This window comes from Aotus nancymaae, unplaced genomic scaffold, assembly GCF_030222135.1.
Source record: "Aotus nancymaae isolate 86718 unplaced genomic scaffold, 86718_ANA_hifiasm-v0.15.2.pri h1tg000003l, whole genome shotgun sequence".
Classification (NCBI taxonomy): Eukaryota; Metazoa; Chordata; class Mammalia; order Primates; family Aotidae; genus Aotus; species Aotus nancymaae.
In genome coordinates, this window is record NW_026988414.1 from 68,602,240 (window position 1) to 68,674,328 (window position 72,089).

Consider the following 72,089-nt stretch of genomic DNA (forward strand, 5'->3'; position numbering starts at 1 on the left):
ATGAGACATGAGCTGTGCCAGTTGCCAGTCACCTGGCTGGGACACCTGACCCTCATAGCCAGCCCCAGACCAGTGCCACAGGACACCTGGCGGCAATTGGTACTGCCCAGTGGCATGTCAGGGAGCCGCCTGCATAATCAGTCCACAGTGGCACACGGGAACTTTCATGGCTAAAGGCCCCTCTTCCCCCAGCCACGTAAGGACGGCTCTGCTGCGCTGTCCAAGAAAGGCTTTTGTAGAGGCTGCCTTGGAATTGTGGGCATCAAGGGTAACCAAGAAATACAAAATGCTTGGAAAAAGAAAACCCACTGTACTGGGGCTCAGGAGATCTGATTTCTGTCTCTAGCTCAATGTGTGAACATAGGTAGGTCATTACGTTATCCAAACTTCAGTTTCCTCATTCATAAAGCGGAGCATTTGATCAGCCAGGGCCCTCCGAGCTGACGTCAGAGATAGCAACTTGGTTGCACACTTTTGGCAGAGTGTGTGCGTGTCCAAATGGTGAGGGTTTAGATGCACTTCAAACAGACCCTCCTGATCTAACCCCACCCTGCCAGCCCCTCCTGCCGCCCTTGTCAAGGGCAGTGTCCCCTGAATGGCTTTGCTTATCTTTCCTTTCCTGACCTATTGACACATCGCTCCTCCCTCGACCTGTCTCCACGTGGCCAATCAAATGTCCCCAGTGCTCCACCAAAACAGACGCCAGCCCTCAGCTCACACACCTGGGCTTCAGCTCGCTTGGAAGCAAAGCCTGCAGACCTCAGGCTGCTGCTGTAATTGAGGAGAAGTGTTGAAAAAGGCACCTTTCCCAACCGCAAAGGAAGTTTGCTGATGGGAATGGAGGGGAGAGAAACGCCTCATTGCCATCTTCGGCATCCATTTCATGTTTGGAGCCCTTTACATGCAAAATGATACCTCCTTGTTGCATATGATCCCCTGGGTACCATTCAGTACTCACCTGGCCAGGTAACTACCCCCATTTCCAGGGGAGGGAACTGAGGATTGGATGAGAGGATAGATTTGACCATAGCAGCCCATGCCATGAGGCCATGCAGGTCTTTATCTTCCCAATCGGCACCTTTTCTCCTACAACACACAGAGAGGCCCCACTCCCACACTGCATGTCCCATGCACAATGATAATAATAATGCATATTTTGAATGCTTTCTGTGGATTGGGCACTATTCTGGGTTTTCTAAATATGTATTATCTTATTTAACGCTCAAACAAAACAAAACAAAAAACACATGGCATAGGTACATCCCATTTTACACGTTAAAAAAAAACAAGGCTCAGAAACATGAAGTATCTTGACCAAGGACTCTGCTACTAAGTGGTGCAGCTGAGAACTGCACCGCCCTGGCCTCACTCAGGGGAGGCAGACGTCTCCAGGCAAGCGGAATGGTTGGGGAAGGCTTCACACACAGGGTAGCTCACCACCAGCCCCAGGGGCATCTTGCTTCTCAGGGACTCTTGCTTCTGAGTGGCCTGACCCCTGCTGGGAGGGCTTTCTCACCACACAGATTACTCTGGTCTATCCCTGTGGACTGAGAACTCAACCCCATGCTCCCAGAAGCACTTTTCTGGACTCTGTGCCCCAGAAAAGTCCATACCCAGAACCTGAGCAGGCCAGACCGCAATCTGCCACTGCCTAAGGCCCTGCACAGGTAGGCACAGCGTGGAATAACAGACCCATGGTAGTTCTCTTCTTCCCACCTTCCCCTCTTCTCCAATTCCTCCCTTCCTCTTAGGTAATCTGGGTGCTAAAAATAATAGTCAAACAGATGAAAACACAAAAACAAGTGAGCAAAAAGCCATAGGCCTTCTGGAATCTCTGCTTTCTCTTCACACACAGACACACACACACACACACACACACACACACACACACACACACGTTGGTGGGGCAGTGGTGGACAAGAGAAGCCCAGACTGGTGAATTTGCCTAACTTTTTCCAAGGGCTTCAGCAGCTCCCAGAATGTGCTTGGAGTCCCTCGAGATCTGCCTTGGGGCCCAAGAGGCCTCAGGGCCAGCCCATCTCTGGTCAGTACCATTAACAGGGTAGCCAGTGACCCATCAGAACAGCCTCAGGGAGGCTGGATGTGATGGCTCACACCCGTAATCCCAGCACTTTAGGAGGCCAAGGTGGGTGGATCACCTGAGGCCAGGGGTTCAAGACCAGCCTGGTCAACATGAAGAAACCCCATCTCTATTAAAAATACAAAAACAGCCAGGTGTGGTGGCGCATGCCAGCTACTTGGGAGGCTGAGACAGGAGAATCGCCTGAACCCGGGAAGCAGAGCTTGCAATGAGCCGAGATGGTGCCATTGCACACTCCAGCCTAGGCAACAAGAGCAAAAGTCCATCTCAAAAAAAAAAGAAATATTTTAAATATCCTCTGGAGCTCCTCGTGAGGCCAGCTGCAGAGCTGGGTGCCTTGGGGCCCCTCAGAAGGGCTTCAGGATCCACTTCAGGGAGGTGGAGAGAAAGCCTAGCGGGCAGGGCTGTGGACTTCCTGTCTGTGGAAGGCAGAGTCGTGGCCAGCTTGGACTCTGTGCCTATGTCACCTTGCGTGATAAACAGGACTTCGCAGATGAGGTTCAGTTAAGGACCTTGAGATGAGAGACTATCCTGGACCATCCAGGTGGGTCCAATGTAATCACAAGAGTCCTTATAGGGAAAAGGGGTAGCCAGGAGGGTCAGAGTCAGCATCAGAGGGAGCTTGGTGGCTTTGAAGATGGAGGAAAAGGCCACACTCCAAGAGATGCAGGCAGCCTCTGGAAGGTGGAACAGATAAGGAAATGCATTCTTCCCTGGAGCTTCCAGAAGGGCGCACAGCCGACACCTCAACTCCAGTCCAATGAAAGCCATTTCAGACTTCTGACGTCCAGAACTACAAGAGAATCCACTTTGTTGTGTTAAGCCACCAAGTCTGTGATTATTTGTTACAGCAGCAACAGGTGACTGGAAGAGCCCTGCAGCTATTTTAACCCATCGTGATCGTGTAAACGATTTAAAAATGTTGTATGGGTGGTGCTATCAAAGACAAGGTTGAAAACCATTGCCCTGGACTGATGGCACAGGACCAAAGAAAAGGGTCTTGTCATCAAAGGTGGTTGCCTCAAATAAGAAATAACCGCTGAATTCTGAAATCACCCAGCCTCATTTGACAGAGAATTTCCTCCTGTGGTCTACTATTTGATGTCAGTGGGTTGAGAAACTTCTGCCTAAAGGTGTTGTCTTTCTCTGATGATAAGAGGAAGTAGGGGAAGTAACTTTGCTCTTCACAGTGTGGTCTACAGTCCAGCAGTAGACCAGTGCTGGGGAGCTCTTCAGGAAGACAGAATCGGGGGCACCACCCTAGATCTGCTGAATCACAGTCTGCATGGTCGTAAGACCCCAGGTGATATGTGCACAAAATAAAGTTTGAAAAACAGCTCTTTCCAGTATCATACAGGAGCAAACGACACTCCTTCTCCAGACAAAGTATGGTCATATTAGAATTCCAGGTGTGGGAATCAAAATTCCTAGTTATCCCCCAATGCTCTTCCTAAAGAGCCTGTGAATCAAGACAAATTACTCACCTCCTTGGGCCTCAGACATCTCAGAAACTCTTGTGTACCCAAAAACAGCACAGATGAGGATAGTCATTGCAGTGAGGCTTTCCATAGCAGAAAGTAAGAATCAATCTAAAGATCCACTAATAGGGAAATGGCTTAGTAAAAGAGGATGCATACACATGGTGGGAGGGCTGTGATCCTGATGTTAATTTCCCCGGGCTTTTAGGAAAAGCTGGGCCTGTTGATGTGCAGCTGGAAACTACATTTCCCAGCCTCCTTTGCAGCCACAAGAGTAGCCAATGAGTTGTAAGCAGTAATGAATGCATCCTCTGGGTCACACCCTGAAAGGAGAACACTTGCCCTCCATTTCCTCTTTTCTCTTTTCCAGGGCCTGGGAAAAGCTCCCCATTCTGCGGGTGGGGAAATAGTTTCTGTCATGGGGACAACATCCTGAGAGATGACAAATCAACAAGGGAGGTGGAGCCTGGCTCTGAGATGACGCAGTGGAGTTATCAGAGCTGCCTACCAGCTGGATCACTGCCTACTCCAGCACTAACGTGGAAACCACTCCTACCTTGTGCACGCTTCTGTAATTTGGTCTTTGTAAAAGCAGCCAAACCAATATCCAAACTAATGTTCATAACATGGGGCCATAAAAAGAACAAAGTAGCTTCATAAGCACCTCTATGATGTGATCTCAGGATATGTCATTGGGTGAAAATGTAAAGTTGCAAAAAACTCACACACAGTATAATTCCATGTAGATCAAAGCATGTACAAACCCCCACACAGAAAGAAACGTATAGATGTCTATATGTCCATCTACCTATATGGAAAAGCAGAGAAAAAGAATGGAAAGGATCCATGCCAACTGACAGCAGTGGAAACCTCTAGAAAAGACACTAGGATTGGGTCCTAGATGTTGAAGTGAGAACTGTGCGTTGCGTCTTTGAATCTTGCGTAACAAGACTGTAGTCACCTACTTCTAAGCCCCCTTCCACCATGACATCTTTGATCCTAAGCACATAGAATTTAGATTTTACACCACCACCCTCCGACTACCTGTCATTCCTGAAGGTGCCCAGGATGTCTTGATTAACCAAATTAATCTCCATTCCATCCCACCCAAGCCTTCCTCTCCCTAGTCAATACTCCAGTATTCTTCCCTCTCTCTGTTCAACTGAATCTTCCCTTTTGTCCCTTTTCCTCTTTGTTTTTTGTTTTGTTTTGTTTTTGAGACAGAGTCTCACTCTGTCACCAGGCTGGAGTGAAGTGGCGCAATCTCGGCTCACTGCAACTTCCAACTCCCTGGTTCAAGCGATTCTCCTGCCTCAGCCTCCTAAGTAGCTGGGATTACAGGCACGTGCCACCACACCCAGCTAATTTGTGTGTGTGTGTGTGTGTGTGTGTATTTTTAGTAGAGATGGGGTTTCACCATGTTGGCCAGGATGGTCTCAATCTCCTGACCTCATGATCTGCCTGCCTCGGCCTCCCAAAGTGCTGGGATTACAGGCGTGAACCTCCTCTTTGTTAATCATGAGCTTGAGAAAGGCTGTGATAGGCTAATCTCTGTTAGTATGAACTCAGCGATGGATGTCTGAGCTGATGGTGTTTACCTACCTGCCCCATATCTCACCTCCTTGGTGGACCTAAGCCCAAGTGTAGACCTGGCATAGAGCAGGTGTACAATAAATATTAAAGGAGAGAATACAAACAAACCTTGAAGGCATTATGCTATGTGCAATAAGCCAGTCACAAAAGGACAAATATTGCATGATTCCACTTATATGAAGTATCTAGAATAGGCAAATTCACAGATACAGAAAGTAGAATAGTGGTTACCAGGGGCTGGGGCTAGAAAGGATGTGAGGTTAGTATTAGGTTGGTACAAAAGTAATTGTAGCTTTTCCCCTTACTTTCAACCTAATACTTCATGGGTACAGTTTCCATTCGAGAAGATGAAAATTTCTGGAGCCGGATGGTGGTAATGGAATCACAGCAATGTGAATGTATTTAACGCCCCTGAGCTGTACTCTTAAAATGGTTAAAATGATTAATCTTGGGTATATTTTGCCACAATTTTAAAAATCAGTCCAGGTTGAGCATGGTGGCTCAGGCATGTAATCCTAGAATTTGGGAGGCCGAGGTGGGCAGATCACTTGAGGACAAGCGTTCGAGACCAGCCTGGACAACGTAGTGAAACCCCATCTCCACTAAAAATCCAAAAATTACCCAGGCGTGGTGGCATGCACCTGTAATCCTAGCTACGTCAGAGGCTGAGGCAGAAGGATCACTTGAACCCAGGAGATGAAGCTTGCAGTGAGCTGAGATCGCACCACTGCACTCCAGCCTGGGTGACAGAGTGAGAGTCTTTCTCAAAAGAAAAAAAGAAAAAGAAAAGAAAAGAAAAATCAGTCCAAAAGTCAATGAATAGAAGAGAGAAGGGAGGGAGGGCAGCAAGCCTGTGCCGGACGGTGCTCTGTGGGAGAGGGTGCTTCCTGGTACTCTTCAGAAAACTCCCAAAACACTTTACCTTCTGCCTCCAAATTGTTAATTCTGAAAACTTCCTTCCAAGCCACACCGATCTGAAGCTACATAGTAAATCACAAAGTTTTGAATTTATATTGAGTGAAAATATTGCTTTCCAAGACCAAAAATGACTTCATCAAATTATTGCTGGGATAAAAGAAGGAAGAAGAAGGTGATGATGTTACAGAATCCCAGGACAGAGAACACAAAAGGGTGATGGAGGTCGGGTAAATGAGGACCAAAAAGAAGCATGGATCTAGTGACTGGGAGGCCAGAATGACCTTTCCAGTACAGGCAGCTGGCGTAGTGGGAGCAGAGACCGGATTACAATGGGTCAGATATTCAATGCTATTTCTCTTTCTCTCTCTCTCATACATACACACAGACACACACACACACACACACACATACACATACATACACACACACACATACACACAAAGACTGTGGTGCAATAATACATGGGATCCTATTCATTGAACAAAGCTGTTACAGAACTATAAATATAATATGATTTTAATTTTATTGAAGTCAAAACAACAACAACAAAAAAGACCAGAAGAAAACCTATCAAAATAAGAATCACTGTGTTTTGGTATTCTTTATCCTATTTTTCTATTTATACATTTTATTTTTTATTTTTTATTTTTATTTTTTATTATTACTATTTTTTAATCTTTTTTTTTTTTTTTTGAGACGGAGTTTCGCTCTTGTTACCCAGGCTGGAGTGCAATGGCGCGATCTCGGCTCACCGCAACCTCCGCCTCCTGGGTTCAGGCAATTCTCCTGCCTCAGCCTCCTGAGGCGCTGGGATTACAGGCACGCGCCACCACGCCCAGCTAATTTTTTTGTATTAGTAGAGACGGGGTTTCACCTTGTTGACCAGGATGGTCTCGATCTCTTGACCTCGTGATCCACCCGCCTCGGCCTCCCAAAGTGCTGGGATTACAGGCTTGAGCCACCGCGCCCGGCCAATTTTACATTTTATTTAATGAACAGGTTTTACTTTTATAGTAACAGACAAAGGTCTGTGGCTTTGTGGAGCTCATTGTGTAGTCAATGGTGGGTTACCAGGCCAAATATAAATAAATACATCAGGTGATGATGCTGCTAGGGTCTAATGTTTATGACCCCCAAAAAGGTCACATGTTAAAACCTAACCTCCCATGTGATGATATTGGAAGGTAGGGTATTAGGAGGTGACTAGGTCATGAGGGTGCAGCCCACATATATGGGGTTTGTGCCCTTATAAAAGAGGCCCTAGAGGCCGGACGCAGTGACTTATGCCTGTAATCCTAACACTTTGGGAGGCCGAGGTGGGTAGATCACCTGAGGTCAGGAGTTCAAGACCAGCCTGACCAATATGGAGAAGCCCCGTCTCTATAAAAATACAGGCATGTGAGGGCACATGCCTGTAATCCCAGCTACTCGGGAGGCTGAAGCAGGAGAATCGCTTGAACCTGGGAGGCGGAGGTTGCAGTGAGCTGAGATCGTGCCATCGCACTCTAGCCTGGGTAACAAAAGTGAAACTCCGTCTCAAAAAAAAAAAAAAATAGGCCCTAGAGAGCTGCCTAGCTTTTTCCACCAAGTGAGGACACAGCCAGAAACTGCCTCTGTGAATCAGGGAACAGGCCCTCCCCAACATCAAATCTGCCGGCACCTTGGTCTTGGGTTTCCAGCCTTCAGATATGTGAGAAATAAATTTCCGCTGCTTATAAACCACCCAGTTTACGGTATTTTGTTACAGCAGCCTGAATAGTGTCAGACGGTAACCCGGAAGGAAAACAAATCAGGTGAGGGAGTCAGATAGTGACAGGGCAGAGAGGTTATTTACTATAGCGCTCAGGGAAATGACAGTGCAGCAGGCGCCTGAAGAAGTCGAGGGGCACGGCCTTGTGGACACAGGCACACCGTGTTTCATTGCACTTCACGGATAATGTGCTTTTTGCAAATGGAAGTTTGTAGTAACCTGGTGTCTACCAAGTCTGTTGATGTCATTTTTCCAATAGCGTCTGCTTGCTTCCTGCATCTGCGCCACATTTTAATAATTCTCATAATGTTTCAGACTTTTCCATTACTGTTGTATCTGTTACGGTGATCTGTGTTCACTGATCTTTGATGTTACCATTGTAATTGGTTTGGAGTGCCACAAACCTCACGTGTGTAAGATGGTGAACTTAATAAATGTTGTGTGTGTTCTGACTGCACCACTGACCAGCCTTTCCCCCATCTCTCTCCCTCTCCTTGGCCTCCCTATTCTTTGAGACACAAAAATATGTAAGTTAGGCCAATTAATAACCTTACAATGCCCTCTAAGTGTTCAAGTGAAAGGAAGAGCTACACATCTCTCATTTTATATTAAAAGTTAGAATTGATTAAGCCTACTGAGGAAGGGTTGTCAAAAGCTGAGCTAGGCTGAAGGCTAGGGCTTTTGTACTGAACCTAATAAATGTTGTGTGTGTTCTGACTGCACCACTGACCAGCTTTTCCCCGACCCCACGAGTTAGCCAAGTTGTGAATGCAAAGCAAAAGCTCTTGAAGAAAGTTAAAAGCGCTACTCCTGTGAACACATGAATGATAAGAAAGCAAAACAGCCTTATTGCTAATATAGGAATAGTTTGAGTGGTCTGCATAGAAGATCAAACCAGCCACAACATTCCCTTAAGCCACAGTTGAGTCCAGAGCAAGGCCCTAACTCTTCAATTCTGTGAAGGCTGAGAGGTGAGGAAGCTTGGAAGAAAAATTGGAAGCTAGCAGAGGCAGGTGCATTAGATTGAAGAAAAGAAGCCAGTTTCATGACATGAAAGTACAAGGTGAAGCAGCGAGTGCTGTTGGAGAAGCTGCCCCAAGTCATCCAGAGGCTCTAGCTAAGATCCTTGGTGAAGGTTGTTACAGTCAACAACAGATTTGCAATGAAGATGAAACAGCCTTCTGTTGGAAGAAGATGCCATCTAGGACTTTCACAGTTACAGAGTCAACACCTGGCTTCCACGCTTCAAAGCACCAGCTGACTCTCTTGTTAGGGACTAATGCAACTGGTACCTTTAAGTTGAAGCCAATGCTCATTTACCCTTCCAAGAATTCTAGGGTCCTTAATAATGACACTAAATCTACTCTGCCTGTGCTCCACCAATGGCACAACAAAGCTTGGATGACAGCACGTCTATTTACAGCATGGTCTACTGAATATTTTAAGCCCACTGTTGATAGCAACTGTTCAGAAAAAAATATGTATTTCTCTTAAAATATTACCGCTCATTGATAATGCACCTAGTCACCCAAGGGCTGTGATGGAGATGTACAAGAAGATGAATGTTGTTTTCATGCTGCTAACACAACATCCATTCTATAGCCCGTGGATCAAGGAGTAATGTCAACTTTCAAGTCTTATTACTTAAGAAATACATTTCATAAGGTTATGGCTGCCATAGATAGTGATTCCTGATGGATCTGGGCAAAGTACATTGAAAACCTTCTAGAAATGATTCACATTCTAGATGTGCCATTTAGAACATTTGTGATTCATGGGAAGAAGTCAAATATCAACACGAGCAGGAGTTTGGAAGAAGTTGATTCCAACCCTCATGGATGACTTCGAGGGATTCAAGATTTCAGTGGAGGAAGTAACTATGGATATGCTGGAAAGAGCAAGAGAACCAGAATTAGAGGTGGAGCCTGAAGATGGGACTTAATGGCTTCAATCTCATGATCAAACTTAACAGATGAAGAGTTGCTGCTTATGGATGAGCAAAGAAAACGGTTTCTTGGGATGGAATCCGTTGCTAGTGAAGATGCTGTGAACATTATAGAAATTACAATAAACGATTTAGGATATATATACAATAAATTGATAAAACAGTGGCCGGGTTGGAGATGACTGACTTCCATTTTGAAAGAAGTTCTGTGGGAAAAATGCTACAAGCAGCATTGTGTGCTACACAGACAAATTTCATGAAAGGAAGTCAATCAACGCAGCAAACTTCATCATTGTCTTCTTTTAAGAAATTGCCACAGCCACCATAACCTTCAGCCACCACCACCCTCATCAGTAAACAGCCATCAATATCAAGGCAAGACCTTCCCTGAACCAGCAAAAATTATGACTCAGTGAAGGCTCAGATGACCATTTACTTAGCAATCAGGTGCTTTTAATTCAAGCATATCATTTTAGACATAATGCTATTGCAAATATAATAGACCACAGTATAGTGTAAATATAACTTTTATGTATACTGGGAAATAAAAAAAAATCTGTGACTCACTTTATTGCAATATTTGCTTCACTGCGATGGCCCAGAACCACACCCATGATATTTCCATATATGTCTGAATATGGGGGTAAGAGAAAACATAATCAATTAAGTGAATAATTTATGTACAAGGATGATTTAATGCAACATTGGTTTTGCTGATGAGAAATTAGAAACAACACAAATGACTAGTAAAAGGGAAACAGTTAAATACGATAAGACATGTCCATACCACGGAATATCATGCAGCGTTTAGAGAATGCAAAATAAAGCAACAAAATCCTCCCTGCCCCTTTCATGCTAGTGGAACTGACTTGAGATGACACCAGACTCAACCACAGACACCTGGGAAAGCAGTGTTCAATATCACTGCTGGGTAGAGAGTGTCCAGGGGGAGAGAGTGCCCAGCGTTCTGCAATGTTGGTCCAACCTGCATCACGGGTCTCAGAAATGTTTACATTTGTTTAAGAAATAATTCTCCTTCTAGAAATTACCTTAAGGAAAAAAATTAAAATGGAAAACCATACCATTGAAAATAATCTAAATGTACAGCTCTCAGATAATGGTAAAATATGGTGCATCCATACTTTGAAGTACTACAAGGCCATTAGAAGCATGTCTTTGAAGAGTTTTCTTTAATACTATAGATAAATGCTCATAATATAATGTTAAGCAAAAAAAGAAATCAATACTAAAAATTATATAAAGTAAAATATCATGAAGGGAAAAGAAAACTGTCCTTAATAAAATGTGAAAGAAATGTGTTCAAATGTTACTAATAGCTGCCTCTGGGTAACAATAGGGTGGTGAGAGTCACGACTGCCCTCTTTACTCTTCCTTGAACTTTACCAGTTTTATGCAAAGAGCACCTATTATTATGAAAATTATAAAAATAATAATATTTAAGGCAGGGCACAGTGGCTCATGCCTGTAATCCCAAGCACTTTGAGAGCCCAAGGCGGAGGATCACTTGAGGTCAGGAGTTTGAGAGCAGCCTGGCCAACATGGTGAAACCCCATCTCTACTAAAAATACAAAAAAAATTAGCCAGGTGTGGTGGTGCATGCCTGTAATCCCAGCTACTTGGGAGGCTGAGGCTGGAGAACTGCTTGAACCCAGGAGGTGGAGGTTGCAGTAAGCAGAGATCACACCACTGCACTCCAGCCTGGCAGCAAAAGCGAAACACTGTCTCAAAAATAATAATTAAAATGTAAAAATCACTCTCTAGGAAAAAAACAGAATTGAACATAAGTGAAAAAGTGAAGATAATGAGCGTAAAGTTCTTTTAATAAAACCGGCTGTTGGATGGCATCATGAGGGACCCAGTGCTCAGGGTAAGATGATCTTTTCAGCTGTTGTTTTTGTTTGTGTTTTAAGTGATGGGAGAGATTGGACTTGGTTTGTAGGCGTTGAGGAAATCATTAGCAGAAAGTAACTGACAAATGCAAGACAGAAGAGCTACTGACAAACTTGACCACACCCTTGCAAGGCCCAATAGGCCCCTCTCAACTCACAGTGAAAATGTCCAAACTGATTAAGGAACTTCAGCCTGGACACTAAAAGGAGTCGCCACGTGTTCAGGTGTGGGAGTTGGTCCTGGCTGCAGAGTCAACAGGACTAAAAAGGAAAACACAAACGTGGGCTGTTCCCACTCCACCTTTGAATCACAACAGCTGAGAGAGTCAGGGAGAAAGCCAGAGAAGCATTCGGCTCACCCCAGCCATGGCATCTGGATCAGGGCCCTGGAGCCACACAGACGAGAGTACCAGGCACCCCCAACTCTCCCTACTGCCCCACGTCCCTGTTCCCGCAACTAGAAATGCATCTCCCAGGACGAGTTGTGCTTGCAGTGGCAGGACGTGGTATTGCTTCAGGAAAGGACTGATGTGAAGAGGATGTGGGGACAGTCAGGGGAGGCAAAGTAGACTTACCCCACTAGCCCTGAATGGGAAGGGGTAGATCAGAGATGAAGTGATATTGTCAAAAGCCCCTGACACATGCCCATGAGACCCTAAATTCTGGGCCACGGTAAATGAATAAAGCAACTATGCTACATCCAAACAATGGAATGCTACTCAGCAGTAAAAAGAACCAAATTGTATTATTATTATTATTATTATTACTATTATTTGAGATGGAGTCTCACTCTGTCACCCAAGCTGAATTACAATGGTACTATCTCCGCTCACTGCAACCTGTGCCTCCCAGCTTCAAGCAATTCTCTTGCCTCAGCCTTCCAAGTAGCTGGGCTTATAGGCAACAACCACCATGGCTGGCTAATTTTCGTATTTTTAATAGAGACAGGGTTTCACCATTTTGGCCAGGCTGGTCTAGAACTCCTGACCTCAAGTGATCTGCCTGCCTCGGCCTCTCAAAGTGCTGGGATTACAGAGGTGAGTCACTGCGCCAGGCCAGGACCAAATCATTGATATATGAAACAACGTGGACAAATCTCAAGACACTACATAAAGTGAGAAAAGCTAGTCTCAAGAGGCTATGTACGGTATGATTCCACTTATGTGACATTCTGAAAACAGCAAAACTCCAGGACGGGGAAGAGATCAGTGGTTGCCAGGAGTTAGGGGTGGGGGTGAGGGTTGAGGAGTATCTACATAAGGGTGATGGAGCTGACTGTGGTCATGGGTACAAGAATCTATATATGTGCTAAAATTCACAGAAATGTACACCAAAAGAAAAAAAGAGCAATTTTCATATATGATTTTTTAAAGTAAAATGAACAATGTTTTTTTAGGCTGGGCGCAGTGGCTCATGCCTGTAATCCCAGCACTTTGGAAGGCTGAGGTGGGCAGATCACCTGAGGTCAGGAGTTCGAGACCAGCCTGGTCAACATGGTGAAACCCCATCTCTACTAAAAATACAAAAATATTAGCTAGGCATCGTGGCAGGCCCCCTGTAATCCCAGCTATTCGGAAGGCTGAGGCAGGAGAATTGCTTGAACCCGGGAGGCGGAGGTTGCAGTGAGTCGAGATGGCACCATTGCACTCCAGCCTGGGCAACAAGACAGAAACTCCATCTCAAAAAAAAAAAAAGAAAGAAAGAAAACAATATTTCTTTAAAGTAACCTGGATAATAGAAGACAGATTAATGGTTGCCAGGGGTTGGTGATGGGGTTGACTGCAAAGGGTCAGCATGAGGGAATCTTGGGGGAAAGAGGTGATAAAAACGTTCTGTATCTTGATTGTGGTACTGATTACATAACCAAGTATTATCAGACTTCATAGAACTGTATACCAAAGAGTTAATGTTACTATGCGTAAATTAAAAAGCAAATAAGTAAATATTTTAAACTTTAATTAAAAAAATGTTAAGACTGAGTCAGAGGCTATCCATGTCAATTTATTCTTCCAGATCTAGAGTTTTATCTGTTCCTTAGAAAATATATTTCCAAGAGTGCCCTGATGAAGAAAATTGAGCAAATGAATTAAAGTCACAAATTAAACTCAAAATAGAAGACATCTTCTGTTTTTCGTTGTGTTACAGCAATACCTACTCAACACTGACTTATCCTAGGGAGAGTTTTTGAAATTACAAGAACCAAAATATGTCTTGTGAGCACTAAGGCTGAAAAAAAAAAAAAAAAGAAAAAGGTTCACCTTAAATTTCTCAACAGCAACGTCCCCAGAAGAAAATGGATCTGTGTTTTAAAAGAATCTTGATGGGGAAAAAGGTTAAGGCCAGAAATTCCACACCCAACAAATTTATTTTTCCCCTGAGAGGTCAACATAAAGACAGTTCCAGATATGCAAGGCTCAGAAAATATATGAGCCACATAGCTCTCCTAGAAAAAAAGAATTTTAAGACATGCTTCAGTTGTCTGAGAGATGAATCAAAACTGAGGATTCAAGAAAGGAGATATGGCCGGGCACGGTGGCTCACACCTGTTAATCCCAGCACTTTGGGAGGCTGAGGCGGGTGGATCACGAAGGCAAGAGATTGAGACCATCCTGGCCAACATGGTGAAACCCCGTCTCTACTCAAAAAATACAAAAATTAGCTGGGCGTGGTGGCGTGTGCCTGTAGTCCCAGCTACTCGGGAGGCTGAGGCAGGGGAATTGCTTAAACCCAGGAGGCGGAGGTTGCAGTGAGCCAAGATTGTGCCACTGCACTCCGGCCTGGAGCCTGGCAACAGAGCAAGACTCTGTCTCAAAAAAAAAGGCCGGGCGCGGTGGCTCACGCCTGTAATCCCAGCACTTTGGGAGGCCAAGGCAAAAAAAAAGAAAGGAGATGTAACAGTACAAAACTACTGGGAACAAACATTAAAATCAATTAAATACTGAAATACAATTATCAAATGAATGCAAAAGGAAGAAAAAATGCTTCAAAGAGAAGGCATATATGTTTTTAAAATAACAGAGAAAAACTGAATTGTTCAACTCTGATTATATTAACAGATTTTAAAAGTAAATATAAATGTAAAAATTCATGGTATGATACAAACTACTACATTCAGCCATCTACCAAGAGAGCAATCTGCCATGGTTTATTAGGGCTGACCTCAGGAACACAGCAATCATTTACTATGAGGTAATCTAATGATGTAATATGGCATTTCAAGGTCAATTTTTATTTTTATGTTTTGTAGAGATAAGGTCTCACTATATTGCCCAGGCTGGTCTCGAACTCCTGGGCTCAAGTGATCCACCTGCCTTGACCTAAACAATTTTAATTAACTTACGTTTGCTAACAATCGTTCGATGCATTTAAACATATTCTGAATTCAAATCTCAGAAAATTAAGGGAAAAAAAGATATTTTCCTAACATAGTAAAGAATATCTCTCTCAAACCAACAGCCAAATTGCAAGTTGTAAAACACCATTAAAATCAGCTCTAATAGTAATAATAACTACCATTTAATTAATCCCTACTAAGTGCCAGGCGTTCAATAGGCACTACAGAGGTTTTATAACCCTACAGCCGTGCTGTGAAGTCAATGCATTTGACAGATGAGGAAACTGAGACCCATGAGGACTATGGGATGACATTCACAGATCTTTGTAAAGAGCCTGACAAGAGTGGAGGGTGCACTCCGCTCCTAAAAGGGCCTCTAATTGACCTCCTACTGTGTGCCAGTCACAGGCATTCCGAGAAGAGAGCAGCAGCAACCAGACAACAGGAAGCCAAGCTGGAATGCCAGAGGAGAGCTGTCAGCGCCCAGGGAGGACCGTGTGTGCACCCAAGAGGCTGCTGGGAACCTATGGGGGCTTTTGAGGTGGGAGCGGTGGTCAGAGTAGTTAAGTAGTGGACAACATTGACAATATTTTTAAATCTCTAGTTAAATGGTGAAACGCTGTCGGGGTGAAGATGACAGGCTCGGAGGTGCAAGGACATCAGTAAAGGTGGCTACAATCAGGGGAGGGCGCCCAGAGCAAGTGGGACAGGAGCTCAGACTGGAAGGGAGAGCCGGGTGGGGAGGTAGAGAGGCTGGCGTGGCAGCAGTGCTCTGCAGTTCATAAACCCGGAAAGTAGAAGGAAGTGGGCGGGCCATCTGTAGAGAGTGGTTTCCTTACGGTGTCGCCTTCATATATAGGTTGGGGCGAACGTAATTGTGGTTTTTGCCATCAAAAGTAATGGCAATTACTTTTGCACCAACCTAATACAACACTGTACAGATTTTTTTTTTTTTAATGTGGCAACGGATACGGAACAGTGTCTTAAATTGAACCTTATGAAGTCGTCATTTGGTAGGTTATAAAGCACTTGCACGTCAGCAATTTCAAATTGTTCAATCTAATAGTATGATCTCATTCTTGTTTTTTTTTTAAAAAAATTGTATTTTTAGAGATAGGGTCTTGCTATGTTGCCCAGGCTAATATTGAAATCCTGGCCTCAAGCAATCCTCCTGCCTCCATCTGGCAAGTAGCTCGGATTACAGGCTCATTCTTGTTTTGAAAAAAGGAAAAGGCAATTGTGCATATTCATAGCATCTATGCAATAATAACAGGAAAAGCCTGGAGTGGGGATGGAACAGGGGTGGGCTGAGGAGGTAAATTTATTTTCACTTGAACGAGACACTTCTATATAGAAGAAAGGAAGAAAGAAACCAGCAGGCTTGGGAAGATAGCTTTTGACCAGTCTCTTCCAGGTGATTCTGATGATCAGCAAGGTCTGGGAATCGAACCTCTGGCCTCAAGTTTCCTTCTGGCTCTAACATTACTTTATTGCATGTCAGATGTCTTCATTTTTCCCTCTTTGACCAAGTTTATCTCCAACTCAATGAGATATCCAATTCCATATGACAGAAACGTCTTTAAAAACCCTTCTAGCACCCAATCCTCCCAGCAAGGAAGGACTGAAACCAGGGCAAAAAAAACGTATATTTTAATGTTTAAATGCTTTTCAAATAGGTTAAGCATTTGGTTTTACTTGGATTATTATTTTTTTCTATGAATATAAACCATTTTGCATTTTGGAATCCTTCTGCAAACAGAGCAGTTTGTCTTTGTGTTTGCTCATTTAAAAACAAATATTTGCCTGCCAAGCAAATACTGTCTCTTAGGATGTGCTATTAATAGGATAATTAGGCAGCCGGTAATGAAAAGGATTGCTGGTAATTATGGCAAGATTTGTTTTGGCATTTGAAGGCAGCGATGGAGGCTGGAGTGCTAAAATCTACCTTAGAGTTAATTAGTACAATTAGAACACACCTGAAAAAATAGCCCAGCTAATGAACACTTCACTTTACTTTTAAAGTGACAGCACTCGGTGCTTCCCAGGTTGCTTGGGCAGTCCCAGCCTGGCACTTCCAATGTGACAGAGGGTCGTGAATGAGAGAAAGAACTTGAATTCGCCTAACCTTAGTTTTCAAAAGTGCTCATTCTCTGTAAGCCCCTTCCTCTTTCCTCTCCACGCCGCCTCTGCCCATCCCACCTGTTTGAAAGTAATTTCTCCTGTATGTTCTCACTGGAACCTCATGATAACCCTTGGAGATAGATAAGCAAGGTTGAGTTCTTTTCCCAGTTTTCAGATAAGAACATTGTGGACCAGAGAGGCCCAGGTGTTACCCAAGGGCACAGATGAAGAGGTCATAGCGGAGGTCAGCAGTCGCAGTCTAGGCCTAAGAAAAGTTGGAGAACGATTCAGAGAAAAGCCGGTTTCTGATTCTTGTAGGAGTCCCTGTGTCTGCAGGAAATGCTAGGCTTGCCGAGTCACTCCATAAAGCGGGTCTTCAGGGCCCACCAACCTGCGGTCCTGCTTGACTTCACTGGTGGTAACATGAGATGAGCCTGAAATAAGTAAAACCAACCAGCTTGGAAAACATTCTCAAACTTAGTCTTTTTTCCCTCTTCTCTGTTGGCCTTCTCCTTTCTGCCACTTATCCTCAGGAAGGTTTTCTGCCATGACCAGGCACCACCTGGGCACGCTGGGGGTGATGGACCAAAGCACATGTGTGACATCCCTGCTGGTATCATGTGGTGGCATGAGAGCTTGGGGGGATGTGCGCGTTTGCATGCATGGAGATTTGAGTAGGAGGTATACACACACACACACACACACACACACAGGCACACACACACACACCAGGGAAAGAGCATTAGAGGAATAAAGAGAGGGAGGAAAAAGGCAGTCAATTTAAGAGAAGTTCTGCAGCACAAGGCAGGCCATGCAGCCTTTCAATTCTTAGCTTCCTCATTTTAAAAATGGGGATAGAATTGGTATATCCACCTTATAGGTTTGTCATTAGGATACAGTGAGACAAAGTCTACAGCATGCCTGCCCCATCCTCGTCCCCATTCCTACCACTACAATTATTATGATGATTGCTATCCTTATGGATGTTGTTATAAAACGGGTTTTCTCCCTAAACCTTTGTATGGCCAAGCACTTGCAGTATCCTCATTTGGCCCCATTCCCTGCTCTCTACCCCAGGGTCCTTTTCAAGGCACCACCCTGCTCACATCTGCACCAAGAAACTCCCTCTGCCTCCATAACTCCGGACTCCATGTTTTACAGTTTGGGGGTGACACTGGGGCCCTTGGAAATCACAGCATGTGCACGTTATTGATAACACATCCAACGTAAGAGAGTGAGGGTGCATGTGGGTAGGTTGGCGGGACAACGAGGAAAGGAGGGCTGGAAAATCAGGGGAGATCACACCCCTCCTGGATTCATGAACCCTGTTCTCTATACAAGGCAAATACTAATGCACACAACCCTGTCAGAAGAAAGCAGAATACTCAGGCCTGAGATGATTGGCTATCTCTTCCTGCACTGAGCCCTCGAGAACCTTTGTCCTCAATTGCAAACAATAACGGCCACCAATGCACCAGCTGCTATGCTATGCACCTTCAAACATGGCATTGAATCTTCAGAGTAACCCCAGGAGGCAGGTCTCATTATCTTTTAAGAATGAGGAAATTGGGGCCCAGAGAGGTTAGGTAATATGTCCTAGGCCACACATCCGGGATCAAAGCTCAGTTGACTGACCCTAAGCTCAGCCTCTTCCCATCGCCCATGACTCAAAATCTCCTGCTGAGAACTCAAGGACTTGGGGCCATGACAGGCACATTTTTGGGAATTGTCAAACCTCTTGATCACCCAATGACCATTAGTGCTAGGAATCACAGGAACAAAACTGGCATTTGTAAACTGAACTCAAAGAAAACCCCTCACATAAAAACCGAAATCTATGTCTCCCGCAGTGGCTGGATTTGCACTGATTAATTAGAAAATTGCATTTATATAACCCTTTAATCTGTATTTATGTGTTGCTAAGGATGCAGCGAGCTGGGCAGGGAATTACATCCAGATTAGCCTTGATCCATAAGCAGCCTGGATTGGAGCTGCTTTCTGTACTGAAAGGGGAGAATCAAAAGATTTGGAGCAGGGATCCTCAATGAGGACTCACTCTCTTTCCCTCCTTGGACCCAAGGAGTCTGAGGCTTTCCAGGACTACCCGAGAAATCCTGCCTGGCTTGCTTGGTCAAAACAGAGGGTAAGATTACCCAAAGAGCTAATTTCCAGCTGAGTGTAGCACTTGTTTTCCTAAACAAAATCGGTTTTATTCTCCTCAACATGTGTTCAGCAAGATTAAAGATTCATCAACTGCACAGCTTAACATGAGCTATACTGGAAGCAGCCCATGTTCCCCTGGAGTATGGATGGGAAAGGGGGAAGGGCAGAGCCTGAAATCCTGTTTATTGAATCAGAAAGACCCTTAATGGATAGAGGGTATTGAAGTAGGGATGGCAATGCTTTGTGATGTTTCAGAAGAAGAGACATGATCACACACATGCATACACACACACACACACACACACACACACTGTTTTAAAGTATTTCAGTTGTCATTGTCATTTTATGGTTTTTGTTTTTTAAAGTTGGATTACGAGATGAGCATGGCTGGGGGAGATGTGGCTGGGAGTGTCAGTTCCATTCTTTAGCATGAAAGGCAGTTTGACTCTGGGGCCATATGGGTGTGGGACTCAATGAACAATGCTTGGTCCAGGCTGCCAGATGGGGCAGGTGGGGCCAGGTTGAGCCTGGAGGTGAAGGAGGGAGAGAGACAACTTGGCTGGAGTTTGACTCCAGGGCAGGGAGACACTTGCTGTTCCCGCCGTTGCCAGGAAGTTCAATGTCATTGAGTCTAGTGTGGCTGAAAGTCGTTGACCTTGGCCAGTCTGTTGCCCTATCTGGCCTGTTCTACATCGGTTATAATGGAGTAGACTGAATGACTGATGAAGCTTTTTCCTTCTCTAATATTCTACTTTTATGAGTGTCTCTATGGATGTCAGAGCCAGTCAAAGCAGCATTCCAATCCTCTCTAATACCACCTCGCAGTGGTGCAGCATTGTGGCTGAAAAGTGTGGGTTCCACACCAGCCTGCCGGGGTGACATCCATCCTCGCTCTGCTGCCTGTGGGTCCTACCGCCTCAGACAAGCTCTGTAACCTTTTTTGCCTTGTTGTCCCCCTCTGTAATATTGCAGTGACAGTAACGGCACCTGTATTACAGAGCTGATGTGAGAACTAGATGAGTGAATATGTGCAAAGCTGCTAGAACAGTGCCTGAGGACCAGCAGGTATTTCATAGTGGTAACTACAATTATCATCACCCTTCTGCCTGCAAACCACAGCACCTTTGCCACCAGGTATGACTCATCTGGGCCTCAGAACACATACCTTGGACAGCTCCTGGGTTGTCCTTCAGTCTGACATTCACAGGGGCCATGCTCCTGGAGCACACGCTAGGCTCTCACAAAGGAGCTGGTGAGTGAGCCATTGGCAGCCTCTGTTTCTTAAGCTGCATCTCAGTTTCTGTCGTAGGATGGGTAGACCTAACTCCCTCTGGGCTGGTCCTAGATGTAAACAAAAACCAAATGTCTATTCACACTCAGCATTCTCGATCACACTCATATTCTCCCTTATCTTGGATATTTTGCCGAGAAAGTGCATATTCTCTGATTTCCAAGGGGCCCACTGGCACCTCCAAATTGTAAAACAAACAACCCGCATTTTCATGGAAGCAGAGAATCTTGGGGCAGATGTGAGTAGGGTGGTGCTTCGGAAAGAGCCCCAGGGCAGGGGCAGGGATGGGTCTCTGCTCTACCTGACTTTCCTTGCTGGGCCTCCTCACCCCCATCTGTGAAAGCAGGACATGACATTCCATTTCTCTTTCCCTCCATGTGTTCAGGGGGACCCTGGTCCCAAAAAAATGCTGTCAAAGGAAAAAAAATATCTGGCCAAAAAATATGTGGGAAATGTGGCTTCTATGTCCCCTTATTGATAATGAGCAAAATGTATCAGAGTATCGAAGTCTCTGAGAGGCCCTGCAGTTTAAACGTGAAATTATTGAGTTTTATTTTAGCGTGGGGTTTCTAGCAGTGTCTACCAATAGGGTCCTCTCTTCATGTAACCTCTCGTTGGCCTCCTATGGAGTTGGATGGCAGTTTCTTATCACTTCCAGTTCCAACAGACTGTGTCTCCTCCCCCAGGAAACAATAAATAAATCTGCAAGATTCTGTCATCCCAAGAAGAAGTAGCTCAGTGTCCTCATTTCTTGGCTGTGGGAGAAAGAAGAGAAGAGAAAACCAGAACCATGTGACCAGCTTTACACACTGTCAGAAAAGGAACCCATGACCCCCTGACCCAGGGCAGCAGGGATAGGGGTGAGAGGTTGCCCCAAAGAAGATTCAGGAAACCCAGCATGAGCCGCCTGACATCAATCAATAAACCAGGAGGCCACCCTGCAAAGCAGGTTGTATTGCATTATTTGAGCAAGGCTGCTAGACATCTGGACATTTCTGTTAGCCTCCATCCCTCCTGTTGTCATAAATTTAAGCTAATCCTATGGGGCTCAGGATCATAAGAATAATCCCCACATCTGTGTGGGCTTTTCAGCTTTCAAAAGCTCATTCATGGAATTATCTCATTAGTTCCACTCAATGCCTGTGGGAGAGACTCTGGGATGATCATCGCCATTTGGCAGATAAATGTGGAAACCCAGAGAAGGAAAGTGACTTTCTGAAGGTCACACAGTAAGGCAGTGGACAATTAAGATAAATGCACCGGGTCTCCTGATCCCCAGCCTGGGACTCTCTCATGAGAATACCACTGCCTTACAATGATAACCCTGAGACCCAGACACTTATCCCACAGCCGCCCAGGGCTATGGTCCTAAAGAAATCACTTGTTCACCCCCTTGCCACTGTATGGGAATGGAACATCATCAGGAAGCTACAGTGGAAAGACCATAGGCTTCACAGTCGAATTGTCCAGGTTCAAATCCCAACTTCCTGGTCATCAAACCCCAGACCATGTGAAGGCCTGAGGCCCCTGCATTTACTCCTTACCCCCAAAGGTGGGAATGATAATTCTGTGGTGAGTGTCACTTGCTCTGTCTGCTCTCCATCTCACCTTCTGACAATGACTCCCATCTTTTGGGAACTGTTTGTCCTCCAACTCCAACTAGTTGGCTCTGAATGAAGCTTCCCACCATGGCATCCCTATCTGCCTGGCTACAGAAGCAGTCACATGGCCCCAGCCAGGCCAATCAGAGGTCTACCCTGAGATTTTTCTCAAAATGAAATAGAGAGCCCCTTTCTTTCTAGGGGTGAAGCTGAGGAGCTGTGACTCCAGCCTCATGGAGAAAGGTGGCCTGAGAGATCAAAGCTGGTGTGCAGAGAAATGCAGATGAGAGATGGGGAGAGAGTCCTGGAAGCATCCGAGGCCTAGGATGCAATCAGCCCTGGGGCCCTGATGCCCCTGCTCTGCCCATGGGCGGGTAACATGAGCCTATGAATCATCTGGGCAGCCCCTTCTGAATGCCTTCCTGAGTACCCTGGTTGTCCTGACTGTATAGCAAATGGGAATCATCACCCCTGCCACTCATTTTATGGAGCCCCACCAGCACAAATACCAGGAAGGCAGGTGGTGGTCCAGGAGGCCTCTCAAATAGGCTCCATATAACAAACAAAAACACAGGTCTCTCAACTTTCAGAGACTGGAAATTCAGAGCTTACAGGAGTTTAAAGACTGGAGTCCAGATGTCTCATTTGAACATAAGGGTGACAGAGTCCATTTCATGTACCCGAATGTTGAACTATAAGGGCACTCACCTGGTTAGAGAGTCTCAGACAGCAGGGTCCCTGGTCCAGGCTCCTGGTCTGGGTGCTGTTTGGGCTGCCTTCCCCTATTTTAGGAGACAAAAAGGAAGAAGATGCTAGTGGGTGCCCTGGACGATGGGAATGAACCTGGATTCTCTGCTTTTCTCTAAAAGGGTTATAAAGATCAAGCCCAGTTATATACTATGTAGGCATAAAAGGACCTATCAAAGTCTAAATACTTTCTAAAACCAAGAGATTATTGTTATTATAAAATTATGAGTTCTAGACTCCCTTGACACAAAGCCTGTCTTTCTCCAGAGAAATAATGGAAACCTAGGTTGTGTGCAGGAATTGGAGGAGAAGTAGTTAGAAAACTCAGCCAAAATCATTTCCCAGTGACTCTTGGCCACACAGCCAGAAACTGAGCCCCCTGCCTCCCCATACCCTCTCCCTACTGCCCTCTAATTTCATGAACTTGGGGAATCAAGTGACCAGCTGACCGTCCTGGTTTGTCTGGTGAGTGTGGAACCACCCACTCCATGCTCCTCCACACTCCCTGTCATCACATAGTATGTGGGAGAAACAATTGAGAATCAGGCTCTGGCAACAAGAGCGTAGCATTTCACATGTCTTCCTCATAGGGTGGCCAGCCATCCTGTTTGTCTGGGAGTAAGGGCCTCCTGAGTTAATAGGTGCCTGGCAAAACTCACTAGCACCCATATCAGGACCATCTTCCTTTACACATCTGTTCACCCTGTACCCTGAGCTACTGTTCTCACCCCAGGGCCTGGCATATCCATAGCTTGACTCAAATACTGTCCCATCCTGTGCCTCTGTCCATGGTTCTGAACTGCTCTTTATGCACTGAGGCAAGGCTAATTCTCCTAATGTGGAGTACTTTTTGGTTCATCCAGGTATTCATTCAGTAAATATCTTTATAAGTTAACTTTGACTATATAACAGACCACCCCAAAATTTAGTTGCTTAAAATTTTTTAAATCACCAATTCTTATAATCCTATGGGTCACCTGGACCATTTTGGTCTGGACCAATCCTGCTGATCTGGTGGTTTGTCTGGGGCTGGGTGGTCTAGGATGGTCTCACACATATTTCTGGTAATTGATAATCTGTTGGTCAGGGCACCTCAGTTATCCTTCATGCAGTCTTTCCATCACATTAGCTCAAGCTAATTTGAATGGTGGATGCAGAGTTCCAAGCCTGCAAATAGAAGGCAAGCTCCAATACTCAAGTTCTTTTGACAAGTCGAAATCACATTTTCTAATGTTCTGTTGTCCAAAGCAAATTGCATGAATAAGCCTACAGCCAGTGTCGGAGGCACTGGGCACAGGTAGGGGAATGATTGCAGTCATTTTTTATAACAATTTACCACTTCTCCAATTTTCGTACATCCCCAAAGCACCATAATGCTGCAAATAATGGGATGACCCTCTGGTGAACCTGCAGAGAAATGACTTTACCCCTAGAGCTGTTTTAAAGTGAGAGTCCACTTGGCCTCTGCCAAAATCACTTTCATAATTGTATCAGGAGCAGTTAAGTCTCTTTGAACCCTCTTTTGCAACATTCAGGGGCACACTTCCAGATCTTGCTGAACCACAAAACTAACTATTTTGCTTCTAAGTAAACAAAAACCCTCCTGAATTGTAAGCCTTTTTGACAATCTTCAGCAATGATTTTTTGAGTTGTGCATGGTTGGGCAATAAACCTCCAGTTACCTTCCTGGATGAAGGCAGAAGAGCTCCAGAGTATAGTAGAATTCCCTGGTCCCCAACTCCTCAGAAGGGAGAAGATTTTAAAGATCCTCTCCTAGGGGTCACATTGTTACATAAATTCTCTTTTAATACTCACAACCTCCCTCCTTGAGAGTGTTGTTGTCTCTGTTTTATGGAGAAAGAAGCTGAGGTTGTGGAGATTAAGTATCTTGGTCAAAGTCACAGAGGTGGGAAGTCACATGGCAAGAATTCGAACTCAAGCATTTGGACCCCACAGTCAGGGCTCTTTCCACCACACCTCATCGTGTGAGAGGTGCAGAGCATTCAGACTCGGGTGTAGGGCACAGGACTTTGATCCTAGCTCTGCCCCCACTTATGTGGCACCTCGAGACACTCATGCGTTCTCTCTAAGCTTCTGTTGTCTCATCTGCAATAGGAACATTACCTGCATCTAATCCAGGCTCAATCAAGGTGAATGCAAACGCACTGCTCCCTGAACTGTAGAGAGGAAGGACAATTGGTATTTTTGGAGGGTGATTTTGGCAGCATCTTTGAAAATTTTAAATGTGTGTGTTCTTTCATCCGGCAGTTCTGCTTCTAGGAATTCATGTTAAAGAAATATATCCACCTATGAGTAAGGATACATGTAAAAAGATGTTTATTTCAGCACTGTTTACAATAGCAAAAAATGGAAATAATATAAAGGCCCAAACAAATTATGCACATCCATGATACAAAATGCTATTTGTCATTGAAAAGGAGGGGAAGGATCTGCTGATGCAAAAATGTCCAAGATAGATTTCTTTAAAATAATAAATGAAATTTACATATGATGGCATGGAAATGTCACTGGAGCATACTTTAAGTGAAAAAGTAAATGTTAAGATGATCAATAAACCTACGTATGTTTACTTATGTTTACACATAGAGAAAAAAATAATTTTGAAGGAAACACACCAAACTATTCACAGTGGCTTCCTCCAGCAGCAATAAGAAGATGATGACTTCACTTTTTGTTTGTTTATATATATTTACTTTCTATATTTCTGTATCGTTGAAAATGCTCACGAGTATGTATTCCATTTGTAATGTAAAGAAAGCAGAATTCTAGTGCTGGGAGAAACTTTGAAGATCACCATGGCCTGGAGGGAGAAGCCGATTTCTCGCTGTCATGCGGCCAACTCTTGGCTATCAGGCTGAAACTCTCTTGATGCCCAGTACTGGCCGGCTCCAGTATCAGGGCATGCTCTTCGGACATCACAGGAGACTGAGGAATTGATGATGTAACACAAGGGAAACGGCCCCCGTTACAGTGCAGAGACCAGCACATGGGCCTGGCTTGGCCACCCACCTACCTGCTGGCCTGGGTTTGAAGCAGGGAAGAGGCCTTTCCCCGCCCTTGCAGTACCCAAGGGAATGCCACCCTGAGGTCTCAGGTCAGGCCTCTGCTTAGCATGTGACCATCATGCTCCTTAGCAAGTCCCCCTCATTCCCCTCAGGCCCTGCCTTTACTCTCCTCCCTTAGAGCCTGAGACACCGTAGATGCACAATACAGGCAGCCTTGAATTCTACCAGGGAGGCCAGGAATGGCTGGGTGGCCTGTCCTTGTGACCTGCCAGCAGCTGGGTTGGAAAAGAGGACTTCTGGGCTCTCCAACTGACGCTGCAGGGGCATGACTTTGCATTTACCTGGAGCCAGTTTTTCCCTCCAGAAAATGGGCATAAGGGTGACCCATTCAAGGCACCATAAATTACATACCACTTTTTTTTTTGAAACAGAGTCTCACTCTGTCACCAGGCTGGAGTGCAATGGCACTATCTCGGCTCGCTGCAACCTCTGCCTCCCGGGTTCAAGCGATTGTCCTGTCTCAGCCTCCCCAGTAGCCAGGACTACAGGCATGCATCACCACGCCTGGCTAATTTTTTATATTTTAGTAGAGATGGGGTTTCACCCTGTTGGCCAGGATGGTCTCAATCTCCTGACCTCATGATCCACCCGCCTCAGCCTCCCAAACTGCTGGGATTACAGGTGTGAGCCACTGTGCCCGGCCAATAAAGTACCACTTATAAAGCCAACCTCTCTAACTGTCCTGGTCTTAGGTGACATTTTTTCCAAGAGCCCATTATGTCCTCAGTGTGTGTGGGTCCCTAAAGGGCAGTCCCACTCCCCTCTCCCTCCAGGCACCCCACACTGTCTCTTCCTAGAGCTGCGACCACCTGGGGAAACACGACGTCAACCCTTGAAGCCATGATGAGTCGGCAGATGGCATGTCGTTCTGTCTGAGCGTGGCAGGAGGTCAGAGAAGGGAAAGCCCCAAAGACCCCAGCGTGCCAGAGCCCTGGCCTCTACCTCCCAGCAAGAGCCGGACCCAGCCTACGAGCATGGCCAGCATGATTTCTGGTGAAGTTTCCAACCTAGCAGCTTTCTAGGTTCAGGTCTTTGCATAAAGGAAGAGGTGGGGATGTATGTGAAGCAGTAAACAGAGATGCCGAAAGGTCTAAGTGCATAACATAACTACAAGGTAAATGTGTATTTGGGAGAAAAGGCAAAATGGCTCTCTGAGTTTTCCTCTGATATGAAGGCTTTGCTTGAATCTTTAGGTGTGGTTTGATGTTCTCAGGAGGACTTGCTGCTGTGTTTCCGTTGACATTCTTGCCCTATCCCCATGACGGGGAGCTGGGCAGCCTATGTGCCCTTGTCACTCCAAGTGGGGTCTGTGGACCAGCAGCATCGGCATCTCCTGGGACCTTGTCAGAAACAGAGAATCTCAGGCCTCACCCAGACCTACTGAATTCGAATTTGCATTTCTGCAAGGTCTCCAGGTGTTTCCGGTGCACAGGCATGCTTCAGAAGCTGCCTGGCTCCAGGACGCAGGTTTCCCCCGGGGTGTGCACTCATGCCACAGCAGGCATGTACACTGACTTTAGATGGTACAAGAGTGAACATTTACTATTTTCATGGGTTTTAACTTTAGCGTTCATTTATAGCAAATGATGCATCACGTACAGAAATGGTAAGTAAGTCGACATAAATGGTATGTTTTAAAAGCTAGTCAACTTAAATATTCACTGACTAATAGCCTGGGGTGATGAGAAATCACACCTTCAAAGGAGGGACAAGAGGCCAGGCGCGGTGGCTCACGCCTGTAATCCCAGCACTTTGGGAGGCTGAGGCAGGTAGATCATGAGGTCAAGACATTGAGATGATCCCAGACAACATGGTGAAACCTCGTCTCTACTAAAAATACAAAAATCAGCTGAGCGCAGTGGTGCACGCCTGTAGCCCCAACTACTCGGGAGGCTGAGGCAGGAGAATTGCTTGAAGCTGGGAGGTGGAGGTTGCAGTGAGCCGAGATTGCACCACTGTACTCCAGCCTGGAAACAAAGTGAGACTCCATCTCAAAAAAAAAAAAAGAGAAGGGACAAGAATGACTATTTCCAGAAATGATGATCCAGTTTAGGCCCCTCAAGGATATAGCAATGAAGAGGCTGCTGCAGAGAGATGGGGACTTGTCCAAGCCCAACAGTGAGAGTGTGGTGACAGAAGCAGATGGGAACTCAGCCCCACGCAGGATAGCAGTGCCCCTTCTTTCCTCTGCCCTGGCTGCACAGCTTGGCTGGAAGCTGGATCCGCAGCCCCAGTGACGTCAGGAACTGGAACATCTGCAGGTGACACCACGCAGGTCCACAGTGTGCGTGTCTGTTACTACAAGCAAAGGGAGCATGTGGCCAGCGGAGGCCAAGGCCAGCCATTTGGAGATTAGCTGTCTCCCCTCCACCCAGGAACCACGGGGCACCCGGCTCTTCATTCACAAATAAACACTGTTCCTGCAATAGGAACGTTACCTGCACCTAATCCAGGCTCAATCAAGTGAATGCAAACATGCTGCTCCCTGAACTGTAGAGAGGAAGGACAATTGGTATTTTTGGAGGGTGATTTTGATAGCATCTTTCAAAATTTTAAACGTGTGTGTTCTTCCATCTGGCAGTTCTTCTTCTAGGAATTCATGTTAAGAAATATATCCACCTATGAGTAAGGATACATGTAAAGAGATATTTATTACATGTATCCTTACTCATATAGAGTGCTCTGTGCAGGCTAAGAAGCCGAAAGTTTTCTAGGTGTTTTGGTGAGGCTTTGCAAATAGAAAACCTGAAGTTAGATGGAATTGGTCATTTATCTTCCCAGCCATCTCATGGACTTTGCTCTGATCTCTCAGATGGAGTCATTCACACACACACACCCAACTTCACAATATGTACCAACTTGACAATATGTTTAGTTTTTCCCTAAAGTTTTCTCAGCTGCATTTGCACTACCTGTGGTTTGGGGCTGTCGGTATTTTCACTTTTTCAGCACAGAATCGAGTAGTAAAGTCTCTAGTCTCCTGTCCCCCTCCCATTCGCTTGTACCTAGCTCCTTGTCCTGGCATTCAAGGCTGCCATCGCTATGGCCTCAGTCTAACTTTCCAGCCCATTTCCCATGGGTATCCTCTGCACACCATGCTCCAACCAAAATATGCCATGAACCACATATGTGAAGTTTGAGACCAGCCTGGGCAACAGGGCGAGTCCCAATCTCTATTTAAAAATAAAAGAAGAGTAAACCACATGGGCTCAAACCACGCCCACCCTCTGCAACCTTCACACCTAGCTTTCCACAAAAGCTGTGCTTTGGCCTAGAATCCCCTCTCCACCGTTGAAATTCTTCTCCCTCAAGGCCAGCTTAAATGCCCTCTCCTGCACAAAGCCTCTGAATTGTCCCTAGCCCTTGAAACTCCCATAGCTCTCTATTGCTACCTCGTCGTGATGTTTGGAACAGGCCTTGAGTTTCAGCCTCCAAGGCTGTGGGGGAGTGTTCCCTATCTCTGTGTTCCAGGCTGCCCAGCCCAGAACCTGACTCATAGAAATCCCACCAGGAAGACTTTGGCAAGTCCTGGGTTTGATTCCCAGCTCTGTTGGGACTACTAGTCAGTGTTGATGCTGCGTGAATTATCTAACCTGTTTACTCAACTATAAAATAGAAATATGAATCATGCCTTCACAGGAAAGGCATGAAAGTAAAATGAGGCAGCGTGTACAATGCGCTTAACGTTCTGCTTGGCACCTATTAAGTGTTTAATATATCATAGCTCTTATTAGTGTTATGGATAATAACAAAAGCAAACATTAAGTGGATTGAAAGATAAAGTCATAACATTTAGAACTGGATGGCCTCTGCAGGTGTTTGAGCCACTGGCCCATCCTGCCCACCCGCCCACAGGCCCCTCTGCCCTGCTGTGCCTCCCTCACATTCTGGCCCCAAAGTGGTTGCTCCTGGCTGCTCCCTGTGCCCAGGCCTGCCAGAAACCCTCTCCCTTTTCTTCACTCTGTGTCTCCAGTAAAGATCACAGGCACTTTAGGGGCCTACAGTCTTCTTTGGGTTAAGAAGCAATGTTCTGGGGCTAGCTCTCATTTAATGGGAAAGGAACCTGGCCTGGAGGGAAGGAGGTGTTTGTGAGAGAAGGAGGTGTTTGTAAGGGAGGAGGTGCTCGCCAGGAAGGCGGTGCTCCCCAGGGAGGAGGTGCTCCCCAGGAAGGCGGTGCTCCCCAGGGAGGAGGTGCTTGCCAGGGAGGAGGTGTTCCCCAGAGAGGAGATGCTCCCCAGGAAGGAGGTGCTTGCCAGGAAGGCGGTGCTCCCCAGGGAGGCGATGCTCCCCAGGGAGGAGGTGCTCCCCAGGAAGGAGGTGCTTGCCAGGGAGAGGGTGATCCTCAGGGAAGGGGTGCTCTCCAGGGAGGAGGTGCTTGCCAGGGAGGAGTACTGGCTACCCCAGAGCCATGGCACTCAAACCAGCAGGGCTGTGTTTTCCAGAGTGGCACTTCCTTCCCTAGGTCTGGCACGGATGTGGCTGCTGAGAGGCTGCCTCACTTATTCCTCTGTTTTCAAAGAACAACAACCCTTTCCTCATCCATATCTTTCTTAACAAATGTACCTGTCTGAGAGAAGCAAAACTTCCAAGTCTTCCTTCCCTGAATTTGAAGGAGACTTCAGGGAGAGCAAACTTTCCAAGGACCAGCCCTGGGGTAAAACCAGCCAGCCTCTTTCTTTCCATGGAGACTGGAGGGGTCAAAGCCAGCTCAGGGCTATGCTCACAGGGGCCCCTCTGGGAATGAGCAGAGCACTTCTTCTCCCAGGTGTTTGGGTGACCCCACAGATGGGAGGGAGAGGGCTGGAGGCAGCTAATATGCTGGGCAGGTGTGTGGGGCTGGAGTCAGCCCTGAGGAGCGGAGGCAGGGTGGGACAGCCTGAGCCAGATACCAAGGATGAAAGAGGAATTGATGTGAGCCAGCCTCCTTTGAAAGAGAGGAAGAGGGGGACAGGTCAGTTGACAGCTATGGGAATAAAATAGAAGGTTGGATTTTTCAAGAGCTCACAACAAGCACCAGCTCCTCTACTCCTTAGAGCACCCCTCGGAGGGAGACTCTCACATCATCCCCACTCCACTGTTGCAATCAAGGCAAGACACTGGTTCCATTTCAAATACCACTCAGCTCCACTTGGAAAAGACAAATACTAAGTCTGGAAAAAAGCGAAGCTGCCCAAGTGTTTGGTTGAGATTGGGACAGGAGTGGGATTGGGGATCAGGAATGGCTGCACAAGCCCAGCCTGAAATGCCCACCCCTAGAGTCACCCCTTTGGGTAAAGTGACCCGAGGATAATTCCAAGAGGTAAATAGGAGAGGGAAAGCAATCTCTTCTCATTGCTCACCAGGAAAGTGATGATCAGATAAGCTGCCTGCCCTTCCCCAGCAGAGCTCTGGGACCCCCAGTTTCGGTCCAGGAACAAAAGGCAGGGTCCAGCTCAACAGAGTAGAGACTTCTAGAAAAACCTGGAGAGGCTTCCCAATAGGGAGGACTCAGGTGGGTTTTCTTGTAACCCAGTCAACCATCTAGCTTTTTTTTTTAACATCCCAAGGAATGCCCTTTATGAGCTTAGGATCAGCAGACAGGGTGAAGGTTAGAGCTGTCAGCTTACACGGTCCTCACTGGCTTTTACCATGTATTGTACTATTTCAGCGATGCCACAATACAGGCACAAGTTAATAAAGGAACCAGATTTTAAGGGCAACCATTTCCTCTGCCGTGGCAGGCTGCATTTGAAGAAGTCTTGATCTTATAGATTGACTGTGTTAATGGCCTTGACGGTTTGCACACATCCCCACCCTCTATCCTCAGCCCGTGCCCCAGGACTTGGCAGTTCCTCTCACTGAAAAGGGGGAGACTACTTCCCCACCCTGAAGTCTGGATTAGGCCAATGGAATGTTGCAGAAATGACATGACAGTGAGTCATTTTCCAGCCTGAGCCTCAAGGACTTGTGCCTCTGTCACCAGCATGACAAGCTGCCCAAGGTAGACCGCTGAGCACAAGGAGCAGAACCCACTCGCCCCGCTGCACAGGTGGGGCCACGCTAGGTCAGCCGACAGCCAGTCAGCCCCAGGCATGTTCAAGGACCAGCCTACAGGAGCAAAGCTGAGCCCGCGCGTGCGAGCCACGGGCAGTTATTATGTGCCTTTGAGGTTGTGCGGTTATTTGGAATGTAGCATCGTTGTGGCAGTAGGTAACATATGGTTAGTCCATTCATTTTCATCTGATAGTTGACCGTGAGTTGACGTGTCCCTGACTATCTTCCATCTTGTAAGGCCGGTTGCCTCACCGAGGGCTCGGACACACCCCCTCCCTCGCGGGGCGCTCGGACACGCCCCCTTCCCTCTCTGGGGGCTCGGACATGCCCCCTTCCCTCTCCGGGAGCTTGAACACATACCACCCCCCCGGGAGCCCGGGGAAAACGCCCCACTCCCTACTTACTATTTTGTCCTATTCAGGCCCCACTCCATGCCTGCCATTTTGTCTTCTGCAGGCCCCACCCCGTGCCTGCCATTTTGTCTTCCTGCCTACTATTTTGTCCTATCTGGGCCCCACTCCCTGCCTACTATTTTGTCCTATCTGGGCCCCACTCCCCTCCATTTTGTTCCATCCAGGCCCTACTCGCCTCCATCTTGTCCCACTTACCTGGGGAACGACCAATCAGACGCCTCCACTCCCTATAAAACCCCGTGCCTGAGAGGAGTCTGTGCGACTTCTCCGGCCCCTCCTGTCCAGAGCGCAGAACCTTACCCGGGAGTCTAAATAAATTCCTTCGCATTGGATTATCTTCATGCTGGCCTCAGTTTCTTCATTTTAAACGCGGCAAGAACTCAAGAACAAACCTTACACATCTCAAGTATGGATTGCTAAGAAAATGTAGCCAAAAAGTACTTGGAAAGAAAAAGCTATTTGCTGGCTTCTGAATTTTAAATAAAAGCTAAGATACCTTTTCCCCATTCCGAGAAAAATATGTGACCTGAAGAATCAATTATTACACTCATTAAACATTCTTAAGATAAATCAATCGGGCTTCCAGCTCATCTCTGCTTCCTCCCAAAACCTTAAATTATAGTCAGGAAGTTTAAAGAAAGACAAATTCTGAAAAGAAACTGGGAGAATAACAGAGAAGATGGCAAATCAGGTTTTAAGAAAATTTTGGAAAATAAGAAACAGGGACAACAGATGAATGCCTTCCATTTCAGCTTTGTCTCCCTGCAAGTGCCAGGAAGGGGGAACTAGAAGAAGCCAATGTAACATCAGCATCCTAGAAAGCCTCTGGGGTTGGAAACACCAGGCACTCCTGAAGGCAGCGGTGCTGGGAGAGGCCAGAAACTGTAGATTTGGTGGGAAATTGTGTTCAACCAGAGTAAGAGAGTAAACTGAGACAGAGGGAAGATGGTGTCCAAGAAATGGGAACTCCAACACGGGAGAGAGGCCCTCTAAATAAACACATAAAAACCGCCAGGATGATGCTTGAGGGAGCCCGACCGTGGTGGCTCGACTGTGTGTACAGCGGACTGGAAGAGCACCGGCCCAGATCGGAGCAGAAGATCAAGAATTCTAGAAGGGATGTCTCCAGAGAAAAAACAAGGCTGACCCACTATCTAATGTGTTTACTCATATTTAGAAGAGCTTGTAGAGAGAAATTCCTGATAAAAAGAGGCAATTATTTGCTGCAGGAAAAATTGAAGTTGTATAAGAAAGGAAATGTGGGGCCGGGCGCGGTGGCTCACACCTGTAATCCCAGCACTTTGGGAGGCCGAGGCGGGTGGATCACGAGGTCAAGAGATCGAGACCATCCTGGTCAACATGGTGAAACCCTGTCTCTACTAAAAATACAAAAAAATTAGCTGGGCATGGTGGCACATGCCTGTAATCCCAGCTACTCGGGAGGCTGACGCACAGGAGAATTGCCTGAACCCAGGAGGCAGAGGTTGCGGTGAGCCGAGATTGTGCCATTGCACTCCAACCTGGATAACAAAAGCGAAACTCCGTCTCAAAAAAAAAAAAAAAAAGAAAGGAAATGTGATTATAGTACATTGCATGACTCAGCTGCAAACAATGTTCAGATTGTCATAATGGCATAAACACCAAATATTGATAGAACTATAGTGGGAGGGTAGGGGAGATGTAGGGGAGATGTGTGTGTGTGTGTGTGTGTGGGTGTGTAAGCCCAATTCTATTATGTGAAGTCAATGGATGTCAATGGAATATAAAATTGAAAAAAATCAGAAAACAGACGTAAAATTATATAAATCAAAATATGAACCTGCATATTCTGCACATGTATACCAGAACTTAAAGTAAAATAAAAAAAAAATGGAGCTGAAAAATGCAGAAAAAATATAGTGAAAAATGATTGCCTAAAGGAAGCAGGACTGGAGGCTGGAGAAGGGTACTGCTGGGAGCTGCTTTCTTCCCCTAGAAGTATTGTATTATCAGTTAGCTTTGTAAACAATATGTGTATAGATAGATAAACATACAGTATATTTTATTATATATATATGTATGTATTACCGTGATAAAATTTTAAATTAAACTGTAAAAATCAATTGAGGTCCACATGTGCTAAAATTACAGAATATAGTATATATTCATTAGGCAAATATTTATTAGCCACCTGCAGAAAACAGTAGAGCAGGACACCTTCCCCACTTCCACAGCTCACCTCCCAGTTGGGAAAACAGGCCTACTGAGTGACCATGTCCCTGTAGCACACGCGAGTGCTCTGACAGGGCAGGGACGGCGTGTGGCAATGGCACTGAGCAGAGAAAACTCCATGGAGGCAATGATGCTACTCCTGGGTTTTTTTTTTTCCTTCTACTTACCTGCCTCTTAACAACAGAGAACTGAAGATCTTCTTTCCAGCTGCATTGCCTTCTTAACACATCTTGTACAGAAGTAAGGGATGATTCTCTTATTGTTACAGTGTCTCCACGTCAACAGGCTAAACAGCTCTCTAACACTAAGAAGCATTCAGAAGTGGAGAGCTAGTGAGCTCCCAGGCACAGGGGTGTTCAGGCTGATCCTCTGAGGTCGGCAGATATTTATCAGGAAGCCTAGGAAAACGAGGGTGGGGGATACTTCCTGGATGAGAGGCTGGACTCGTGGACCCCAGGGGCCTCCCATGGACAGCAGGGAGCCCAGGCAGCACAGGCATCAGCCTGCGCTCTGCCAACCCTGACAGCCCCAGCAGGATCACAGGGTGAGACAGCAGCCCCTGACCATCAGTCCTGACCCGGAACAATGGCAGATCTGCTTCAACATCCCAAAGCCATCCTCTGGTTCATTTTAAAATCAGACATCCCCCAATCGATCCCTCCTGGAGAGCTGTCAGGCTGGCTGCTTCCTGGTGTCAGCTGACAGGAGGGAAGCAATTCATTTGTTGGGTCTGACTGTGGCTAAATGAAATCAAGGCAGAGAGGGCACCTTCCGCCAAGGAGGGAAGGCTTTTACTCAGGGCAGCCACAAAGAACCACGGACAAAAGGTGGCATGGAGGTGGGAGGGCAGTGAAGGAAGATCAGGACTTGGGAATTCTGAAAGCTATCCCTCCTCATCTCACAGATGGGGAAACCAAGGCACAGAGAGAAGAATCCATTTGCTCAGGTTCATAGAGTAGTTTAGGGAAAGACCACAACCTACAATGATAAGACCTAGCATTTATAGAGTGCTGATCGTCCACTAAGCATTTAATGTCCACTACTTCACCTAGCCCTTCCAAAACTATGAGGTAAGGATCCTCATCTATTACATGAGATGTGCATTTTAAAGATGAAAAAACTGAATTAGTAATCCAGTACCACAAACTTCTAACGTATGCGATGCTGGGACTTGAACTCCATCTAGCTTCTAAGCTGTGGATCTTAACCACTGAGAAACACCACCGCGTGGAGATAGAACTAGGGTCCCTGTTCCGGACTAGAACCTGGTCCACTGCCCTTCCATGCGCAATTGTGCCCAAGCCCTGCCAGTGCCCTCCTGCTGCGGGGTATACCTGTACTCCCTTTATCTGCCTCTCTTGGTCTATATATTTCCTTCTCTGAGGGTGCCTATACATCTCCATCTCTGTCTCTCCCTATGTCTCTTTATCGCTGTTTCTCTGTGTATATGGAAGTGCTTATCTTTGCTCTGGTGTGCATGTCTCCAAGTGTGTATGTGTCTATTGCTCTCTGAATAGCTGAGGAATGAAATTCCACAGTGGGTGGATGATGGATGAATGGGGGACGGCCTCCATCCACAAACAACAGACATGGTAATGAGCAAGCATCTCCTAGCCCAGGTACCTCTGGCAGCCAAGTCTCCCAGAGCCATTGATCTGTCTCCCCCTCTAATGCCCTCTCTCCCCAAGGCCTGCATATTCCATTTCCATCTTAACCCAAAGCTGCTTCCCCAGGGCTTGGTGGCTTGTATCCAGTTTTATCGTTGATACAGATCTTTAACTGCCCCAGGCTTATAACTGACATTTAAATTACTCTGCAAACAATGAATCAATATTTATGGATTCCCCGACCAGTGCATTTGCCAAACCTGGTGTCCTGAGTTTCTTCCAGGCCAAAGGGGCAGATGAGTCAAGGTCAAGGCTTCTTCTAATTAAAAAATGGGGAAACCAGGTCTGCCTCTAAGCAAAGTTCTCAGATTAAAACACAGCTGTGTACCCCCTGCACTACCTAACTGGACCAAGGTGATTTCCCACTGAAAATTCAAATCACTTCACGAACACTTAGTAGCATTTTCTGTGTGTGCAAAGCACCATGTTAAGCAACAAAAAGGAATAAAATCGGGTCCCCATCTCTGAAGGGCTCCCACACTAGGAGGAGACAGAGGCACACATAGGTAACTGTGAGCGATCCAAACCCAGTCTGTGAAGATAAACAGAAGGGAAACATAATTGTAATAAATGGAACTTCTCAGAGGACTCCCTAGAGGACAAAACACATTCCAGGAGGGGAAAGCAGCCAGGACCAATGAGGATCTGGAGACACTGAACAAGTTTTTAAGGGTGGGAAAAAAGGTTCATGGGAAAATGTCATAAAAAAGTAAACTGAGCCTTGATCCTGGAAAGACCTGGATAACGAAGCTGAGCCATGTGGCTTTCCTTCTGCAGGCAAAGGAGTGCCACCAAAGGTCTTTGAGAAAGGGAGGCACCCCAACAGGGCTGTGGTCTCAGGAGCTCTTTGGAAGCAGTGGCGCATGGGGCCTTACACCGGTCATGGTTGGAAGTTGGCCACTGGAGCACCCTAACATGGAATTCCAGCATCCCCAGCCTCAGCCCCCAGGGCATAGCAGGACTGGGCCAGTTTTTTCTCCATCTTTTAAGCGTGGCCCTCGTCTGCCTCAAGACAAACAACAAAAACGAGACTGATGCTTCTGGGGCCTCTTTGGTGCTCTGAGTTATGGAGGTAGCCTTAATCGTGGCGGCCAAACCATTTATCACACGATGAATTTAAGCTCTGGTTCCAGGAAAAAAGACAAGCAATCTCTTGTCCCTGCATCAGCACCGACATACATTCCCAGGCAGCCGATTTATTTGTCCAGCTGCCCTCAGCGGCTCAACTTTAGAGCTGGGTGAGCTAAAGCCTCCCCAGTGTCTCTCGGTGCCAGGCTCGGTCTGGAAGTTTGGGGAGGGAGGGTGAGCTCCTGGAATTTGGGGAGGTCACTGCAGGATCTGGAGGAGAGACAAGATACTTCTGGAGGGGCAACTGGGGACGCTCCCCAGAAGGGCTGATTTACTCTTTAGGCAGAGTCATTTAGACATCGCCTGCGCAGGAGGCCTTCCCTGACCGCCCCCCTACAGTGGCTCCTTCCACTGTCTCTTTCAGCACTGAAACTGATCAATTTCTTCATGGCACTTAACATAAGTTTCTTGTTTCCTCTCTCAACCCACGGAAGTCCCTTGAGAACAGTGCCCAGGGCCACAATGTATTCAGGGGTCCGTGGAATTTTTAATTGCTTTTAAAATCAGAAAGTAATGAGTATAATGAATATAATCCAGCTTGAGCTAGGTTCATCTTTATACCAATGCAGATATATATATATATATATATATGGAGAAAGGGGCCCATGAAAGCAGAAGGCCCATAGCCCATGACCCAGGCACTCAGTATCAAGGTCCCTCAGTGAGACTAGAAAAAGCCAGGCAGAGTCAGGGCCAAATCCCGCTTCCATTACTTATTGGCTCTAATTTCCTGTCTGCACCTCAGTTTCCTCCTCTGTGAAATGAACTAGAGCTCTGAACCTTACAGGCAGGCAGAGAAGGCTGGGAGTGCATACAGTGCCTGGTAGAAAGGCACTAGTACCCAAAATTATCCATTTGCCCAGTTCCTTCAATGTTCCCTCCTCCCTGGGAAGTTTTCCTGATCATGCCAAGCCTCCCATTGCCTCCTCCTGAATTGTCAGCGGTAAGGAGACCCCAGAAGCTTCAGCTTGTCTCTGCAGTTCCCTGCTAGGCTAGGTCCAGGCCATACCTACTAGGTTCTGGGTATGGAGAGGCCGTTCATGCCAAAGCAGGCTGTCACCAGTGTGAGGCCAGGGGCCACGCACTCAATCATTTGGTTTCCCATAGCATTTGGCTCAGAGCTACACCCAAGAGCGACTCAGCGACCCATTCGTTGATTGAAAATCTCTGAATTTGGAGTTGAGATTCCTTGTGGTTTTCTGTCTTTGCCTCTAATAATTGATGTACTGTAAACTGTAAAACTGATGTTCATTGATGTTCATTGGTTCATTCAACTGATGTTCATTGGTTCATTCAAACTCCCCACAGCTGCATGCTTGGATCCTGCTAAACTTGCCAGGCTCACCTTGCCCCACTCTCCCTCCTCCTCCTTGCAAAGGCTACACACAAACCCCAGGGCCCTGGCACGTGCTGTCCTCTGCTCCAGGAATGTCCTTCTACCCCGTGTCTGCATGGCAGGTTCCTCATCCTTCAGGAGCCATTTAGACATCGCCTGCGCAGGAGGCCTTCCCTGACTGCCTCCCTACAGTGGGTCCTTCCACTGTCTCTTTCAGCACTGAAACTGACCAATTACTTCATGGCACTTAACATAAGTTTCTTGTCTCATCTCTCAACCCGTGGAAGTTCCTTGAGAACTTTGGCTAATTTAAATCATTACTGTGTTACATAACACCTAGCACAGGGCCAGACTCTCCAAAATACTTGTTAAATGAGTACATAAGTGGATGAATAAATTAATTATCTTATTTAAAACGTATCACGTGCTCACTCTAGACTGCATAGGCATCGAGGGGCCTTTGGAGGTTTCTGTCCCTGAATCTGCACCTTGTGCTAGACAGGTGCCTCCTCCAGCCTGTGCAGGAGGAGCTGGGGCGGCCAGTGCAAGAGACTGAGGCCACCCAACACGCCTTATTCAAGGAGCTGCTCCTGCAGGAGGGGATGTCAGTTATGTTGACAGTCACCTGGACAGCCTTGTGACCTCTTCTGAGTTGCTACTGCACCCTGCTCCCACAGAGGTGGCAGGAGCACAGGAGGCCAGGCTAGGGGGCTGGGGGGAGGAGGAGATCGGCAGAAAGCACCTGGCACAACACCAATGCAGCCCCCGGCCCCTGCGCCTTCTGTCTACGTGGGCTGTCAGCTGGTGTGTGTGTGTGCATGTGTGCGTGTATGTGTGTGAATCTGCGTGCAAATACAAACATGTGAGTGGGAATGTTTGTTGTGGGTGGCTGCGTGTGAATAAATGTGTGTGCATGTGTCGATGAGTGTGTGAATGGATACATGTGGCTGTGCGTGTGAAGACAGACTGCGTGAATGTGCGTGTGAGTGTATGACACAGTGAGTGTGAGCGTGCGCTCCGCTGGCCCCAGCTGGGCCCCCTCCCTCCCTCTCTCCCTCCTCTCTGGAAGGAAGCTGCGGGGAAGGGGCCAGATGGTCTCCTCTGACCTGCTATTTATCATCCCGGCAAAAGCTTATTCAGTTTAATGCTCTTCGGCAATTCATTTAAGGGCTGTGTTTGTTTCTGCTGATGAGGACTGTTAATTTGCACAGCGGTCTCATTAGGCCTAAACCACCAATTAATTTCTTTTGTTCTCATTAAATGGCTGATTCCTAAACATTTTTTGGACAACAATGGGCTGCCCAGCCGAGCCACCACCCCGGGCAGCAGCGGGTAGGGGTGTAGGGGGGAGGCACGGGTGGGGGAGCATGGCATGGGGCTGGCATCCTTGGGAGCTCTCTTGTCCCCCAGGCCCATGTCGTGGCCACCCAGTCAAGTGCTGTAAACCACTCTGTAAACCCTCGGGACCCACCAGCCATAGCCCAGCCCAAAATCCAGACCCCAAACACCATCACCCGGGAGAGTCCAGGCAGCCCAGCAGAACAGGTCCCCAGCGTGGAGCTCTGAGCACCTGGCTCCCCAGGGTCCTGCTCTCCTTGCCAGGTGTGCTGGGCAGGCCCTTGGGGAGCCCTTAATGCTTCTCAGCAGCGTCGAGCAAAACACCTTTGTCTGATGGAGATGCCAGGCCAGCCCACTGCCTCCTTAGACGCAGGGGCCATGGAGTCCTGGTGGGCAGAGGATGTGGGAGAGGGAAGTGGTCCTCAGGCTTCACCGAGCTGAGAGCTGGAGCCCCGGCTGCCCTAGCAAGCATGTTGCCCCTCCTCGGCTCCTCCTGGAGCTCAGTTTCCTCTTCTGGAAAAGGAGGGAGTTGGGCCACCAGCAAGATGCTTATTTTGAAAGGTGCTGAGCTGGTTTATTCAAGTGCAGCCTCTCACAGATGCCCAATACAGACCATGCATAAAAGCAGAGGTGCTCCGGCTGGAGTCCTGCACATTTTCAGTCTCTGCATGCAAGGCTTCCTCAATGAGGGGCACATCAGCTCCCATAAGGGAACCTGGGTGAAGGGTGTGGACACCTTTGGACTAGTTGTCCTCTGAGAGTGGGGGATCCCTGCTTTTAAGGAGGCTGCCTGGGCCTCCACTCATTCTCTCCTGTGTTCAACACAGCTCCGTGATTGCCAGCCCTGGCCATCAACACCAGCATCATAAGAAGAGGAAGAGAATGAGATAAGGCCCAGGAAGCCCCACAAAAAATTCCAATGAAGTACAGCCTGGTCTGCACCAAGGTTAGCATCTGACCCCACCACGGCCTGGCTGTTTCTTAACTTTCAGATTTCCTCATCAGTGACATGGGAATAACACAAGCACCTCCCTCCTAGTGATGGTGTGAGAATTAAGTGAGTCAATACCAAAGTGCTTGACAGAGTTCCTAGCACATGGTAATTGCTCCAATGACTGTTGGATAATAGATACTCCTAGTCAGTATCGATGGGACAATGCCTTGCCCTGCCTCCTTTCCCAGACTTACCCCACACCCTTCCCTCACACCCCTTCTCACGCCCTCCAGCCTGCCAACTTGCATTCAGCTCCCCTCCCCTGGACTTTTCTAGTGAGTTTCTCATGCCTGGAAGGCCCTCGCCCCCACATAAAGTTACCAGATTTCACAAATAAAAATACAGGATGCTAGGTGAATTTGAATTTCAGATAAACCACAAATAGTTCTTTAGTGTAAGTATGCTCCAAATACTACATGAGCTATACTTACACTAAATTTCTACATAGTTTATCTAAAATTGAAATGTAGGCTGGACGCGGTGGCTCACACCTGTAATCCCAGCACTTTGGGAGGCCAAGGCAGGTGGATCACCTGAGGTCAGGAGTTCGAGACCAGCCTGGCCAACATAGTGAAAGCCCATCCCTACCAAAAATACAAATATTAGCCTGGAATGGTAGCATATGCCTGTAATCCCAGCTATTCGGGAGGCTGAGGCAAGAGCATTGCTTGAACCCAGGAGGCGGAGGTCACAGTGAGCTGAGATCGCACCACTGCACTCCAGCCTGGGCAACAGAGGGAGGCTCCATCTCAAAAAAAAAAAAGTGTAATTTAACTACGCATCCTGTATTTTATCTGGCACCCCTTCCTCAAACCCATGAGTCTGGTGAACGTGTACTCATCCTTCCAGACTCGTCAAGCGTCATCTCCTCCAGGAAGCCCTCCCTAATTCCCAGTTAATGAAGCCACCCCTTGTCAGTGCTCCTTCAGCTCCCTAGGCTGGCTGACCTCAACTCAGCGCTGATCACTACTTTTTCCCATGCTTTGTGATTCATGATTTCCATGCCCACCCCTCCATCTAGGCTATGAGCCCCCTGGGGTGGAGGGGAGGGTGTTTTATTCGGCTGAGAGTGGGTGAGGCAACTTGTTTACCATGGCGCCTCTCCTCACCTTCTTCTTCCTCAGCAGGCACTGTGCTCAGACGAGGACCTCTTTCCTGTCTCTACCGCCAGACTAGGAACAACAGGCAGGAGTGGGGACTGGGACAGAGATTGCTAGTTGCCACCCATCAAGTGCATTCTTCCTTCTTCATTACTTAATGAAGCCCCGCCTGGGACAGCATTATATCATGTCTAAAGACTACATTTCCTGGCTCGGCTTGGAGGCTCGCATCTGTAATCCTAGCACTTTGGGAGGTTGAAACAGGTGGATTACTTGAGGTCAGGTGTTTGAGACCAGCCTGGGCATGATGGTGAAACCCTGTCTCTACTAAAAATGCAAAAAAAAAAATTAGCTGGGTGTGGTGGCGCATGCCTGTAATCCCAGCTACTCCAGAGGCTGAGGCAGGAGAATCACTTGAACCTGGGAGATGGAGGTTGCAGTGAGCCAAGATAACTCCACTGCACTCCAGTCTGGGTGACAGAATGAGACTTAAAAAAAAAAAAAAAAAAAAAAAAGACTACATTTCCAAGCCTTCCTTGCATCTAGGCAAGGCCATATGATAAAGTGATGGCCAGTGAGATGCATATGGAGTATTGTGTAGAAATCCAGGGGGGGTGGGAGATGTTGGCCTTTGTCCTTCCTCTCTCCTCTTTTCTGCTGCCGGGAGTGCAGATGTGTTGACTGGAGCTTCAGCAGCCATCTTGGACCATGAATTAATCTTTAGAATGATAAAGCAAAAGAAGCCTAGCCTAGATTACTTTGTGGAGTCATCACTTCAGCCCTTCACTGTATAGTGTCAAGAACTGTGAAAGGTCTGAAATTTTACCCTACTTGCAAGTTACAAGTTAACCTGCCAGAGTGTCATGCATACTAGCAGAAGACATGAGACTCCTGGTCAGAGACAACGGACTTTATCACTCATGATACAGCAAGTGGCATGAAGTTCATGTTCATGCCAGTTTGCATTAGTTCCTCTTGTCCCCAGGTCCCTTGGGGCAATGCAGAGCAGTCCAGGTAAACACTGCAAATGCAGGAGGTTTAGGTCACAGCTGAGGAACCCAAGCTTGGAAAGTCCCAATCCTTTATTACAGGGCTGCGAATAAACCTGCCCCACCTTTTCCCTGAGCAATATGTTATATCTTTGTCATACTGGACAGCAAGCAAATCCACCCTTTGACATGGAGAATGACACTGTCTGCATGTTTCGGGCCTATAAAACGTCTTTGCAAAGATGATCTGGAACAAAAGCCGCCCATGGCTCTGCTTGTAAGACGTGAAAACACGGGAGACTGACAGAGCATCGTCCCCAGCATACTTTGCCTCTAAACTTCTATTGAGTAAGACACAACCCCAGTGCGTCTAAGCTGTTATTATTCAGTGTTATATGCAGCTGAGCCTGTTGCTAAGTGATACAATAATACAGCTTGTTCTTTGTTCCCCACGTCAGGTAAGCATGTGCTGGACTCCGTGTACAGAGGCTCTTAGACGAAAAATGTCTGCTCCAAGTTTGTCCTCAGAAACATAATTTCTGTTTTTACCAACTCGAAAATAAAAATCAATCTCATTCATTCTGCAAACATTAATTTTTTCCTCCAAGTTGAATCATTAAAGACTTAAAACTACCGAGATGGACTTGGGGGCGGCAGGAGGAGGCCAGGATATGATAGGTCCAGCGCAGTGAGCTACATTTTGGTTGGTGTGGACAACCGACGCACGGATGGATATCGAGTTGACGCTGCGCTTTGAGGAAGAGTAGGAATAACTCAGGAAATCCCCATTGTGACTTCCGTGGCCCCACAGGGTCCCTGCAGTGTTGTCTGCTCACTACTTTTTGCTCTTGTGGTGACAGCACTCACTTCTTTTGGGAGCTGTCCCTTCCCTTCACCCACCCACCAATGAGGTTACAGAGGAGACAGTGAACCAGTGCACCCATCCCTGGCCACAGCACAGAGCTGTGACTCAAGCTGGGCCCACAGAGCCCTTCCCAGGGACTTTTCAGTTGGGAACTAAGGAAAGAGGGTCTTTTCCCCTTGTTGGCAAAACCAGAAACCTGTAGTTGGGAATGATGGGCAGTCCGGTGCTTGGTCTGAGAGAGTGCCACTGAGATGGGTGAAAGCCCCTGAGAGCCATGCTGGTGACGGTGGCTGATGGAGCCCATTGCCCCTGCCCTTTCTGCAGGTGACTCCCACAGCTCAGGGAATCTCCTCTTTTGCCTGATTGGTTTGAAGTGGTTGCCAGAATTGTAACTTAGAATCCAAACTACTACCTCCCACTTGAGTCTGGTGACCTTAGATAGAGAGACTGGCCTCCTACGTGCCCATTCTGTGTCAGCATTTGGGGGAAGGTTAAAAAAACAAAAAAACAACAAAACAAAACAATCAGCCTGGCTTATCTGAACATGTACACCACCACAGAGACGGCGCCAGTGGAGGCATGCCTCAGACCACACATTAGTAGAGGACCAAAGTTCTCAGCCCATCTCCATCCCACAGCACGGAACTGCACCCGGAGAGTGAACCAGCCAGGGCGGCCCCTGCTGACCTCTGCTACCTGCCGGTGTGTACACAAACGCAACCCGAGCCCCATCAAAGCCCGTGCAAAAAAAGCAGGTGCTGCCTGCCTGCTCCATGTTATTAGAATTCATTTCCATATGCTCCTTTCATCTTCTCTCCAGGATAATTGTTCTTCTGGGGCTTAGGGCGTGGGAGGGCAGGAGGTGCACACTCCTGTTTATCAACTCACTAAATGCCTGCTTTAAATTAAAACCCACACCACATGCTGGCTCACACAGGAATAATATTAAGACCAACTGTTTGCCTGCCCCTGCTATCAGTGCCAAACTGATTTAAACCCGCGTTTCCTTTCCATCTAGGGACATCCATTCTGGAACTATCTAGCAATAACCTAGTTCCTACAGCTCCCAATTCTTTTTTCTTTTCTTTTCTCTTCTTTTTTTCCCCTCCCTCTCTTTTGAAAGACGCTCCTGCATTTAAGAGGACACACCGCCTGAAAGATCCTTTTAAAACCTTTACTGCCAGCCAAACCCTCATCCAGTGTGTCTGTTTAATCAGTCAACAAGCCATTATTGTACCTTCCCAGCACCAGCCCCGGTGCTAAGTCCCTCATATACATAGTCTCATCTAATCTGATCTAATCCTCCCAACGAACCTGAGAGAGGTATTATCATCCCTTCCCAGAGGAGAAGCAGAGGTCCGGAGAGGAAGAGTGACCCGCTCAAGGTTAGGTGGCTGCGGGCGGTGGAGCTGGCAGTCCTGCCCACGCTCTCTCACTTCGGAGCCCCGCCCTCCGCCCAGCGGCTGGCCATCAATCTGCTCTCCATTATCCCAGCCACTCCTCTCACCCTACCTGTGGCCAACAGGCCGGGACCGTTGCCTGTTCTGTATGCGCACTGGATCCAGGCTGCACTGGCCATCATTCACCCAGAGTGATTGGATCAACAGGAAGCGTTCTGCTGCTGCTGCAAAATCTACTTCAGTGGCCTTTCTTTGACTAAGATGACCCCACGAACCTTTGGGTGAAAACGTACGGTCCTATGGTGAGTAGGTCTATGCAAACCTAGCCCCAAAGCCCAAGGAAGCTGAGAGGCCAAAGCTTTGGCCAAGAAACCCAGGTTCTCGCCGGGCGTGGTGGCTCACGCCTGTAATCCCAGCACTTTGGGAGGCCTAGGCAGGCGGATCACCTGAGGTTGGGAGTTTGAGACCAGCCTGACCAACATGGAGAAACCCCTTCTCTACTAAAAATACAAAATTAGCCGGGCATGGTGGTGCACACCTGTAGTCCCAGCTACTTGGGAGGCTGAGGCAGGAGAATTGCTTGAATCCAGGGGGCGGAGGTTGCGGTGAGCCGAGATCGTGCCATTACACCCCAGCCTGGGCAACAAGAGCGAAACTCCTTCTCAAAAAAAAAAGAAAGAAGGAAAGAAAAAAGAAACCCAGGTTCTCAAAAAGAAACATGTAATAGGGATTCACGAACAAGCCATCTCTTGGGTGGCTGCGAGGCGCGATGGTGGACATCTGCACTGCTACCCCCAGACCCAGGGCTCATATACTACAGGGAATTTGCCTCAGGGCAGAATTAATGTGTTTATGATAACATCAAGGTTGTTTTGATCTAAGGGCAGGATTTACAGTAAGTACATGAAAGTAGAGATCTTAGAGTCGTTCCTGGAGTTGGGGTTAATCAGAAGTCAGCATGACATATTAGCATCAAAGATGGAGTCACTTCAGCCTCCACAGGTCTTCAGAGATAGCCCTTAAAATGCACCTGTGCTCAGTGTAATCAGTGCAAATCAAACAGCCCCAACATTTAGAAGCTTCCAACAACCACCATTCTATTTCCTCATTCTTTTGTGGGTCAGCAGTTTGGGCTGGGTTCTCCTGGGCGGGTCTTCTGCTGGTCTTGTCTGGAGTCACTCATGCAGCTGCAGTCATCCGGCAGCTCGCCCGTGACCGCTCCTCATTGCTGCCAGGGGCTCCGAGGGAACAACAGTGGAAGGTGTGCGGACCTCTTGAGGCTTGGGCTCAGAAGCTCCATGACATCCCTTCCTCTGCATTCAACTGGTCAGTGCAAGTCTCGAGAGGCAGAGAGATCGACTCCACCTCTTGCTGGGGTACAGGGTGTGCATACAGGGGTTGGGAAGAATTTGTGCCCATTCTTTTTGCAACCTGCCACACTTGGGAAGCTTGGTGAATTAAGATGTCTTTAAACCAGTTTTTCTCAGTCTAGACACTGCTGACATATTGGGACAGATGATTCAGGTGATTCCTGGTTTTGGGGGGCTGTCCTGCGTCACACAGGTTTAGCAGCACCCCTGGCCTCTACCAGCCATCAGTAGTGCTGCCCCAGATGAGACACCCAAAAATGTCTCATGCCATCAGCTAATGCCTCCGTGGGGTGAGAGAACTGTCTCTGTCTGCAGACTGCTGTTCTAAAGCAAGGGCCGCAGAGAAGTTGTTTCCTGAGCCTCTTGCAGTGAGTGGCTCCCCTGGGGACCCCACAACGGGCTCTCCTCAGTGCAGACCAGCGTGGGGAGAGGGGGCTTTGAGAGTGAGAGGCAGGAGGTACAGGTTAGAAACGCGGCACCTGTGTTTTGCCAGCCCCGTTCAACACAGCACTCGTGGCCAGGCCAGAGCCAGGGGAGTGTGTCTCAGTCCTGCCAGCCCACAGGGGAAGGGGCCCTGCTGAGGCGGGTCCAACTCTGGACTCTGTTCTTATTGCCCCCAACTCCCCGCCCCTCCCCACCCCCACTGGGTGCTCCCCAGACTGCAGCCTTTCCATGGGGCTGCCTCACCAGCTCACGTGGCAAGGCCAGGAGTGAGTTCAGCTCTGACAGCCTGGGCCTGGCGCTTGCCAACTCCTGCCAGCTCTCTCTGCAGGCAGTCGGGGGCTGCTGAGTGGACTGACCGCTGGAAACACAGGCCTGCAGCCCACTTGGCCATAGGCGACATCACTGCCTGAGACCCTTCAGCCTGTCTGCCGACAAACACAGCCAGATCCACTTTCCATCCCTATCCAGAATCTGACCTCCTCCCGCTACTCCCAAGCTGGCACCAGCCACCAGCACCTCTCACTTACATGCGCCCAGCAGCCTCCCACCTGGCCTCCCCATTCTACCCTTGACCCTACAGCCTAGGCTCCACCCAGTGGCCACCAGATTCTGCTAAAATGTGATTGTGCTACATCTCTGTAACTCTGAAAATGGTTGCCATTTTCTTAGAGGTAAAGCCCAGATCTCCACCGTGTACAACCGATGAGATCCTGCCTGACCAGAGCTGTCGCTGCTCACCCACCTTCTGCAGTTCCCGCCTCGCTCACTCTGACCCAGCCACACTGCTCCTCACTCCTCCTCCAACACAGCAGACACCCACCCACCTCAGGGCCTTGGCCTGTGCCCCTTTGTCTAGAATGTTCTTCTTCCACACGTTCACGCACTCCCCTCTTCACTTTCTCCAGGTCTCTCCTCAATGTCATCATTTCAAAGAGGCTCTGTCTTAGCTCAGGCTGCTGTAATGACACACCACAGACTGGGTGGCTTCAGCCACAGACATGTCTTTTTCCTGGTTCTGGAAGCGAGAAGGCCAAGGTCCAGGCACCTGGCTTGCAGATGGCCACCTTTTTTCTGTGTCCTCACATGGTGTAAAGAGAGAAAGCTCTGGTCTCTCTTCCACTCCGTACAGGGACAGTAACCCCATCATGGGGGGGGAAGGCACACCCGTGGCCTCATCTAAGCCTAATTACCTTTGTCCCAAAGTCCCCACCTCCAAATATGATCACACTAGGGGTTAGGGCTTCAACATGTGAATTTTAGGTGGTGCACACATTGTGTTCATTTCACCTGCCCTGGCCACTGTTTTGAAAATGTCAACCCCGACACTCATATTTCTCTCCTAGCATTGAATCCAAACTACTTTCTCTTATTTACAGTCTGCCTCCTGCACTAGAATGGATCTCCACATGGACAGGGATTTTCTTCCTTTCATCCACTACTGTGCCCTCGTACCTAGAACAGTTATACAGAAAGGGATCAATAAAAATGTATTGAATAAATAACTGATTGAATGGATAAATCGGTGCTATGCAGGACAGGGACACCTATAGGAGTGGAACCAGCTAGAGTTCTTCAAGCCCCACTGTGCGTGGTGTTCAGGTGGCTTGGAGGATCCCCTTCCAGCCTGAAGGATTTTGCCGCAGCCCCAGCCATGCCTCCCAGAATCCAGCTTCCTCCTCTCATTTCCCTCCCCTTCCTTCCTCCCTTCTCCCCCCTGCTGAGAGCCCTGATGCCTGTTCAGCTCTGCCTGTCCTGAGACAGCAGGCCTCAGTGGGGCTCCATCTGGGTCCTCTGAGCCACCTGGTACTAGGAAGAGAGAAGGAAGAGGAGCCAGGCTACAGGGTGGGGGCAGTGCCACAGATCAAAGACTGAGAACAGAGGACACATCACCACGAGACCAAGGCAAGGGCGGGACCCACACTGGAAAATGTCCCCAGACACATTTTCACAGGTACAAGCCTGCCCATCATGCACCCCACCCAGCATCGGCTCTTCCTCCCTCTCCAGGGGCTCCCTCTCCTTTAGTAGCATGAGAAGTGCTCAGGGTGCTAGTTGCCCAGGCCCAGGCAAGACGACGGGAGCCCCACAGTCTCAGCTCTTTGTGGGTGTGAGTCTCCCCCATTTGATGGACAGGGCAACTGACACTCAGAGGGATTCTGGCTTCTGGACCACGTGCTCATCTGCCCTATCTGAACATTGCCGCACAAGCATTGATTTACTTTTGAAATCAGAAAGAAAACTAGTTAAATATTACATATCAGATCAATGATTGTTGGATAAAAGAATAACCCAGTTTTTTGGCCAGGCATAATGGCTCACACCTGTAATCCCAGCACTCTGAGAGGCTGAGGTGGGCAGATTGTTTGAGATCAGGAGTTCAGGACCAGCCTGGGCAACATAGCAAAACAAAAAACACAAAAAATTAGCCAGGCATGGTGGGGGGTGTCTGTAGTCCAAGCTACTCAGGAGGCTGAGGTGGAGGATGGCTTAAGCCCAGGAGGCAGAGGGTGCAGTGAACCAATATCACACCACTGCACTCCGGCCTGGGTGACAGAGCGAGACCCTGTCTCAACAAAGAAAAAAAATAACCATTTTATAAGCAGAAGAAAGGGAGACAGACAGACAGGAAGAGATAAAGAGAGAGGGGAAAGAAGGGAGGGAAGAAAGAGAGGGAGGGAGGAAGAAGAAGGAAGGAAAGAAGAGAGTGAGGAAAAGAGGGAGGGAGGGAGGGAGAGAGAAAGAGACGGAAGGTGGTTTTCATTCCCCGACAAGAGAAAGGATACTTCCCACCCTTAACACTGATCATATGAACGCTGAAAATGATTACTTCTGCTGGTACTGCTGTATTCGTACAAATGAATTCAACAGACCAAAAATATATGAAGATGATCATATTCACCAACCTCCCCATCCCCACAGTCCCTCAGAGAAGATTTCCTCATTCTCCATTCAGTTACACCCTTTTCCCCGTCCTGACATTGTTGGGGGAGGGAGGGGACTAACTCCATACATAATACAAGACTGAGAGAGAGGGAAGAGGAAGAGGAGGAAAGAAGGCCCCCTGGCCTAGGGGGAGAGGGAGGTTTAGGGGATTTGAGGGAACAGAGCTGGGCCTGCTGGAGCATTAAAGCAGTGGATGGGAGGAAAGGGGGTTAATACATGCAGCTGTGGACTGTGTACATGAATTCCTTTTAACATCCTTTAAAAAATTTAAATAAAGAATACATTTTTCGAGGCAGGCAGATCACAAGGTCAGGAGATCGAGGCCATCCTGGCTAACATGGTGAACCCCATCTCTACTAAAAATACAAAAAATTAGCCTAGCATGGTGGCAGGTGCCTGTCGTCCCAGCTACTCAGGAGGCTGAGGCAGGAGAATCGCTTGAACTCGAGAGGCGGAGGTTGCAGTGAGCCGAGATCATACCACTGCACTCCAGCCTGGGCAACAGAGGAGACTCTGTCTCAAAACAAAACAAAACAAAACAAAAAAAACATTTTTTAAGAAAATTACTTGGGATTGTGTAACTCTGCTTCCTACATGTCACACTCACCGAGGCTCATAACAGCTATCCAGTATTTAAATAGTGCCTTCCTATTGACCAAAGGCTTTGATTATTTCACAGCCACAGCAAGTAGTGAAGCAGAGGGTGTGATTACTCCAGTTTTTCGGGTCAGGAAACTGAGCCTCATAGCAGGACAACTAGAATCAGACAGATGGTTAAGCAAGAATCAGAGGTAAACCTGGGTTATGATGCAAAGTCCCACTGCCTCCTATGACCCGCACTGCCTCCCTCTAACCTGTGGGCTCAGAGAAGTGGGCCTTGGTGGTAGGCACATCAGAGCCACCTGGGGAGTCTGCAGAAATGCACATTCCCTGCTTCCTTCCCCTGGAGATCCCAATTTAGTGTGTCTGAAGGAGGGCCTGGGAAACAGAATTTTTATCATTTAAAAGTCTTATGTTGGTTGGCCCACAGATCAAACTTCACGAACCTCTAGGATAAGATGTGAGGATAGTATGTCCTCTCTGAAGGGCCTGGTCACTCCTCTGATGGTGAGAGGTGAATTCACACAGAAAGGGTCAGTGTGGTGCCCTCTGGGGACAGGCAGGGCTGGTGGTCTGCACGGAGAGCGTGGGTCATTCACTGTGCCCAGACCACTGCCTGTCCAGGGAGCTCATGGCAAAGGGCAGGTCCCAGGACACCATTTGAACAGGGAATAGGGGCTTGTGGTGTGAGGAGAGATTGAGACCATCCAGATGTCACACAGGTGTGTCAGGAGCACAGGGATAGGGGCCTGGGGACTGGGAAAGGGAGGGAGCAGAACCAAGTTTCAGTGGAAGTGTTGGTCATGCCTGTGAGCCTAAGGCTGTTGTTTTTAGAGGGTCCACATGTGGCCCCACCATCCACTTTTAGTCTCAGTCCCCTCTTGGTTCTTGCCAAGAGTTTAGTAAAGTTCCTCCTGACAATTCCCTTTATCAATTTCCCTGGGAGGCACCATCACAAGGGCATTTAACTGAATTAAATAATTAGTTGCTGTGTGGGAAAGTGTCAATTTCTCATCCACTGCATACTCCCACCTCTTCCTCTGAGTGGCTCCTCCTGGAGAGCTACGACCTGCACACACTGACTCCCTTGCAGCTAGGATTCCACACTGATTCGGGTTCTGCCAATGGATGGACTCACATGAAACTGAAATTCAGAACTGAGCCAAGAGGGAAGAGAGGCAGCTTGAAGCTTCCGCCTTGATGCACAGAAATAAGATTCTAGAATATGCAGCCGTGGAAGTAACAGCATTGAGAGGTGGGGCATAAAAAGGGGTGAGTAGGTCTGAATTCAAGTTTCGTATGAATGGTTTGATGTTGTTATGGTGTGAGTGAGCTAGCCATCCCAAGAGTGGGCTTGCTCTAAAAGCAAGTTGGGCTCCTTCTCGCTCCGTCTTGTGCTCTCTTGTCCTTCTGCCTTTGGCCATGGGATGATGCAGCAAGACAATTTGGGAGGCCAAGGCAGGCAGATCACTTGAGATCAGGAGTTCAAGACCACCCTGGCCAACATGGCCAAACCATGTCTCTACTAAAAATATGAAAATTTGCTGGGCGGGCTAGCAGATACCTGTAGTCCCAGCTACTCAGGAGGCTGAAGCAGGAGAATCACTTGAACCCAGGAAGTGGAGGTTACAGTGAGCCGAGATCATGCCACTGCACTCCAGCCTGGGCAACTCTGTCTCAAACAAACAAACAAACAAACAAACACAGACTAAGACAGGTATATTCTCAGTGGCTTGGCTTTTAAGAGTCACTCCCAAAGCTCAGCCTGACGCTCTTTCCTCCAGACTTCCCTGTGATTCTGAAGGCCACTGATTACTCTGATGAACCCCTTTCTGCATGAATAACCACAGGGGCTTCAGTTCTTGGCAACTGCGTCCCACCTGCCTCAGTCATTGAATGCCAGTGTCTCCATGAGGGCAGAGGTCACAGCTCTCTTGTCCACCACTGAAGCCCCAGTCACGATCTGGAGCCTGGCACATAGTAAAGGCCCAGGAAACGTTTGAGACATATTGCCTAGATGAATGAATTCCCAGACTACTTTATTGCTGCAGAGAGAAATCTGGAGAAAAAGCCTGCTTCTACTCAGGGTCAGGAGACAACCCTTTGGACTGGAGGGGGCAGCTTAGCAGCCAGCCCTTTCCACCTGCTATTTTATGTTTTGGGTTTTTTGTTTTTTCCTCTTACACACCCAGTAGTAGCCCGGTTTGGGTGAGTCGGTGGTGCAGAAAAGGAGAGCAACCAGCTGCCCCTCTGTGCCCGGCCCCTGCTCCTCTGGCCATCCACAAGTGATGCTTTAAGGTATGTTTGATTTCACCTCACCTGAATTTCCCTCTACACAGTGAGTCCTTTGGGGCCCCCATCACCTCACAACAAAACAAACCCAAGCAGGGTGCAAATTAGTTCTATTGATTTGCAATTAGAACAATCAATTAAGAAAAGTATTACAACAGTTTCTAATCCCTGCCATAAGAATCACTCCACTTGAAAGCTCCCGAGTGGTCAGATCCCTCCCTGGGCTTTGGAACTGCCCTGTCCCCCTCGATAGCCATTGCACTCAGAGATCATCGAGGCTGGGAGGAGGGAGCTGGGGCCTGAGAAGGTGCAAGCTCCCTTCTGGACCAGCCTCCAGGCCCACCTCCTCTGGTCCCATGAAGAATGATAACATAGTATCAGCATAATTCACCATTCTCACTCCCACCTGCTAAGGCACGACCCCAGCCCTCAAGGAGGTCCCCAAGTGTTTCTGAGCATCTCCAGAAGGAATCTCACAGGTGCTCACGAACAAGCCCTGTTGGGATCCATAACGAACCCCCTGGTCCAGGTTATATAAGGACCACCGCATCTGCTGAGCAAGCCCTGCTGGGCCCCGCAGCAAACCCCCTGGTCCAGGTTATATAAGGACCACCGCATCTGCTGAGCAAGCCCTGCTGGGCCCCACAGCAACCCCCCTGGTCTGGGTTTTTGTAATGACTCTTCTTTCTCCCTGTTCTGACCCTAAGCCCTGGCACAGCTCTGCTGGGCTCCTTGTGCAGAGGGAAGTGAGGGCTGCATGCACTGCCAGAGGGCTCCGAAGCAGAACTTCTGGGCATCAGGGTTGATCTGGATTTTCTTATGGTGGGCCTTGCTGTTCACTCCCTGGGACCAGCCGTGAGTTCCTGGGAACTAGGGTAATAAAGAAACAAGTGACAGGTTCTAGAATGTTCGCAATGCCCACTTCCTTCCAGAAGCCAAGACTTGGGCATTTACTGGGTGAGGAGCCTAGGATACGGTTCTCCCCAGGAGGCACTTCTGCCCACCCTGCACATGCATGTCACATCTGCTTCACCTGCTCGTCATTGCCACCTCCCTCGTGATTGACACAATTTAGTTTCTAACTAGGGCCCTTAAAACAATAACACCAGCACTTACATTTGATCAGAACTTTTCCATTTAAAGAAGACTCCTACCTGCATAGGTTCTACAGAAATACTGTTGGCCGCATAGAACAGAAAACCTGACTCAGATTGGCTGAACAGTAATGCAAATGTATTCTCCTCCTCCAGAAGAGGTTGGGGAGGAGGTGAGCAGCTCCTGCTGTGGTTAATTCAGCAACTCCACAATGCCATCGAGGACCCCGGCGCTGTCAGTTCTTTCTCCCTGCCATCCCCTGGCATCAGTCCTCAGAGACGCTTCCGCAGCTCAGAAGCAGAAAGCAAGATGTCCTTTTTTTTTTTTTTTTTTTGAGACGGAGTCTCGCTCTGTTGCCCTGCAACCTCCACCTCCCAGGCTCAAGCGATTCCCTGCCTCAGCCTCCTGAGTAGCTGAGATTACAGGCGCCTGCCACCATGCCCCGGCTAATTTATTGTATTTTTAGTAGAGACAGGGTTTCACCATGCTGATGAGACTGGTCTCGAACACTTGACCTCAGATGATCCACCTGCCTCAGCCTCCCAAAGTGCTCGGATTATAGGCAGGAGCCACCGCGCCCAGCCCAAGATGTCCCTTCTTGATGTAAATTTTTAGGAGCAAGAGACACTTTTCTAGAAGTCCCAGTAGGCTCTCTGCCTTCTGGCCAGAAGGGCATCGTGTCGCCTCTCTTAACCCACCACTACATGGCTAGGACTGAGCGTCTTTTACTCTCTAGGTTAGAGAGGGGCCCGCACTGTCCTTCAGAACCTGACGCCCCAGCCTGAGTCCTACTAGCAAGGAAGGAGCAGAGGGATGGGCATTAGATAGGCAATGTCTGCCTCTGGCCTCAAAGTGCCTCAGGGAGGCAGGGCGTGGGCTTGTACTCATATCTGTGGGAAGCTGCCAAGAGGGTGGGTGTCTGGCCCACAGTCACACAGCCATAGCGGGGCAGGGTCAGCTCTTGAACTCTGGCTGGATCTCCTGCTCTATCCTAGTATGTCCCTTTGGTAATATGTTCTAGGGCGCACAGCCAGGGCAGGAAGCAAGGCCCCAGCCCTGCCACCCAGGGATAGGGCTCCCAAAGCAGGGTGGTGAATGACCATGCTCCTCCCAGACATCCCTGACGGGGAGAAATCCTTTCTAAGAAACACAGACATTGCTTTGTTGATAAAATTCTGCCAATCAGCCTTAGGTCCATGCCCGGCCCGCCTTGCATTTATGCCCCGCCCTCCTTGCATTTATGCCCCACCCTCCTTGCATTTATGCCCCGCCCTCTTTGCATTTATGCCCCGCCCTCGTATTTATGCCCCACCCTCCCTGCATCCATGCCCCCCCTGTACTCTCCTGGCCTTTTCAGCTCTGGCTGCAGCAAGCAAGACAGTGTAAATTGTCCCCTATTGCATCAACATCCGACCAAGCAGTCATTAAGAGAGTCACAATCAATTTTTCCAGGATGATTGCTATTGCACAGGGAACTTAATGGAATCACACGGTCATTTGAAAAGAAAGGTGGGGGGAGGGTGGTGGCAGCAAAAAGAAGGAAGGTTGCCCCTCCTGTGGCAATTGCCAGGGGCCGGATGGGATCTCATGGTATTCTGGCTGGTTAATCACCCAGCAGAATGGAGACTGAGGCTTATTAGGCAAATGAAACATGATGGATGTTTTATTTCAACAGTGGAATTGGAAGGGGAGACAGGCAGGCCTTGCGGCGTACGCTGGGTAAGCCTGGTCAGGAGGAGCCAGTTCGGGCATGGGGGACACTGTGGGACCCCAGCATGTAGGAAAAACAGGCTTAGGGAGCGGTTTGAAGCAGAATTGCAGGTTCAACTGACAACAGGAACAGCTTTCTTTTATTAAACTGGAAACGTGTCCAAAGCTACCTTGTGCCCACTGAGACTACGTCCCCAGGGACAAGACTTAAAGCCTATTGGGGCCAGCACACACTTCCTGTGTCCCCAGGGAAGCCCCTATGAGGCTCTTTACTCCGCAGAAGGGAGCACCTGCTGGGGCCGCATGGCAGAAGGAAGGGCGCTGTGGGCTGCTGTGAGCTGGGTGGACAAGGGGCACAGGTGCTGTGGCCGCGGTCTCACTACTCTCACTCTCCCTGGAGCCTAGGAGGAAGCTGTGACTCTAAGGCTTTGCAGAGAAAAGGCTCAGCAGTAGCTTGCAAGATCCTGTTCTGGGCACTGGGGATTTCCTCATAGGTGGCTGGAAGAGCCCATTTTCCTAGGGCTCGGGAGAAGGTGGCAGGAAGTCCCTGGGGAAAAGAAGCTGGTCGGTTAACTCCAGCTGTCCTTGAGTGCCACAGGCCCTGGGTCCCCTCACCAAATCTGCCCCCAAGCCCCTACCAAAGACAGTGGCTATATGAGGTAGAATTGTTATACTGTTATTACCCTCATTCACAAGGAGGATGAAACGCAGGCTCAGGCAGGTCAGGGACTGGCTCAGGGTCCCACTGTAAGTGAGCTTGGGCAGAGCCAGAAGCGGACTCAACTCAGCTTGACTCCAGCTTGGGCGCAGATGGCAGGGCATCTTAGGAGGCTCCTAGGGGAATGGTTCTCATCAAGTCCCCCATTTTCCTCCAAGTCTCCTTAGGGAGCTGCCTGCCCGTCTAAGAGGATTCCATGTCTTTTGCTGATGCATGCCGCTGTTCATTGGGCGGACCTTCACTGGGCAGGGGAGTGTGTTCGGTTTGCTGAGGGACAGCATTGAACCAGACACAGGCTCTCGGGTGGTCTACAGCGGGGAGCACCGTTGGGTCTGCAGTCAGAGGTCAGGACTTGAGTCTTGGCCCTGCTCTGTACCTGCCATGGCATCCAGGACACATTCTTTAACTCCTCTAAGTTCCTCTCTCTGTACCATGGGAATAAAGGGCATTTCCTTTTCAGGATTATTGGAAGAATTGAAAGAGAGCTCTCAGGGCAATAATACTTTATCCAAATTCCTTGAGGCCAGAAGTGTTTCAAGATTTAGAATACTTTTTGGATTTCAGAAATGGACTATGGTGGATATGTCACAATTTTGTCACCCCAGCATGATCTGGGACAGTGCCTTGTCAGCAAACTCACTAACACTTCTGTAGGGAAACTAATGAATATTCACAGTCCATGGGATAAATAAAGACTTAAAATAGTTGCCAAATGAATTTTTAGAAAGCTTTCTGTGTTCTGAATGTTTGGGATTTCAAGATTGTGGATAAAAGCTCTGGATAGTAATGGTAATAATAGTGACTATTGGCTGAGCATTGACTGATTTACATGCTTCTACTCATTGAATCCTCACAGCAACCCATGAGAGCAGGGGCTGTCATTATCCGTTTTGTAGCAGAGACTGGGGGCCTAGAGAGGTTAATTCACTTGCCTATAATCACACAGTTGCTCATAGCAGAGCTGAGATTGGACCCAGGCAATGCTGAAGTCAGGCTTCAGCATCTGTGTCTTTGTTCAGGTTAGAAATTCAGGAAGATTGGCCAGGCAAGGTGGCTCACGCCTACAGGTGGCTCATGTCCAGCACTTTGGGAGACCAAGGCAGCCGGATCACCTGAGGTTGGCAGTTCAAGACCAGCCTGACCAACATGGAAAAATACCATCTCTACTAAAAATGAAATACAAAATTAGCCAGGGGTGGTGGCACATGCCTGTAATCCCAGCTACTTGGGAGGCTGAGGCAGAAGAATTGCTTGAATCTGGGAGGCGGAGGTTGCATTGAGCAGAGATCGTGCCATTGAACTCCAGCCTGGGCAACAAGAGTGAAACTCCATCTCAAAAAAAATAAAAGAAAGAAAGAAATTCAAGATGGTGGGGCTGCTGGCAAGAGCTCAGACAGCACCTAGCTAGCCTTCCTCATGCAACAGAGTGGGACGAGGAAATGTGACTCTCGAGGTTCCCAGCCTTCTTTGCACCAGGGCCTGGGAATAGAGCCATGTTCCTAGGCTCCTAATCTAGTGTGCTATTACACACACACACACACACACACACACACACACACACACCCTCTCAGCCTCCACCTCCCCAGCACCACCAGAAGCCAGAAAAACATGCTTGGCCAGACTGAGGTTCTGGGAGGGAGAGCATGACGTTTGCAGCACTCAGCCTCCTTCCGCCTCTTCTTTCTCCTGGGTGACACCCCCTCCTCTCCTGAGGCCCTCAGCACCCTCCTACCCTCCACCTACTCTCCCCCTAGTGATCAGAGAGCCTTCTGAGTGAGGGGGCAGTAGCTTTGCGGAGATGTCCCAGGGCAGTAGAGCCCTCTTGGGTTGCAGTTGATCATAAATACACAGATTGAGGCTAGAGAAGGCCCCAGAACACTGGACTTGGGGTCAGATAGGTCTGGATTTCAATTCCTGCTTCTTTCCTCATGGGGCAAATGGTCTCCAACAAGTGACTCCAGCTCCCTGAAGCCTAGCAAAGTAACAGGTACTTGGTAGTTCAACACAGGACCTGATGGGTGCTCAGGGACTCAGGGATAGCTTCCCTCCAGACTCCCGGGAGAGTGAGATTGGCTGGGCTCGACCAGACCGCAGCTCCTATGGCTCCCCAGTTCACGGCAGCCCACTGCCCTCCTTCCTCCTGAACAGATGAGCACCCCAGCATGGCAGGGCTCCCTCCTACGGAGGAAACGGCTCCATGAGAAAGGGCTCCCTGGGGAAACACAAAGTGCGTGGTATCCCCAGAATGCTTTGAGACTCGCCATGGGAGACATGGATGTGATGGGCAGTCATTTTCCTCATCCACCAGCTTTGATCACAGGACCTCTCAGGCAACTGACCAATTGGCGCTCCCCAGAAAGCTGAGCGGCTGGGCCTTGGGGCCACCCCACCCACATTCTCTGAGGCAACGGGGGCACTCAGGCATGAAGTCCTGGGAAGTGGGGTTCTAGTCTTCCATCTATCGAGAGAAAGATCACTCCCAGGTAGGATGGTGTGGCTCATGGCACAGATTCATGAGTCAGGAACCTGCATCTGAACTTCGGTTCCCACCATTTCTAGCTCTGTGAACCTGTTTCTCTCTCTGCACCTTCATTTCTTCATCTGTAGAATGGGGATGATAATACCTGTTACTTTAAAGGGCTGTTGTGAGGATTAAACAAGGTAGTTAATTCAAACAAGGATTAGGTGAGCCCTCAGCTAAGTGCTTTTAGGGGAGCCCTGAGCAGACAGACATGGCCCTGGCCTCACAGGGCTTACAGTCTGGTAAGTGAGTTGATGATCAAAGTGGAAAATAAAACAAAATATAAAGATCTTGGCTTAAAAAATAGTTCTTACTATCCTCCTTTGAGTGTGGCTATGCTTAGTTAATAAGAATGTTTTGAAGCATTACTATGTATCAGTATTTATTATTTATTTGTGGGTTATTATGAGACCTATGTAAATAGAGAGATTTTATGTAAATAAACATAATGTAATCATGCATATGTATAGATGCATAGCTGCCATGGACCCTCATGAAGATTCTGTGCAGCAGGTATGATCCTCATTCCTCAGGTAAGGAGAGCAAGGCTTAGGGAGGTGAAGCGATTCTCCCACGGCTGCACAGCAAGGAAGAAGGGAAAGAGACTTGAACCTGAGTTGGCGTGCCCCAAGGACCCACGTTCTTATCCTCAGGATCACTGCCCCCTGATAGCTCAGAGGCCATGGGGTAGGTGAAATGGCTCCCTGCAGATTACAAAGGCCAGGCAAGTGTAGGGGATTATTACGGCTCCATTCCGTACATCACATCTGGTCCCTTGAACATGGGCAAAAGAGCCCAGGATGGGAGCCAGAAAGACAAGGACATGGGGATTCCAGAGGAGGAATTGGTTCCCCTTGCCATGTGGGGACACTTGGTGAGTAGAGGTGGAATCCCCAGGTTGATGCTTCTTTGGGGTTTCTTCGAGCTGCTCAGTCCAAAGGGAACCATCTCTAGAGAGCTTATATTGTCCTTGGGAGGACCGTTAGCTGGTCACTGTCTCCACTGCACAAGGCCAGCTCCATTCCCAAGAATCCCCTGGGAGGCCTGGGCTTTAGTGACAGACACACTTGTTCCTGAATCCCAGCTCGTTTCCCAATTGTGTGACCTCAGGCAAGCCATCCAAACTCTCAGAGGCTCCACTTCCTTATCTGCAAGGTGGGGAAAAGTCCTGTCTGCAGAGCTGTCTTTGGAATTGAAGATGATGTCTGCAAAGCACCCGGGATGGGGCTGCCTCAGAGTTGACCCTCCACTGATGGCAAGTGATGAACAAGAGGGGCCCAGGTGGGCACCAGAAGAGAGAAGGCAGACCTTTTAATGCCTATCCATGGTGCAGACTTGAAATAAACAGGAATGACATTGAATTTAGCCAATTAAAAGAATTTCCCATAAAAATTTAATTCTTCAATAAAATAACAGTGCAAAATGAAATATGTGAAGCATTTTTAAACTGTAAATTAATGATCTATAGTTATAGCCATAATAATAATAATAATAGCTACCAATTACAGAATATGGAAGGCCAAATCTGGGCCAGGAGCTAAACGCTTTGCAGACTCCCTGCTTTCTGAGATAAAGATGCTTTGCTGCATTTTGCAGGCCAGGAGACTGGGGTTCGGGGAGGCCAGTGGTGTGCCCAGCACCCCACAGACACTGAGTGGCCAAACTACAGTTTCTCACTCCTGTGTCATCCTGTCCAGGCCTTTTCAAATACACTTAGAGCAAACATAAAGAAAAAAAACAGAACCAGAGCCACCTCTGTTTCAGTGTAACTGTCTCCAATCCTAGATCACATGGAATTTCATCTTCCCCCTCCAGACTTCTGTTTCCTGGTGCCAGCTCTGCTTCCAGGCCAGAAACACCTTATGAGCCAGGTATCCCCTGAGCCTCCTGTCCGCAGCTCCCTGAGAAAGGCAGTTAAAGCCTTGCAGGTTTTTTTCCTGCATCTTCATGTGATAGGAAATTGATAACTCAGACTTTGCTTCTGTTCCCCTCAAGACCTTCCTGTCCTTAGAGCCTTCCCTCTCAGGGAACCCTTTGGAGTCTTTTTTTTTTTTTCAGAGTCTTGCTCTGTCACCCAGGCTGGAGGGCAGTGGCATGATCTTGGCTCACTACAACCTCTGCCTCCTGAGTTCAAGCAATTCTCCTGCCTCAGCCTCCTGAGTAGCTGAGATTACAGATGCCTGTCACCACGCCCAGGTAATTTTTGTGTTTTTAGTAGAGACGAGGTTTCACCATCTTGGCCTGGCTGGTCTTGAACTCCTGAACTCGGGATCCACCCTCCTCGGCCTCCCAAAGTGCTGGGATTACAGGTGTGAGCCACTGCACCTGGCCCTTTGGAGCCTTCTCTAAAGTCACCCCCACTGCTACTGACTCCTCTTCAGGGTTGGAAACAGACAGGGAGCTGTGGTCTGGGGTGTAGTTGAATTTGTGAGCACTGGAGTTAGGCTACCAGGTTCAAACCCTGACTTGGCAGTTACTGTGTGGCCTTGGGAGAGGAACTCGACCCCTCAATTATAAAACGAGGTTGATAATACTATCACCTACCTTCCAGGATTTTTGTGGGATTAAACAAATGAATACCTGCAACACACTTAGAGCACTCTCCATCACTTAGTAAGTACTCAAGAGCTATTAGCTACTACTGTTATTTTCTGTGCCCTACATGTTCATTTCCCATCCATGGCCATAATGATTTCTGCTCAATAATAAAGGTAAGAAGCAGGATAGCTCCCATTTAGAAAGTTGTACACAGCACTAAACTCTTTCAATGCACCAGCTCCTAAAAGTGCAAAGCGCAGTGAATGGCACATAGTAGGTGCTCAGTAAATGTCAGGATCCCTAAGCACCCAAATCACCCAAAGTACTTTCTTACTCAGTTCACTTTTAACTCCTCATATATATATATATACATATATACACATAAACAAATATATATATGACTTACACACACACACACATCTATGTGGGGTTAAAAGTGAACTGAGTCACTTTGGGTCTCACTGTGTTGCCCAGGCTGACCTCGAATTCCTAGGTTCAAGTGACCCTCCCACCTCAACCTCCCAAAATGCTGGGATTACTGGCTAAGTCACCTTTCCCAGACTAATTGTAATTTGAATTGCCCTCAACAGTGTGTTTCTCAAAGAAAACGACATTTTTTCCCGTGTCTTTGAAAATGGACAGAAGAGTTGTACAGGTCACCCAGTGATGGACTCCCATCTTCCAGGGTTGCCCTTCTTTGTGGTGCCCCGCCCCCCGCCATTATTCCAAACCTCAACGCTCACATGCCCTATATCCAGCCAGCCCCCAATCCTGTTGATTTTCCTTACCTGGGCTCTTCCTCCAGCCTTGCTCATGGTTCCTGTTGAGCATTTTCCTTACTCCTGACCTGTGACAGTTCCCTCTAGATCCTCCCTTCCCAGTCAATCCCATCTCCCCTTTCTAGGGACCCATCGTGGGAGGCCCCTCTGCTGCCCACCCTGCTCCTGGCCCTGTCAGGCTGTCTTTCCAACACAGTGTCATTCTGGGCAGACTTGCTTGCCCAGCTCAGCTGAAAACTCTTGAAGGAGATGTCACAGTTTAGGTGCTGCATGGACTCTCCAGGACACTCACATCTAACATAGGGTGAGCACAAAAAGAGACCTGCAGCACCCACTTCCCGGTGATCAATGGAGCTGTGAGAGCCACGCTTTCCAATCCAGCTGAGCTGGCCCTGTTTTGAGTTTGAGAAATGTTCTGGGGCCTGATTTGCCAGTCTGAGTAACTAGGTGTGGCACCAAGAGTCGGCAGCTAATTACTTTTAACCATTATTAATAGGTCTGCGCTAATTATCTCTCGCACATAGGCAAGATTTTACAGATGAGAGAGGGAGGGAGAGGAGGAGTCAAGGGATGTGCCCAAGGCTACAAGGTGAGTGGATCATCAGCATGGGGGCTGGAACCCAGGGAGTTGGGGGTCCTAGGTCAGTGGATGCCCCCTGCCTCTAGGTAGGGGTGGGGTGGAGGGGGGTGGTTGGGGGGCTGCAGGGCCAGGACCAGGGAGAACAGCTCTGCACAGGTTGGGGAAGCTACCTACCATCTTGCCTTCCCCTCCCCCTACTCCCGGAATGCAATCTACCGAAACCTCTTATTAAAAGTATTCTGGGGGTGATAAAAGTGTCACTAAAGATTTGCTCATTTTCTAAACTGTCATTAAAAAGAAATTTATGATCGGGGGAAATATAGGCAGTGGAGGATGGAGGGTGGGCAGGGAGAGAGGGAGGATGATTTAAAATCAGTCCCTTAATAAATTAAAGATGCTCACTTGCAAGAGGGGCTTGGAAAAGGAAATTGCTAGAAAGTCATGGCTTTCTCCATTCCAGCTGGCTGGTGTCCTTCTCCTGTACTCTTCATCTCCACCACACTCCCATTCCAGTCCACCCCTCCCCTCCTGACAAACCCACAGGGCAAATGCTTCCTCCCTGCAGGCCCACCCCATCCCCTGTCCTCCTCCAGCAAGGCCTCCAGCTCCCCTCCCCAAGGCTCCCACAGCCCCATCATCTGAACATTCAATAGACTGTCTCTCCCCCAATCCTCTATACTGTAAGATCTTTGAAGGCAGGAGTCCTGCCTCGAACTATTGCATGAATCGTAATCAAGGGAGGTGGGGGTGATCTCATTCCCTTCAATTAGGAAATGTTAACCGAGAAAAGGGAATGAAGAACCCAAGGAGTTCCGTCCTCATCTCACACACGAGGAGCCTGAAGCCCAGAAGGGAAATGGAACTCGCCCCAGGTCACAGGGGAGCTGCCAGAACCTGCCTCTCTTGGGGTTCAGCAGTGTGCCCGAGAGTGTACACTCAGAGTCCAACCATGCCCTCCCCACTCTCTAGCTTGGGAGACCTTGAGAAAGTCATCAAGTCTCCTGTGCCTCGGGCACCAGAGTTGTGGGTATCCACCGTGACAGTGTTGGTGCTTTGCTCGTGATATTTCTATTTTTCATCACCTCGTCATTGTCATCATGACGACAGGAAGGAAGGCAGTGCAGCTTGAAGCTGTCAGGGCTTCAGCCTTTCGCTTGGGCCTTCCTCACCTGCTCAGCGATTGTCCAGGCATCCACTATGTGCCGAGTCCTGGGCTAGGCTTAGGAGGTACAGAGATCAGCAGGCATGCCCCAGCCCTAGAGACACTCCAGCCTGGTGGGAAAACTACTGCCGTGAATGTGGGGGTCCCTGATGGCCCAGCTCTCACTCCTTCTGGACGGGTGGCCGGCTCACATTCTTCCACCCACCAGACTTTAAGTGGCTCTGCTTCTGATGTTGGCCAAGCAGCACCAGCCCAGAAGGAGGCCTGTGGGGAAAGGAAGAGGGTGTGCCTGGCAGGGGTGGGAGCAAGGGCGTGGGGAGCTCGGCAGCTGCTGACCACTGAGAAAGGGAAGTGAGAGAGCAGGTTGGGGCCAGGTTGCAGGCCGGGCCCATGGGGATGAGGCTCTCAGGTCTGAACCAGGCCAGCAAGGTGGCATAACCCCGCCTCCCCCTAGCGCAGGTGCTCAGCTCTTGTCCTGAGTGAGGTCAGGAAGAGAGGCTGGAGGTGGGGGTAGCCCGTGACAAAAGCCTGAGGGCAGACTATGCCTCAGACCCACTCTGCTAGCTCCGTGAAATAGTGGGCACGACGCTGCCCTCTGCTTCCTACCCTCCAAACTGAAGATCAGCTGAAGGCAGTCAAGGAATGAGTACTCTCTGAATGAAAATAGCACCTTTCAGAACCTCATGGAAGCCTTTTAGTGAACATGCCAAGAGGCCTGGATGGGGAGGGGAGGGAAGAGGAAACAAGAGGATTTGACGTCTAGATGAGAAGAGGGAACAGGGAACTTTTGTGTATGGCATTTAGAACACGAACAGGCCAGGGTGTGGTGGCCCCTGCCTGTAATCCCAACACTTTGGGAGGCCTAGGTGGATGGATCACCTGAGGTCAGGAGTTCGAGACCAGCTTGATCAACATGGTGAAACTCTGTCTCTACTAAAAATACAAAAATTAGCCGGGTGTGGTAGCGCTAAACTGTAATCCCAGCTACTCAGGAGGCTGAGGCAGGAGAATTGTTTGAACCCAGGTTGTGGAGGTTGCAGTGAGCCGAGACTGTGCCATTGCACTCCAGTCTGGGAGACAGAACAGGACTCCATCTCAAAACAAACAAACAAACAAACAAAAAAAAACCACAAACACGGCATCACTGAACCATGAGGCTGCAATGCAGACAAAAGCAGCCTAGAGAAATCCCTGGGGACCACAGTCCCAGTGGGCTTCTTGGAGGAGGGGAAGGACGGTTTGGGCTTCTCAGGTTTGGTACACACAGGTAGAGGGGAGAAAGGAAGGCACAGGCCACAGCGGGAGGGCTTGGGACCAGGGGGGCCCTGCAGGCCTGGCCAGGCCATGAGCAGAGTGGGGGTTACAGAGCTTCTAGCCTCTAAGGGGCCTGAGGATCCAGCTCCCCACAGCCCTCCTGACCCCAGGGAGCCCCTCCAGCCTGTTTGGTGGGTTGTTTGCCAGCCTCTGCCCGAGAGCCTTGGCCTTCCATCTAGACACCACATCAGCCTCCACGTGGAGGCAAAGGACAGCAGATCAAGGATGGACTGAGTTCTGTCTGCACAGCACACTGATGCCTCTGGGGCCAGCCTTGTCCTGCTGCACTCAGGCTTTCTCCCAGCCTGGCTCTGCCTCTGCTTCACTCTGACACTCTACTTTTACGCCTCAATACCTCACTTTGCATCTGTGACTTTCTGTTTTGCTTTCTCTCTCTCTCTGTCTTTCTCGCTCTCTTTCTGTCTTTCTTCTCTGCCTCGCTCTGAACATCTCTGTTCAGCTCGCTGTGTCTTGCTTTCCCTGTGTGTCTCTCTCCAGTTCTGTCCCTCTCTCTCTGTCCCTCTCTCTCTGTCTCTCTCTCTCAGGACTCCCTGGCCTGCTCTGTGTGACTCTGTCCGTCTGTGACCCACCCTCTGTACCACAGCACTAGCTGGCAGATGCTGAGATTCCAGGCTGGAGAAGTTTTCAGGTTCCAGGCAGGCCTCCTAGAGACTTCAGCCTGCAGGGAGTGCAGCTCTTTTTGCTTTAATCTGGTGGGGATCTGATGTTGGCTTCTTTGACCTCCTCTGCCTTTGATCTTTATCTTTGCAACCCTGTGTTGTTAGAATGTTATTGACTTCAGATGTTCACATCCTGCCCAGGAAGCTGAGGGAACACAGGGCAGGGGTCTGGCTGGGTGAACCCCCAGCATCACATGGGCAGAGATCCTTCAAGGGCTCCAGGCTCCAGGCTGGACACCTCCAGCAGCTAAGTGAGAGGCTGTTCATGAAGCCTGCAAGCTCTCATACAGTGAAGGACCACGTGGTACATGGGAACATCTGGGGCATCAGGAGACAGGCCTTCCTGGGTTCTAGCCCCAGCCCTGCCGTTGCTGCCTGAGTGACTCGGGACAGGTCGTAACTCTGAGTTTCTGTTTTCTCTTCTGGGGTTTCCATTTTCTCATCTCATGGGCGTAAAACTGAGCATGAGAACTTGATGCCCTGATACGTGAAAGTGCCCCGTGGATTACTTAGTATGTAACCAGTGCTCAAAAATATTCTATTTCCTCTACATTTCTCTTCCCCTTCTCCAAGACTTCATTCAAGTCCAGGCTTCACGGGAGCAATAGGACACCCCTAGAATAATGGCAGGGCCTTGCTCTTCATCCCTGCTTATCAGGGCACACAGACATTGACAGACACACCACTCTCACCCCACACTTTGTGCACGACCAGCATGTGGCTATTTTTACAGCATCTCTAGCGCTTCTCAGCCCTCCAGCTCTCCACCTGTGTTCATTCAAAATGACAAGCACAAAACCAAAAATAACAATGAAGTAACCAACTTATACAGCACTTCCACGTCTGCAAAGTCTGTCTCCAGACAGACTTTGTTGCTTTTCATGAGACTCCCCAGGAGGTTACAGATAAGAGGCCAGACCTACCGAGAGTGACCTAGCAAGTCAGGGCTGGAGCTGCAACTCAATCCCTAGGCTTCTGACTCTCAGACTAGCCCAGTGTGTATCACGAGGAGGCCCCAAGTACAGCCCTTAGAGACTGGGACTCAGATGGTGTGTGCCAGGGCCTGTGAATCTGCATTTTAGTAAGATCTCAAGAATTCTCATGCAGGTGGTCTCCCGCAGTCTGACAAGCATCCCTCCTCAACACGTGGATGAAAGAAACTGATTCTTGCTCAGCTCTCTCCCAAAGTAGAAGGAGAAGTTTGGTTGGTGGTGATGCAACTTTGCCCGTTGCTGGGGGCAATTAGGGTCAAGGGTTGATCAGACAAGCTGGAGGGAGACTGGCTGGGCCTGGAAATGTGAAGTCTGTATCTGGTGCTGGGATACCCTTCTGTAATTCACTCTATGGGGCTCCTTTCTGGGTAAGGAAATAAATTGGGGGTCATTCGTTCTCAATCTTGGCTTCATATTGAAGTCACATAGGGGATTTTAAAAATACTGATATCTGGAACCAGTAGAGATTGTGATGGGTCTGGGGTGTGGTCTGAGCATATGGGATTTTTAAAAGCTCCCAGAGGATTCTAATGTGGAGTCATGTTTGAGGATCATTGAACTGGGACACTGAGGTCACTTCTACAAAATATAAGCCTGTGACTGAGAACAGATGTGGACAAGAAATGTTGTCTTCAGGGCCTGGTGTGGTGGCTCACCTGTAATCCCAGCACTTTGGGAGGCCAAGGCAGGCGGATCACGAGGTCAGGAGATCGAGACCATCCTGGATAACACGATGAAATCCTGTCTCTACTAAAAATAGAAATAAATAAATAAATAAATACAAATTGCCAGGCGTGCTGGCACATGCCTGTAGTCCCAGCTACTCAGGAGGCTGAGGCAGGAGACTCGCTTGAATCCGGCAAGCAGAGGTTGCAGTGAACCAAGATCGTGCCACTGTACTCCAGTCTGGGTGACAGAGCGAGACTCCATCTCAAAAAGAAAAAATGTTGTCTTTGTATGTCTGATGTCTATGTGTCTGTGGGTTTGCATATAAGTGTGTCCCTGCCCGTGTCTGTGAATATGCCTGTTTGTGCCTGTGTGCATCTGTTTGTGTGTGAGTCTGCATGTGTTGTCTGTGTGTGTTTCTGTGAATGCACCTGTGCATGTGAGTCTGTCTGTGCATGTGACAGAGAGACCTGCAGGGCAGGCAGAGGGGATGGGAGGGACTGTAGAGGTGAGGAAGGGCTCTCTGGGGACACAAGTACCCTCTTTTTACAGATATAGCCCGGAGAGTGTAAATGACCAAGGCTGGACCCTAGGCCTCCTCAGCACCATGTCCACAACCCAAGGTCTAAGATAGGAGGCAGAAAACGAAAGCCAGAGCTGGTGTATGGCTCCAGATCTTGTGTGACTGACATAAATGTTTGTTTGTTTTTGAGATGGAGTCTCACTCTGTCACCCAGGCTGGAGTACAGCGGTGTGATCTCGGCTCACTGCAAACTCCGCCTCCCAGGTTCAAGCAATTCTCCTGCCTCAGCCTCCCGAGTAGCTGGGATTACAGGTGCCACCACCATGCCTGGCTACTTTTTGTATTTTTAGTAGAGACAGGGTTTCACTATGTTGGCCATCTCAGAAACCCCATCTCCAGTGATCTGCCCGCCTTGGCCTCCCAAAGTGTTGGGATTGCAGGCGTGAGCCACCGCGTCTGTCTGATACGAACTTTTGCTTTGCTTCTTTACGAGCTGCAAAACGCTGGGCTCGGGCCAGTGCAGCCAGATGTGCTGGCGTGAGAGGGCTGGGCCAATCTCTCTGAGAACCACCAGCTCCCTGAACCTGCTCCCCAACCAGTGAACCCTGCTTTATCCCCTAAAGGTATTTCATGCATACAGGCTATGCCAGCATGAGAAGGAGCCAAATCCAGCAAACATTCCAAGTGATACTCCAACATCTTGGGGCTGAAGGTTTTGGATGGAGTGCTTGCCCCATTAGTACCTGGAGAAAGCCCCTAGGTGATTGGGTGATTGAAAGTACCCAGGACTGGGGCTGAAGAATATTCCTCTTAGCAGCTGTGTGATCTTAAGCACCGGTAAGCCCTGGTTTCTGCATCTGGCAGATGGGCAGGCAACATCTCCCCGGCCTCCTGAACAGGGGAGCTGGAGGCGCAAGCAGGGGGCTGCAGGTGAAAGCACTCAGCAAATTAGGAGGATCCACTCCTGCAAACGGTTATTACCAGGCATGAGCTGACAACTGCCCCAGCCACTCTCCGGCCCAGATACATCATCCTCACCTGCCTGCTGATCCCTGCCATCCTTATCCTTAGATCTAGCCTCTGGGTTAAGGATATTCAGAAGATTCTGCTGATTTACAGCAAAGGTTTCTGCCGAGAGTTGAGGCAGGGGTGTTAACACACTCCGCACCATTCATGACGCAAGTGTGACTTATAAGCAGCTCACTGTCAGGATGTGGCACAAGCTAGGAGGGAGGAGGCTCCTGTAGGGACAGACCCAGAGGGCCTTCCCAGGAAAGGCCAAGGGAGAGAGCAGCTGGTTACTCTGAGGCTTCCTGGACAGGGTGGGTGGGGTGCTGGCCTAAGTGCCCTGGGAATCTGGGAGTGACTAGTGAGGAAAAGAGGTTTGGGAAACCAGAGGGGACCCAGGAAGGCCATAACCAGCGTGACTTACTGCAGCCTGGCCCCGCATCAGGGACTTGGGACCTGGAACCTGACAGATCAAGAACTCAGCACAACTACGTGGCGTATTCCTGAACCTCTCTGAACATCATTTTGTCATTTACAAAATGGAGATAGGAATAATTCCTTTGGGGAGTCTTTTATATATGTATAAACAGACTAGCTATTATTATTATTTACAATTTTGCTAAGTCCTTAGCACAGGCAGACTGTGTGTGTGTGTGTGTGTGTGTGTGTGTGTGTTCCGCCCCCCCCATCTGAGTGTTCACCCCATCCTTGCTGTATTATCTCTCCAGGCTGAAATGGAGTGCAGGAGAAGGAAGAGTCAGGAGTCAGAAGACCTGGATTCTAATTCTGCCTTGTACTGGATGAGGGACTGTAGACAAGTCCTCATTGTCACTCAGAACCTCACATATAAGGACAATAGATGGGACGATCATCCCTAAACCATCAGGTTGCTGTGAGAACGACATAAAATAATGTATCAACAATAATAGCCTACGTTTGTCCAGCACTTACCAGCATGCCAGGCGTCACTAAGGGCTTCGCAGGCATTATTTCAACCACTACCACCTTTTCATTATCCCTATTCATGTAGATGTCCCTGCTTCTATAGATGAGAAAACTAAGGCTCAGAGAGGTCAAGCAATGTAGCCAAGGTCACACAGCTTGTAAGTGGCAGAGCATGAATCTGAATCCAAGGGGTGACTACTTTACTACTTTTCTGGGTACAGGATCCCAGCACATCCAAGCTGGAAGATATCTTAGAGCACACCCGGTCCAGCCTGCTGTGGACTGCTGAGGAACCCGAGAGCCCACTCCCAAGCCGTGTTACAAATAAAATCTCCTTTTCACCCTGACCTGCATTGTAACTTCCCAGATGATTCTCTGCATCTGAAGGACTTCACCAGCCACACAGCATCCACAGAGCAAGTATGGTTCCCTTCAGAGGAAGACATCGAGATCCAAAGAAGCTAAGTAATCTGCCTGGGACCACATAGCAGGTCTGAGGCTAAGCTGAAAGTCCAGCCTCCTCCTGCAGGCTCTTTGCTGCAAAGCCTTTTGTTACATGTTCTTGGTGGGGCTGGGGGCATTTGATGCTGGAGAGAGGGTAGTGTTTCTGAGACCTCTGTGTGTCTCTGAAAGCATCTGGGTATTGATGCTTTGTGATCTAGGTTCTGATGAGACGTGGGCAATAGTTTCTTCTCCTCTCCCTAAGACCCAGCCCAATGTGGAGCTTTGCATCCAGTATGGCTATATTCCTGCTGTGCCCATCCCAGTGCCAGCTACAGCCCGGGTGGCACATGGAGTGGCTCACACTGCTGGTTGCCTATTCATTATTCATGCAGATTTTTGTATCAACATGACATCAGCATGCCCAGCCTCAAATGATGAAATATGATGCGTCTAAACCCATCATGGTAATCCTTTTCCTCTTTGCCAGCACATCCCAGATGTGCTGGGATCCTGTGCCCAGAAAAGTAGTAAAGTAGTCACCACTTGGATTCAGATTTATGCTCTGCCACTTACAAGCTGTGTGACCTCTGGCTACATTGCTTAACCTCTCTGAGTCTTAGTTTTCTCATCTATAGAAGTAGAGACATCTACATGAGTAGGGATAATGAAAAGGTTGTAGTGGTTGAAATAATGCCTGCGAAGCCCTTAGTGACGGCTTGTGAGTTGCCAAATGACACAGTTCCAACAAGGTGGGAAGGAAGTAAATGGGAACCTCCAGGGAAGATTTTCCTCCCTGAATGAAGACACATATGAGAAAAAAGCCCTGGGCCCTCCCTCTCCCACTCCACCTTTCTTCCTGCTGGTGATGCTTTTAAGAAGGATATGATGCCTGGGACCAGGGTGACTGCCTTGTGACCATGGAGAAACATCTGCTGAGGATGTCACAGCAGGAGGATAGAGACAGTCTGGCAGGAACCACCTGCCTTGTCAACTGAGATCGTATATGTATGTACTGGTTATGCCATTATCTGTTTGATATTATGTTACTTGCAGCCAGTATGTTCTAACCAACAAAAGGGATAATAATAATAAAGGGACTGGGCGTGGTGGCTCACGCCTGTAATCCCAGCATGGAGGCCGAGGCGGGTAGATCACTTGAGGTCAGGAGTTCTAGACCACCCTAGCCAACAACACAAAACCGTATCTCTACTAAAAATATAAAAATTAGCCAGGCATGGTGGCAGGCACTTGTA